This window comes from Carica papaya, chromosome 9 (genome assembly GCF_054855325.1).
Source record: "Carica papaya isolate Zhongbai chromosome 9, ASM5485532v1, whole genome shotgun sequence".
Classification (NCBI taxonomy): domain Eukaryota; kingdom Viridiplantae; phylum Streptophyta; class Magnoliopsida; order Brassicales; family Caricaceae; genus Carica; species Carica papaya.
In genome coordinates, this window is record NC_142317.1 from 8104750 (window position 1) to 8176838 (window position 72089).

A 72089-nucleotide genomic window follows, 5' to 3' on the forward strand; every position below is an offset into this window, starting at 1 on the left:
GGAAAGGGGACGAAATGTTACGATTGTGTATTAACTAGAGGGGATTAAACGAGGTCACAATCAAGAACAAGTACTCCCTCCACATAACTAATGATCTCTTTGACCAGTTGTAGGGTGCCCAGGTCTTCTCCAAAATAGATTTGCATTCGGGTTACTAATAGGTAAAGATCAGGGCAGAGGACATTCCTAAGATAGCTTTTAGAACCAGGTACAGATATTATGAGTTCCTGGTCATGCTTTTTGGACTAACCAACGCACCAACTATTTTTATGGACTTGATGAATAGGATTTTCAGACAATTCCTAGAAATTGTGTTTATAAATGATATCCTGGTCTATTCAAAGAGCAAAAAAGAACACGCTCACCACCTGACTTAGGTTTTGTAGGTTCTCAAGGAAAAGAAATTGTATGCCAAATTGAGTAAGTGTGGTTTCTACCTCGAGCAGACTACCTTTCTAGGGCACATGTATCAAGGGATAGAGTATCAGTGAATCCCAAAAAAATTGAGCCAGTGTTTGAATGAGAGAAATTGACATCGGTTAAGGAGATTCGTAGCTTTCTGGGAATAACAGGCTATTATCGCATGTTCGTATAAGGATTTTCCAGTCTAGCCATTCCATTGACCCGACTCACAAAAAAAGTTAAGTTTAAATAGAATGTAGATTGCGAAAGAAGCTTTACAGAACTCAAGAAGCGAGTGACTACTGCGCCCGTGTTGGCCTTACCGAGTGGGACAGGGGGTTATACAGTGTACAGTGATACCTCCTATCTGGGGTTAGGTTGTGTTCTAATGCAATATAGTAAGGCCATAGCCTATGGGTCTAGGTAATTGAAGAGTCATGAGAAAAATTACCCCACCCCTGACTTGAAACTTGCTGCCATTATCCATGCCTTGAAGACCTAGCGCCATTACTTGTATGGGGAGAGTTTTGAGATTTTTACTGACCATAAGAGCTTGAGCACATATTCACTCAAAAGGATCTGAACATACGTAAGAGGCGTTGGATAGAGCTCCTCAAGGATTATGATTGTTATATCTTGTGTAACCCGGGCAATGGCAATAGAGTAGTTGACGCACTAAGTAGAAAAATGCAAGTATGTTAGCTCATCTAATAGTTTCTGAATGCAGGGTAATAGGGGCTGTACAATAGATACGACTTCAGGACTTAAAGAGAGTTGCATGCTTGGTCCACCTGACTGTCCAACCCTAATTGATCTAGAGAATAAAAGAAGTACAGTTAACCGATTCCACCATAGTCACCCTCGAGAAAGATGCAGAACAGGGAGTACGTCCAGAATTTTGAGTCTCTGCCGATGGATTGCTCAAGTTTCAAGACAGGATGTGTATTTTAAATGACAATGAACTAAAAAGAGACATCATGACAGAGAGTCACAGCTCCAAGTTCGACATACATCCTATAAGTACTAAAATATAGTTTGCGATTCCAGTTTTGGTAGAGTGGGATAATAAAGGAGGTAACTAACTTTGTTACCAAGTGTCTAATATGACAACATGTTAAAGCGGAGCATCAATGCCCAGACAGGCTACTTCAGCCATTATCGATCCCAGAGTGGAAGTCAGAACATATCACAATGGATTTTGTAGCATGGTTGCCTAAAACAAACCCAAGACATGATGCCATTTGTGTAATTATCGACCGGTTTACCAAGTCTTCCCATTTCTTTGCTATTAAGATGACCGACCTTTTTGACAAGTTAGCAAAATTATATATCCAATAGATAGTCAGGTTACATGGAGTTCCAGTGTCAGTAGTATCCGACAGAGACCCTAGGTTCACTTCTCGATTTTGGTCTATTTTTTAGCCATGAGAACGAAACTATCCCTTAACACCGTATTCTACTCTCAAACCGATGGGCAATCAAAGAGAACGATTTGCACATTAGAGGATATGCTCTAAGCTTGTGTTTTAGACTTCGGGGGGCCATTGAGATGATCACCTACCTCTGATAGAGTTCGTCTACAATAACAACTATCAAGAAAGCATCAGCATGGCTCCGTACGAGGCATTGTATGGCCGACCATGCAGATTGCCGATATGTTGGGAAGAGGTGGGTAATAGAAAATTATTCAGCCTAAATCTTGTAGAGAAGACTACAACCAAGATAATTAAAATCAGGAAGAATATCTAGACAGCTTAGAGCAGACATAGAAGTTATGCAGACTCCCAGAGGAGGGATTTAGAATTTGGAAAAAGTGATCGAGTGTTTCTTAGGGTCACTCATTTATAAGGGATCAGTAGGTTTGACAAAACGAAAAAATTAAATCCCCAGTTCATTGAACCATTTAAGATCTTAGATCGGATTAGTATGATTGGCTATAGACTGACACTACCTTCAAAGCTATTAAGGGATCATAATGTATTCCACGTATCTATGTTACATAAGTACAACCTAGACCCCTCACACATCCTGTCTCACGAGCTCATTTTACTCCAGGAGGATCTATCCTATGAGGAGGTACTGGTAGGTATTGTAAACCGAAAGAGTAGAGTACTTCGCAACCAAAAAATTCCATTCATCAAGGTCCTCTGACAACCAAAGTCGACCACCGCCGCACTGAAGCCACCTCTGACGACCAAAAAAGGTAAAAATTCTCATACCCGCTCGAAATTCAATTATGAGCACCACTGTGCCTATATCGGAGTAAAAGGAACGGCGGGTGAATTGAAAACTGTAAAAAATATCCAGTGGGACTACAACGGCCCAAAACCCTCCTCCGATGAGCCCCTTCTTAGTTCTCGTTTCATATAATTTTTCCATCGTTGTGTTCACCGTTCTGTTTTCTGTAGGTTGACCGAATGAGAAATCCCAGCCACGAAGGAGAGCCGGCGGAGCCACCGCACCCGAAAACTCCACCACTGGTAGGTTTCAGTTTTCTGATTTTTTTTAGCCAACCGAGACTCTCTAACGTATTTTTTCGTAGGGGTATGTATAAAGTCAGCCAAAACTGACCTAAATCGGTCGAAAAAGGTCAAGCCGAGATAAAAACCATCGCCGCGGGCGGCGGTGCTGTCGTTGGAGCACTACCGTAAAAATCACCTTATACCGGACGGGGTATCGAGAGATGGTATTTTTGGCGCTCATACTGGACAGAATATGAGGATGACCTGGTTCACCCTCATATGGGATGTGGTATCAAGGGATGACATTTTTTGCACTCATATCGGACGGAGTATGGGGACGGCTAGATAATTGACAAATCTAGATATTAGATTCATGCATAGAGAGAGATCCTTATAGACCCCCTAGAGATACCAGTGAGTAGATAAAAATGAAAGTTATTGTTCTTACTCACTTGTGTAACAAATCATATTATTATTTGAGTTATTGTTTTTATAGGTTGATTTTGAAATTCTCATAACAGTAAGTATGCAATAAATAGTTTTCCTTATAATAAATGAACTTACTTAAATTAAGAGTTACATTAGTCATTTTATATTTTTTTTACCAACCTTTAGTTTCCGTATCAGTGAGGAGTGTGATATTATAATTAGGTTAGTGTAGCTCACCTCTATTAACCATTTCAGATCAAGAAGATCAAGATTCAGATGCTAATTAGTATGAGAGCTGTGAGTAGGTGTCATTTGGATCCTATTAAGAGTTAGTGGAGGTTAACCTCCATATAACATTTATTTCCTATTTTTATATGTTTATTTCATTTTTTTTTATGAACCGCTATGAAATGGATATTTTCGTAGTTCTATTGGACATTCAAATTTATGTGTAAGGAATGTAAACCCTAACATTATTATACGCTTCCGCATTAAATTTATAAATTTATTTTCCTTTTAGTTCCAGATTGAACATTATCAGATTGCTAATTTTTTTATCATTGTTAATTGTAGTGTGTGAAATAAGTAAATTATATTTATTCATGAAATCCAATAATAAATTGTGTCATAATAATCAAGATATTGTGAAATCATTTTATGAGTAAATCGAAGAAAATCAATATTTAAAAAAATCAATATTTTAAATTGATAATTATGTGATGTTAAACTTGAAAAATATTATATATTATATATATATATATATCAATAATAACATTAAACGCGTATGCACACATCATAATAAAAAAAAAAATTGTAATAAGCATGAAGTTTGCTACTAATAATTTTCATGAAAAAGTAGTGGGTATGAGTGTTTTAATTGTAAGTTTAATTAATGCCTTACATGCAACGTGTCTAGACACGTTAAATTTGTAATTATAAAAAATTTAAAATAAATTTTATTAAAAATATATAATTTATTATTTTATAAATATATTATAAATTAATTTATAATATTTAATTTAACGAAATTAATAATTTATGTTAGTGATGCATCATAAAACAACACAGTGATTAAATTGATTTTGTTCAAACGTGTTGATATATTTGAACAACATAACATCTTTTTAAGTTAAAATAACGACATCTTAATAGAATATTTGAATTAATTTTTTAACTATAAAAAAATAATTGTAAGTGTAATTAATGCATACATGGAAGGTGTGTAAGGAAACTTCATGTACGTATTTTAATTAATATAATTTTTTCAGCATGTAATGACTACACATATGTTATTATTTTATTTTTAGTTGTTAGATATTTATATTTAAAGAAAAATATTTTTTAAAGAATTATAATATAAAAGTTATATTACCAATTTCCAGCAGTTATAATTAATGACGGGACTATTAGGATTATTTTTAGAATAAATAATTTTTTTAATTAAATTATTTAAAATTTTATGTGAATTTTATTATATTATCATAAATTTTTATGTAAAAAAATAACATATATAAATAGATAAAATAATAAAAATTTCTTTTACTTGATTAAGTTATTAAGAAGCATATATAAAATCATAACTAAATATAACAAAAAAAAAAAAAAAATCATGTACAATAAATAATAAAAGAAAACTAAAATTTTTATCCACATTTTTTTGTTTGATTTAATTCTTACTTCAATTTTGTGTTAAAAATAATTTTTATAATTAAAAAACAAAATTATTTAAATTAATTTATTTTTGTCAATAACTACTAAAATTAATATATATCTAACAGTTTAAATTTATAATATTATTTATTTAATTAATTGTTTATATTACGTATTATCCGAAATAACATGTAACGACCAAAAATTTTAAATCATACTTAATTATTTAAAAAATTAAAAATTAAAATTATTTTCTCTTTTTTTTTTTTATCAATACAAAATTGAAACAGAGATCAGACTCAAACAAAAATTAATAGTAAAAAAAATAAAAAATATATTTAACCCTAAAAAGAATTATGGCAAGATGAGAGAAGAAGAATTTAACCAATCAAAGTGAATACGTGCTCCATTAGCTGCAACTTAACTTACAAACTTGAGAAGACTATAGCTCCTCCTCCAATAGAAGCAAATGAAGAGGTTTGTTTTGCATTCACTGCATGTCAAGTCTCAAATTACACAAACAATTCAAGTTACAACATAAAGATGACAAGAGAAATTTGAAATAAAAGCTGCATTCTGTTCTAAAAGTTCGTGAAGGCGCATGCTAGACAATTTGCTGTTGTCCCCAGCAAAGCAACATTTCCAACAGACTGAAAATCAAAATAACTAAATGCTCATGTTTTTTTTGATTCATGAAAGAAGTTTAAGGATGAACTTCATCCCATCCTCAAACTGCCATGAGATCACCATAGTTCCTCATCAGAAAAATGGATCCTGCAAATAGCCCTGCAGCACGCAGCAATTTCTGTACAAAAGAATATTTAAAAGTGAAAAATCAGGAAGTTAAAACTTTAAAAAAAAAAAAAAAACCTACAACAGATGATGGTATAGTGATCTGAAGGAAAAGAAACAACACTAACCCTAATAACAGAATGATATCAGACTGAAAAACAACTTCACTCCCATGAACCTGATCAAAATTTTTAAATGAAACCATCACAAACTTTACAATTAAATCAAATATCATCTAGTCTAAGCCTTCGGTATATCTCATAAATCACCAAAAATATTCATCTTTATGAACAAGGATTATTAAGATCATTTCCTTTTCTTTAGGGACAAGTGAAATGATTAGCCACTTCAGAAGAAGAAGCAGCTCATCACCGCAACCTTATTTCATCCAATCTCCCCTAGATTTACCACAATTTTAAATATCATAAAGGATCAACGTGAAAAATAGACACCACCATTACGGATAAGCCATATATTGCCTCTAAACAGATTTTCTTTCCTATGAAACAGAAGATCTATGTGGCTTGAGATTCCTGGTTGAAGGACTGTAGCTGCAGCTAAGCAATTATACACAAACGGCATTCACATTGACAAGATGACAGGGTATTATTCTCAGAAATCCTTCCAGGGAAAAAGAATTTTCGAAAAGCTTGAGAGAAAGTTTAACACCATGTAAAATGGCTGAGAAGACACACCCTTATACATAATCTAAATTAAATTGTGTGCCCAACGTTAAGATTTTTTCATGTTAAAAAGAACATTCAATGAATATCACTCATTTTCAGGCAAGTTTGGAGGACCAAACAAGAAATATGGGAAATACAACTCCTCCGTACTATTGAGCTCTTATTTAACCATAGCTGGTAAACGAAGACAATGAGATAGGACCAAAGCTATCATGAAGTACATGAAATTTATCTCCAAGAGATAAACTTCTTGTAGTGGAAATGAAAAGCATCATTGATCCTAGTTCGTCTGGTTCAAACTAAAATTTATGCTTCACTAGGTTTTGTTTTTGCTTTCCTCCCCAACCCACCGGAACACAAAGTTTGTTTGACCATTGGAGTAAAGCAGTGCAGGAATTATTATCGTCTTTAAAGAAAAATCCTACACCAAGAACTATACAAAGCAACATTTAAACTTTTTTCTTCACTTTTACTCTCTTCTTCTCATCCACTGAGCAACACGAACCATGGAAAAAAAATAAACCAAGAGAAAAGTTATCATCAATTTGCAATTTGTAGTCTTCCCAAATACAACCATTTGAATTGGCTCAGGAAAAAAACCCCTAAACTAGCTTCTGTAACAGATTCTGAGTCCATGGAAAAATTAAAATCTCATGAGAAAGCAGAAAGACGAAGAACAACAACTATTTACATAATTTTAAGGGAAACTGAGAGATCTATAAACAAAATAAAGAAACTAGATCGCACCATGTTGAGGGCCCACTTCTCTTCATCATGAACCTGAGAATGCCAGATGGCCTTCAGCTTCTCAAGTGAAATGACTTTGTCCGCCATTGATTCTTGCAGAAACGAGAACGAGACTTGAAGGTTGGTTTGGGGTTTTAGGGAGCTAAAGAAGAGAAGAGGGTTTTAAATTTCAATTGGGGTTAGGGTTTAAAATGTTAAATGAAATGGCAGAAATACCCTCTTGCAATTTTGAAGCTCTTTTTAAAAAAATTAATTAACACAACAATCAAAAAGTTGCTCACAGACTGAGTCTGAACTCAACCCGTCTCGAGTTGACTCATTTTAAGAATTAAGAGCATCCAATAACATAGTGACACGTGGGTTCCACAGCTAACTAAAAGCCATTCCATAATCTTCATTGCCCATCATTCATTTCAGCGGGTTGTTTGCCCCACTTTCTGTAGCAAATCTTCTTCTCCGATTCTACTAGGAAAGGAGAGTGATAATAATGGAGCCAACATCGATTTGTTGCAGCAGAGGAGTCACGTTCATTCAATCCATGGCTACTCAGAGACCTCTGCCTTCTGCTGCTAGAACTCTCTCCTCCAAGAAGGTTAGTTTTGAACTTTGATCTCTATCTCTATCTTTGTTTGTTTAATTTAATTCAGCGCACTCAAACTTTTTCTTCGCACAAATAATTGATGAGAATTATGTTCCTCAAAGAAGATGGGAATTAGATTACAGTTTTTAACTCAAAATATTTTCTTTTTCTGTCTTATTCATTAAAATGAATTTTACTTTTCATTTACTTGATAGAGAATTGAAATTTATTAGATTCACATATTAAAAAATCCGATCCAATTAAAAATGTATAGAAACTCAATTTTTTCAATAAATTAGGAGAAAGGAAATAGGTCTGGGCGAGCCATTTTGAAGTTTTCTGATAAGACTTTGATCCACCTTGACAAAAACAAAAAATGCAGAACTCAACAGTATTCCCTCTGGGTGAGCCAGGACCAAGGAGTAGTCCATTGGGAAGCGGTCCTCCAGTTAAGCTACTAACGAGAGTTGAGCAACTGAAGCTACTCACCAAAGCTGAGAAAGCAGGGCTCTTATCTGCAGCAGAGAAATTTGGTCTGTCTCTTTCAACCATAGAGAAACTTGATCTGCTTTCCAAGGCTGAACAACTTGGTGTCCTATCAGCAGCTACTGACCGTACAACTCCTGGGAAACTCTTCACCCTCAGCCTAGGCTTACTGCTTCTAGGTCCTTTTTGTGTCTATCTTCTGCCTGAGGATTACCCTTGGGAGGTCGTATTACAGCTTCTTGTGGCTCTTGCTTCTCTACTTGGTGGATCTGCAGCTTTTGCTGCAGCACAATTTGTCTCCAATTTGCAGAAATCAAATTGATTTTTTGTTATCCAAATGGATTTTCACACTTGTTTATTGCTTAATCAAGGAAGTGATTGCTCCAAAGCACATTAACCATTTAATATTTCATCTAACCGTACAGTAAACATTCGAAATGGCATACAATTTTTTCCAACCATAAAAAAGAACAGTGGCATTTACTTCTAATAAATCTAATGAAGAATAAAAGTGTTAGGGGGGTCAATTCAACAACCAAGACAAAGCATGAATGTGAACATTGGAGGAGGAAAGAGGGGCAAGAAAATGTTAAATAAATTCCCATCAAATTATATACCGAAAGAATACATAGTGGTACCAGAACAACATTCTCCATGTAATGCAAATTTTATCAGATACTCTCAGGGGGGAAAATTATCATTGATCATTTGCAATTATAAAAATCAAAACTTTAATCTAGTATCTTCATACCCCTCATCTCAACTGTGAATAAAAAGAAAAAATCCTGGTCACTCTCCTCACTAATGTTAAGGCTTCTAAGCTGAGGTACGACTTACACCACCTTGACGTCCTCCTCCCCTTCCATTTCCATTCTGATTAACCCGCTGATAACCCTCTCCTCCATTGCGTCCACTGGAACCTTTCGGTCGCCCTGAAAACTCCCCTTGGCTTCTGAATTCACCCCTGCCATATCCTCGGGAACCCCCAAAGTTCCCTCCACGGCCTTTAAAACTATCACTTCGGAAATTGCTTCTACCAGAAGAATACCTCCCTCTTCCACTGCTGCTGCTGCTGCTAACTGAGAAGCAAACCGGTCTCAGCTTCTTGTACTTAATTTGGCTTATCTAGATAAAAATAAAATGGAATCTTCAATTTACCTCGAGTATTTGTTCTTTTTTCCTCCACAGCAGCCTGACGATCCCCAATTATAATGGGTGAAGCCTGGAATTTATTAGTAAAGCCGACATTAGGGAATAAATATGCTGAGCACCAACACACAAGAATAAACAGTTTAAAAACACACAATTGCAGTTAACAATAAACCCTTCCAAGCCTATCCTACAGTCTTTCCGATCATTTCAACCAAAGACCACACCCCAATGCTCCCTTCCCCAGCAAGAAACAAATGACATGGAGTGATTTTTTTTTTATAATTTCGTTTCTTCTCTGGAAGGGAGGTTTTTTTTCTTTTGGGGAGTGGAGGGAGGAAGCAGTATATATAGACAGTTTTCTGTACCCAAATCTTTATGCCAACTATGCTCTCTGCTTGGTTGAAAGGTTAGCAGAAAAGCTATACACAGAGTAATATTATTTGATACAATAGAAAGGGGGTAGATGAATTGCAATTAGCTAAGATGTGCGATCAACAGTTTGGAAATATGCATTAGGAAATAGTCCATGTTTTGAGCAGAAGAGATTCATACAATACAATGATCTCATCCGCAAAGGCCACCACTATAAGAATGTAAATTATACTACTGTCAAGAATCAACTGAGGAGGTCTAACAGAGAGGGCGACAACCTATTCCGCCCTAGATGAGGTAAGAATAAGCTATGGGTGTCATGGTTGCTACAAGGCATAGCTTATCTTGGGGGGGGGGGAATAGCTGACTGGCTCAGACACAAGGTATCTCCAATTCACTCCATTAATCATTTCATAGTTCGATTAACTTCTAAACAAATAAGATGTTATAATATTTTGTTACATGTTTTAGAAACTTAAAAAGACACTTTGCTTTGAATATTATTTACATGATATGACCAATTTGATTCAATTCATATCATATTTCATTATTTAATTACTATGGTATGCTTGATATGTAGAATCAGTACATAATCTTAATATTTTAATCAATTTTATCCTGTAAGAAATCTATGGTAGTAACGGAATTGATTCAAACAAAAAAGTTATAATCTAATTCTAGATATTAAAGATACTCTATCAATTAAGTAAAACATAGAATACGATTTCCACAGACCTGACCCTTAAGTTTAAACGTGAGTTATAGAAATGAATTTAAGTAAATTACCCAAATGAAATATATATTCAAAAAGGATATGATAAAATATTAGCAATCACGTTGAGAAACTTAAACAAAGACAGAGAAGAAGAATAAAGTAGTACCTCAAGTGCATTTTGCATGGAGCTTAATGTCTCAAATTCAACAAAACCAAAACAAAATCCCTGCTGCAGCAGACAAAGAAACATGGCCATTAAGGAATGCAACATAAGAATTAAGCTATGGTAGAAAGAGTAAATAAGATATTGATCAAACCTTGTTGCTTCTGACTTGAATGCCATTGTGTTTTATTGCCCCAAATTTTTTGAACACCTCCTCAAGTTGAGCAGGTGTTGCATTGAAAGGCAAATTCCGAACATATATGGAGTGACCTTCGGCTGTAATGAATACAATATCAGTGAAAACTAGATTTTGAGAGTACAGGAAACACATCAAGACAGACAAAAATAGGTGCCTTCGATTATTATTATTTTTTAAAACAAAAAATATAGTATGATTCATTAATTTACAAGTACCAAGGATATGCCAACCCATGTACAAAAAAGTATTATATGTCAATCAAAATATATAAGGTCCCCAAAATCCTCAATTGTATAAAGAGGATGACTCATAAGATGCCTTCAATTATTAAATCTTGTTATAATATTGTCTCCAAGAAAAATATCAGACATGTCAGAGACAAATTAGAAAGCATGATTTGGGCATTGCAAAAGATTAAGTCGGCAATAAAGCAACTCAAAGCAAAGGCTACACTTACCTTCCTCATTAATATTGCTACTTTCTGGAGCAGCATCACTGCCGAGAGATGATGCCTCTGGAGGTAGAGCAGGTTTTGTAGAATTAACTAAGAGTGGATCAGTACTTGCAGGTGCTGTCCTGACTTTGGCTGCGGAAACTTGTACTGGATTTGGCGCTGTATTACTTTTCATTACTTTCACCTACACGAGTTCATATCACATTACTACCGAAAAGGAGAAAAAAAGAACTCACACCATGAATCGTAAAATGCTAAATCATTAGCAATAACTCACAATTGAAGCGTAAGATTTCTTTGGAGCATCCTCCTGGGCCACAGGAGCTGAATCAACACCTGCAACAATTTCTACCTCACTTGAATGGGTTGGAGGTTCAACAATTTCTTCTTCTATTACAGATCCTTCCTCTTTGTCTGAAGGATCGCATACTTCAGCACCATTAGTAAGATCTTCATCCTCAATGGAGATTGTTGACTCTATAGCATGATGTTCATGAGCCTCGGCAGGTTCTGTAAACAAGAAATCCAATTAAAATTTTCAGTCTGAAGTTCTTACAATATTGTCCATCAAGAAAAAAAAAAATCAGGCAAACCTGGTTCAGGTGTCAGTGCAGATGTTGGAGCAGTTTCCTTGGTTGCAGTGACTGGGACAGAGTTGATCAACAGTGATTCATTCTCCTCAACATATCTAAAAACATCATTTAAGACAAAGTAGCCATTGTCTTGTGGAGCTAGAAAGAATGTCTGAGTGAATTTCTTTCTCACATTATCTTTTCCAGTTAAGCACCCAGTGACTAATACAATCACCCCTTTCTCATAAGAATCCTGTGCATCAGCAGTTTTTATCTCTGCTGTATAGTCTTCGTAATTAAGGGAGAGGATCTTGTCATTGATGGCCTGTCCAAGTGCAGAAAACAAAGAAATTTCAATGCCAACATTATACCTTAAAGCCTTGATTTCAAACATTTACCAAAAAAAGAATACACTGACCAAACTTTTTCAAACAAGCACTTGGAAAAAAAAATGCATGAGCTACTAAAGATAAAACAATTAAAATTTAAGATAGAGAATAGGCCTTAGCAAAGAAAAGCTAGAGATATATAATTAGCGAGCATTTAAAAGGAAAACAATTTTAGAGCAAGCAGCACCGAGAATAAACTTTTTGCTAACACCATAGTGAAGAATGCCAAATGACAAGTGGCTGACTGGTAACTTCATTTGTAAAATCAGCAATGGCTCAGCTAAAATGCTATAGTAAATTGTCTCTAAGAAACAAAAATGAATCTTTTTTTAGTGACCATAAACTTGTAAGAGATTGCAAGGGATGCAACTTTGTCTCAGATACTTCATGGAAATATATACTGACTAAAACTTCAAAACATTTGCTCTTAAAGGGAAGGAGGTGATTTAATGTCTGGGAATGGCGAAAAAACAATATGAACAAAAAAAAAAAAAGTAAACCTTATACTGTTTTCTTATATAAGTGGACAGAAGATTTTGTAAGATTAGTTGAATATACAATTTATATATGTAAAATATGCAAACTTCTTACACCCGCTTCTCATATAAAGCTCCAAAAATGCATATCCCCATAACAATTGACTTGGCAACATAACTTCTAGGAATTGTTTTAGGACAAAAACTCAAATCAATGGAAAAAGACTTTCTTAGACTTGTGCTCATAGGTTCATTTGCGGGAGCTCACCAGCATGAAAAAAATATTTCGTATGCTGAATGGTGCAATAATCTCATAAACTAGAAGGGAATTGGTAATTTGCATGTAAATAGAAAAAGTCCCAAACAAACTTACTTGCATGGTTGAAACAGTTGTCATAACACCATTCGTATCCGGTCGACTTAATGAACTTGAATCTTGATAAAACCTATGCACCAATCCAGGAGATTGATGAAGAATATGGTAATACTGCTCCACAAAGGCATTGCCAACAACTTGAGCACTAGGAGCAGGACCAGCTTCCTGCATTGCCATCTACACTGAACATCAACATATTGGTAAATCAAATAATTGAAAAAAAACATAAAATAATCATAGGATATTTCTTAATATATGTCCAATGAGTTAGTCAAGGACTTAAAACATAAAATAACGATTATCACCATATATTCCCAGAGAAATAGCCTACACATTTGTCAAATAAGTATTAGTGAAAGACAATTGAAGTTTAAGGAGAGGCCTTACAATGGAAAAAAATATATTATGGTGACTTCGTTATCTATACGGAGATGTTAAAACATTTATATATTGACAAAAAGTAGAGAGCAAAGAAAGCACAATCCATATAAATGACCAATTGGAAATCTCCAGCAAGTGAATTGAGCTTCAGATGTTCAGACGGTATAGAAACAGAAAACTATCCAGGGAAATAAAAACAAAACCCTAGTAAATCAAATCTCAAAAAACAAAAGATTTGAGAAACAGAAACCACGAGCCAGCAAGACCAGGATCAATCTCGATTAATCAAAACAGAATTACAACAAAAGAAAAAAAGAAAAAAAACAAGCACCTACCGACACAACCGTCCAAGAAATCAAATATGTACAGCTTCAAGCAATTAAATCACGGGGATGACTTAAAAAGCAACAGATGCAGATATTGGGAAGAAAAAAAGAACATGACACGAAGACAAAGAAAATGACATTTAATCGCAACTTGGCATCTCACGTAAACCCTAAATCAAACTACCAGCGAAACACATAACACGAGTACACGAATCGTTTATAGAGTACACACTTCGCTTCAAATTGAAGGAAAAGCAAGCAACTTTTTTGTACGGCCATATAAACCCTAAATCAGAAGAAAATCAAAACACATACGCAAGTACATTCTTTTAACATAAACTACACTTCCTCGAAATTTAAAGGAGAAAAAAAAAAAAAAGAAAAAACAACCTCGTCATGGATCAATCAAATACTAAGCTATTATAATCACTCGCAGATCAATGAGAGCTGATTAAAATAAGCAGCCAGCAACGATGAAATTGAAAGATCAAAGACATAAAAGAGTTACCTGCTTAATCGGTGATTTGTGAGAGAGAGAGAAAGAGAGAGAGAGAGAGAGAGAGAGGGAGAGAGAGATCTGCGAGCTTGGAGAGCGGAGACAAGATGATTGAGACGAAGCGTGGGAATAAAGGAAATACGCAGTTGAGCAGAGGGAGAGAAAAATATACCAATTATTTGGAAATATTTTTTTTTTTATTTTTTTAATTATTATTATTATTTTTTTAAATTTTGTCTTTTTGTTCTTTATTTATTATATTTTATATTTTCATATGTCGGAAACAAAGTCTAAAAATACACCAATTATAAGATTTCTTTTATAGGAAGAAAATTGTAATGTGTGTGTATACATATATATATATATATGTATAAAAAAAAAACTTATATTTCTATTTTAATTTGATGAATTACTGAAATAAATAATTAAATAAGATGTTAGAAACAATTAAATTGACCATTTACTTTGTTTTGTTTAATTAATAATATCCTATAATGAACATGCTTTATTAATTGTTTATACATTTCTGTTTTGACTAATTTTGTTGATTATTGATTATGATTGACACTAGTGGTTAATTTTTTAATTAATAGACCAAACTTTATATTTTAAATTTGCATTAATGGTGGATTTGGCCTTAACATTAAAATTAGGCGTCCCCTTAATCATAAAATTAATAAATATTCACTTATTTGTCTTTAATGCATTCTAAATTTTTTAATATTGAAAAGATTGGAAAATTCGTCATAAAATTTTGTGAAAAACCTAAATTAATTAAATAAAAAACCTAATTGAAGTTCTAAATTATAATAAATTAAATGAGAATACTGAAATTTGCAGATTAATTTAATATAGGTAGATAAATGTATAAATTATTAAATAAAAATATACTTATAATTGATTTATGTGAATATATATTTGAAAATATTAACAAAATCGTACAAAAGAAAACAATAAATTAAAAAAATAAAATAAAATGAATACTGTCTTTTGAAACATCAACCGTCCCAAACCGGCTCATAAAACATAAACCGGACCGGCCCGGAAAACAATCAACCCGGTTTATTGTTACAATTTAGAACCAGTCGTCTCCATGATCCAGTATCTTTCATCGTTCTATCAATTGACAAACCCTTCCCTCTCGGTTCACTGTATCTGTTTCTTCTAGGTGCGTCAATGGCGAAGCCAGCGTCGACCTCTTCTCTTTTGCAAACCTTGAAGCGATACATCAAAAAGCCATGGGAGATAACTGGTCCGTGCGCCGACCCAGAATATAGGTCTGCTGTGCCAACCGCACTCGAGTACAGGGTAACGTGCCCGGCAACCCCTAAACTCCAGCCCTTCATTCCCACATCGAACCCAGAGACCGTGTACGACATCAACTATTACACTCGTGATCAGCGCCGCAACCGTCCTCCGGTTCGTCGCTCGATCCTCAAGAAGGACGACGTGCAGAAGATGATGAAGGAGAAGACTTTTAATGTAATTGATTTTCCTCCTGTTTATTTGACGGACTATATCGAAGAGGCCGACAATGCGCGAGGTGGGGGGTACCAGAAATAGGTATGCCTTTCTCAAATTTCCCTTGTTTTTGAACTGAATTGAGAACTTTTTTTTTTTAAAAAAAAAAAACTATTATTTGCGCTGATTTTTTTTATGCGAATTGATGGATGTTTTGTTTGAACAGTCATTTCTCGTTTCATCTTCCACGCTGTAGGTACATGAGTATCTTGTTTGTTACTCAATGTATTGGGTATCGGGGGTTTTGGATTGAAAGTGAAATGAGTTGGGTTGTGGGGATTTTATAATTAATTGGTTTCCAGATTTAGGTGCTTGGGCGTGTAGGATTTGAGGAGCCAAATGTGTGTTTTAGGACCACTGTATGTCTAGTTTTCAGTTTCTTGGATATGTCTGTTAAGGGCCTGTTGATCATCCTTAGTTCCGGACGAATTTTCGATAGTATCTCGTTAGTCCTAAGAAACCTCTAGAGCTTTTACCGAAGTGAGATGCAGCCAGGATAACATTGCCTCAATCGTTTCTGGATCAGTTTTCACTCCTTGCTTGGAGATAATATGTCACAAATACTTAGTATCTTCATGGAAAAATGAACATCTTGACCTTTTTGCATAGAGTTGATGCTGCCTGAGAATCGGAAATACCTTCTCCAGACTCCAGGTATTGCTTATGCTGTTCTAAGTTGGAGCTATACACCAGGATGTTGTCAAAGAATATAAGAACAAATATCCTCAACCGCTCCTCAAAGATGTGATTCATGAGGCATGAAATACAGCAGAGGCATTTGTAAACCTGAAGGGCAAAATACATGCCTGTAATGTGTTCTAAAGGCTGTTTTAAAATGTCCTCATCCTTCACCCAAATTTAGTGGTATCTGGCTCTTAAATTGACTTTTGAAAATACTGCTGCTCTATGTAACTCATCAAGCAGATCGTCAATAGTCAAAAGTGAAAATTTTATGCTTCACCATGATTCCTTAAGCTCCCTATGGCTGACGCAAAATCTCCTAGTACAATCTTTTTTCTTTACCAGCAATATCAAAGTGGCAAATTCAGATGGCTGGTCCAGATGATTGAAGGATCCAACATCTTCTGTACTTGTTCAATTTTTTGCTTTTGGAAATGAGGTAATGATAGGGTCTCAGATTGACTGGGAACCTTCCTGCCTTAAGGGATGGCATGATCCAAGGCGTTGGGTGGAGGCAGCTCAGTAGGTGCCTCAAAGACATTCTGAAAAGCCCGTAAAACTTGTTTCACTTTGCCTTCTCCCTTATTTGATCCATTATCCATTGAAAAAGTTGGGTTGTTTATCTTCCACAGACCAAAGGCAGAACACGATGCTAATGCTGTGGGTGCCTCTGTTCTTTAGCATCTTATTAACTTATTCTCTGAGTCATTTTGATTAGTTTGTCCAAGGCTTTAATTCCATGCAATGCCACCTGCTTTCCTCTATCCTGAAGCTGATTTCTGGCTCCGGAAAGTAAAAAACCATGGGGTTGTACACTCTCATCTAATTCACTCCCAAGATCATGTTGTAGTCCCCCAGTTGAATGATTCAGAAGTTATAATAAAGCACATTATTTTGTATCTTTCATTGCACTCCTCTATATTTCTCCTTACTTGTCACCTTTTGGCCATTAGCCACTACCACCGTGATTGGTTTATTCTGCACTATTATGTTATTTAGTCCCTCAGCCACAATGATGTCTATAAAGGAGTGTAAACTCCCACTATCTAGAAGAATCATGACTTCCTTCCTCTCCAGTGAACCCTTGATCCTCACTGTAACCCCCTGTAGATAGGCCGTCAATAGATTGTAAGAGGGGGTTCCCATATCCTCTGTAATCTTTTTATTCTCTTCCTCTCTCACTTCCTTCTTTTCTTCCTCCTATTCCTCCCCAATCGCCATCACTGTTTTCAGTTTAAATTGGTGGCCCAGGTGATACTTCTCATCACACCTGTAGCAGGAACTGTTGCACTTATTCTGAGTAATTATGGTTTGCAGGCTTATGAGGGTTAAGTTGGGTGTGAGGCTTTTGTGTGTTTATTTGTTTGCGGGTTTTCTCATGAGCAGAATGATGGTGATAAGGAGAGTTTCTGGGACGGATCTGATGCGGACTGGTTGGCGAGTAATGAGTTTTCGACTATAAGCAGGGGAATATGGAGGAATAATTGGTATGTGGCAGTCTTTTGCCTCAACAGATTGTTCTTGTCATAGAGCCAGCTTGAAGGGGCATGGTTAAGGGTGAGGGGTTTGTGCATCCTCAGTGTGGATCAGAACTCCTCTTTTAGCCCACTCATGATGTTGGAGACAAAAAATCCAGGATTTTCTGTGAGCATCAAGGACCTCATTTCTTCAAGTTTCTCCTGATAGGTAAGCACCAAGTCCTGCACTAATTGTTAAATTCCTTCACCACATTGATTTTGATTAATCCACTGAACCTCCTATATAACTCTTCCACAAACATATCCGTTCCATTTATCAAGTGTGACTTGCCCACCCATGGACAACATATCGAACTTCTTGGCTAAGTATAAGGCGGTCATTTCTACTCCGAGCTCTTCAATTACATCATTCACATGGAAATATCTCAGACATATCTGATCTAGTTGTGTGGGTTTAGGCCTTTGAAGATTGGAATTTCCACCTTCAGTACAGAAATCTAGATGACTATGCCTCTAGACTAGTGTACTATTACTGCGAACTTCATGTTGTTTCGGGGTGGGAAGAATACACTGCTCATGAGTTTAAAAGGGAGGAGAATGACTCGTCAGCATGGCTAATTCTCTAAATCTTAGTCCTCTCTGCAAATCTCAACCAACTGCTCGAAATGTCAGTTGATGTGTGCTTTGGTTTGGTGCTACGCTCGTACATTTATGCAATAAAATTCATAAACTTCTGCTCGAGTTCCTAACATTGTCATCCTCACTTCTCTTGCCTGTTCATTATTGCCTTACCCTTGTTTCAGGCCATTGTAACAGTATCAGCTAATGATTTGTTGGAATCAGAAGGATCTGGTAACAGATTGTTAGGAGCCTTGGACGTGTGTAGATTTAGAGATGTAGTCAAGAAACTTTCCTTGTTTATTTAAGTTTATGTGCTGCTACATTTATAAATGAAAGGTGTAATAGTCCTATCATCATATAAATACATTAAATCAGGAAATAAATACAAGATGACAGATTAGTAGGGATATTGGACTGATCTCCAAATGTCTTTTTATTCCTTAATAGCTAAGATTCCTTATTACTGCAGCAAGATCCCTGCAATCGGGGTCCAAGTAAGATCCTTGAAAAGCAGCAAGATCCTGAAAATCAAGGATAGGATATTACCAGAATATGTACTCCAACAATGAGGTGGGTTGTAAGAATTCGAAGAGTTAAAAGAAACCTAGTTAAGAAGAACAAGAGAGAAGGGAAAAGGGAAGAAAAGGAGAAGGGGATTCGACAAATTCACAAGGAATTGTTGAATAGAGAAAGATTCATTTCGATAAAATTTCATCCAACTTTAGAATCAGGTTACAATTTCCTTATATTCTGAATTCTAGAAGAAAAACCATAATGGAAATGTAACAGAAACAACTACAAAAGATAAGGGAATGTAAATAACTAAATTCTATGCTGTCAGACAATTTATTTGCTCATCCTTCAAACCCAGACCACCTGCCACATTAGATTATCCAGGCATGATGCTTTGTACACCAGCAAGGGCTTTAGTAGCCAGCTCTTGCTTTCATTCTTCCTCTCTTGGACCTGGGTTTTGACACATGGGAGACAATATGATTATTTCGATAACTCAACAATGTCTTCTTTCTAACCATCATGGTGCTTACTCTGAGTCGTGGTATGTCATGTATTTCCTATGAAGATTGCACATATTCTTGTCGATTGAACTTTTCTTTATGATCAACATATTCAGAAGTACTGGTACTTGTTGTCTTATGCATTGTATGAAGAATGTGGTTTTGAAGCCTATCTACTGTAGAAATGTGTAAATATTGATGTCCATAAGATCTAACAGTCAATGAAAATAATAATGAGATAAAAAAGAAATAGAACCACTTGTAAGTTGGAACCATCAATGTTAAATTTTTTGAGTCCACAGAATAGAGAAACAGGACCACCATATGCCCATGGAAGCAAAATTTCTCATTTTGTAGATTTCATATTAGCTAAAGAGTTTTTAATTCCTAATCAATTGTGTCTCCTTTGTTTTTGCTTGTAACAAAAATGACCAGTTAATTTTATTGAAAATTTTCAGAAGCTTTAAGATGTTTCCCCACTTTGATGCTTAAAATTTGAGGATGAGTTTTTTTAGTTGGGAGAGAATGAGGTAGAATGAATTTGTCCTAACTTTTCTATTCATTCTCCTAACTTTTCTATGTAGATAAGGAATCGTATTTCTTTGCTATCTAAAATTGTTCTACTATTTAAAAGTATTATTATTATTATAGCTTCTATTTATTAGCATTTTCCTGATACTTTCAATTCTTTTAAGTTATAAACATTATAAATATTTATGTAACCTCATTTTTTTTTTTTGTGGGTAGGGTAAATGTTCAACCACCATATATATATATAGTGTTATAGCCCTATTAAAGGTGAATAAGCACTACTTACCTAGCTGGTGCTCTGAAAAGACAAAAATGATATTTTGTAATTTTTCTTTCACATTCCTTGATATGAGCGGCACCTTCACTGCTAACCCCCTACTGCTGCCACCATCACCCCCTGTGCTGCTGCCACTGCAATTCCTTCAGCTGCTATCGCTGCCACAGCTACCTTTGCTGCTGTTACCACTACTACTGTCATTACCGATCCCGTTATTGTTGTCTTTGCCCACTACACCATCACTTCCACATTGCCATCACTGTCACAACCATTCTCACCACTATTTCTGCTACCTAGCCATCTTTGTTATCACTATTGCTATTATTGTTGTCTTTACCACTGCTATGATCATCCCACCGCCACTACTCCTATCGCCACACCTGTCAACATGACATTATAGCTGTTGCTACTGTCGGTCATTGCCATCCCCAACGTTATTGCCGCCCTTCTTGTTGCACATGCCGCTACCATCATTGCTACCTCCTTTGCTGCTATAGTGCTGACCACCACTTTTCACCAATTTCATTACCATAATCACCACTACCACCCTCTTAGCCAACTCAACACCCTCAATGTCGCCTTTGCCACTTCTTCCAATGCCTCTATTGCTGCCATTAGCACCTCACCTCGTTACCAATGACATACCATAACCTACTATTGCCACTACCTTAATCGTTGTTACTACTTACTGTAACGTCCCCGGAAAATATAAAAAAGAAATGAGTATTTAAATATATCGAATGCGGAAGCGAGATCAAAATTTCAGTTAACATCCCTTACACGAAAAACAAAAAAAAAACGTACTTAAAATATAAAAGGTTAAACTAACTAAGAAAGAAAATTCGAAAATAAACTATGCGTATGACTACAGAGTCTCTAGGCATCCCCTTCGTCGTCCTCCTGCGGAACGGGCTCGGGAACCATGTCTTCCTGATCTGAAATGGTTAATTAAGGAGTGAGCTACACTAGCCCAGTAAGAACATCACGATATCTCACCGTCACGGAGATAAAGGTGGGTAGAAAAACACAAAAAAGACCAATGGAGCATAATTTACAACAAACTCGTTTATTAACATGAAAACCTTTACCATCCACTTACCTTGGTGGAATTTATGAAAACAATATGAGAAAAACAATAACATTATCATAATCATTGAATAATCTAAGCTGTAAAACATAACACTTATCACGCCTCTTGTAATTCAATCATTGTACAACATATCTTTTTCTCATTTACCAGCCTACTAGTATCCGTGGGGGTCCATAGGGGTTCCGCTACCCGTTAACCTTTAACATTCATAATCAGTTTCCAGGGCTGTCCCCATACCCCGTCCGGTATGGGCGCCAAAACCATGAACCTCAATACCCCGTCCGGTATGAGGGTGAAACGGGCCGTCCCCATACCCCGTCCGGTATGGGCGCCAAAACCATAAACCTCAATACCCCGTCCGGTATGAGGGTGAAACGGGCCGTCCCCATACCCCGTCCGGTATGGGCGCCAAAACCATAAGATCTCCATACCCCGTCCGGCATGTGAGACCACAATCCCGGTAGGGTTCCCTACGGACCCGGTCCGTCCACCATCTCCCAGGATATCTAGTCAGGCTGACCCCCATAATACAATTATCAGTCTACACAATCTTTCATTTTTCCTTTTCCTCAATCAGCATCATCAATTCACATTTAAACAAGCAAATCGTAATTCATACCAGACAGACAACATACAGTATCAGTTTCTCAGTCATTCAACCCATAATTAATAAAAACGTAGTACATGCACACAAATCTGTAAAATGAACACATCAAACCTCATTTTGCATTTAAAGCTGTAAACAGGCCAAATAACAGTAAATCATCAATCACACTAGACTCGGGCTCCATTAGCAACCTTAAGCAATTTCACACATGCGTTAATTCAAGAAATACTGTTTTATCATTTTGAACTTTAATACCGTGATAGGAAATAGGGTGAGGGGTCCTTACTTGTTTTCGGGATCCGAATACGATTCACAGTGCGCCTGCAGGCTGTCCCTAATTTTCCCTGAATTTTTCCCGGGGAACTGAAACACGCTAACAGTACCTGCACGGGTTCCAAAAAAAATCCAAATTAGGCCCAGGGCCTCTTTCGGCCCAAATCGCAACTCCGGCACGGCGGCTCCGCCGTGCTCCGGCGACGGCGCCGCCGCTGGCGGCGGCGAGTCGCCTCGGGTTGACTGTTTTCGGTCGTTTTTGGCCGAATTCGGCCACACTCGCATTGGTCCTTGTCAGAAAACAACCCTAGGGCCCTCGGGGGGCCAAAAAATCACGGAAAAGCGGAGCTTACCGGCGGCGGCGCTCTCGGGTACGGCGACTCTCCGGCGAAGTTCGTGTTTTGGTGATTTGGCTTCGGTCAACCTGTAGAGAAAAGAATGGTGATCACGGTGATATAAAAATTGCATCGAACGGAGGCCGGGAAGGGCCTCGTCGGAGGCAAAAACCGAGAGGGGGCGCGGCGGCGCCGCTGGGCTTCGGCCGCGTATTCCGGCCGTTTGGCCGGGATTTCGGCTTCGATTTGGCCATAGGAGGAATCAGTGGGGAAAAACGAGTCGGGGGTATGAAATTTACCTCGATCGGCGGTCGGAAATTTCCCCGGTGCGGCGGCGAGTGGCGGCGGGTGGCGGCGGTCGGCCTCTGGTTCGTCTTCTCCGGCGAGCGGCTGGCGGCTAGGGTTTTTGGTCTGGTGTGGGGGTTCTATTTATAACCCCTTGCCTTTTGATCACAGCCGTTCGTTTCGTTTTAATCTGGGCCGTTCGTTTTTGATTGAATCTGGGCCGTCCGTGCGTTTGAATCTGGGCCGTCCGATCGCGTGATTGATCTGGGCCGTCGGATCGCACCCACGCGGATCGCCAACGTGGCTCCTTTCGGAGTGACGCGATCTTGCCACGTGGCAGGCCCCGGTTGGCCGGGACTGCTGACCGGGCCTGCTGACGTGGCCCCCCCTTTTTTTTTTTTTTTTTTTTTTTTTTTTTTCCTCCTCCTTTCCGGGCGCTACAACTCATTACCATAATCACCACTTTTCACCACTTTTCACCAATTTCATTACCATAATCACCACTTTTCACCACTTTTCACCAATTTCATTACCATAATCACCACTACCACCCTCTTAGCCAACTCAACACCCTCAATGTCGCCTTTGCCACTTCTTCCAATGCCTCTATTGCTGCCATTAGCACCTCACCTCGTTACCAATGACATACCATAACCTACTATTGCCACTACCTTAATCGTTGTTACTACTTACAATTGTTGTATCCTCATTACTTTTGCCGCTGTTGCTTTTTTGTGTTTTAAGACTATTGCATTACTGTCACCATCATTATTGTCGCTTTTATTGCGACCATTGCTGCCACCATGGTTAGTAATTATTAATATAAATTAAAAAATGGGTAATATAGTATCTATTCTATATTGCGTATTTCCTTACCCAATTATTCCAAATATGTGGGTTTACCCATTGGTGGTTACCCAACTACCTTACTGTACCAAATGCGCTATCCTATTTAGGGACCAAGAAGTGCAGGCATGATGTCTAAGAAACCGTCACCTTAGGCTAGGGACTTCTAGGTGTGAGTCTTAGTTATTTTTCTGTTTTCTATCTTAATTTTCAGGCATAACGATATGAATTCCTTTATTTATCTTAAATGGCCAAGTAGATAAATTAATTTGTAACTCATCATACATGAATATCTGATCATTAAACTCTAGGATTTGTTTTGATTAGCGATGTGTTGCATTTCTTTGTGATTGGTCTTCTTTTTTCTTTTCTAGCAAGAATGTCATCTTGTGTGTGTATTTGTGTATGGGACTTGGTGTATCCAACTTGAATAACTTTTGAAACCTTTTAACATGTCAGCAGGCTTCTAGTGGGATCCAGGTTTACTTTCCTTCTGTTGGTCTAAAGTTTGCTGTTCCTGGAGGAGTGCAGATTGCCTTGGCATCTTAATTTGAAAAGACTGTATTGCAGGTAAAGGCAATCTGGTATTTGCATCAATAAAGGCTGCTACCTGGACTGGCGAATTATATGTTTTTGGTATATTCATGTATGGGTTTTATAAAATCCAATGGAAACTGAAATTGGGAAATGATACACTATACTTATCTATTAAGAATCATAGCCATTTCTTCCTGTGATTGTTGAGAAACTTGTCGGTTATTCTGATTTTTTATAGTACAATTGTTGTGGAGTGATTTACCAGTTTTCGTCCAATCTTGAAAGCAGCACCAGGTAAACAGGCAAAAGATTGAATTAGTGGTAGCTGTTTCTCATGGAGGAGCTCCTGTTGATTCAGAGTTAGACCACGTTGAATCAGTGTCCTAATAAGTTGTCTGTAAGGTTGGTCCCAGTGCCTCTTTGGAAGATTCTGAGTTGCTTGTAAGGCTCGGTAGGCCAAATCTGATGGATCGAATAAATAAAAGTGGTATTTGAATTAAATGAAGGGTAAGTTCATGGTACTCGTCTCTGTTTAGAGCCATCGGTACGTAGGAGATTTATATTATATTTTGCTATAATTAGATTATATATACGTGTCTTTGTTTTTGTCTTCCATGCCCCATTACCAGAGATGGGTCCTGCAATATCATCCACTCAAACAAGTAGAAACAGCAAATCAGTTGACCATGTCGACCCATTCGTCTCCTTTTTCTTTATTTTCTTATTCTCCATGGTTTTTAGTTTCTGGGTGTTGTTGTAAGAAAGGGAGGAAAATGAGAGAGAAAGAATGGTGAGAGGAGGAAGAAGATGGAGCTGCAAGAGAGAGAGACTTCAAAGCAAGGTCATGGCGATAAACAGGAGATACTTATTGATAAACCCGGAAGAAAAAGCTGGGCGAGCTGCGAGATGGGGGGGGGGGGGGGGGGGGGGAGTTTTATTTTCTAATAATTCTAATTTTCTCAATTTTATTCATGTAATAATTTTATAATCTTAAGCGATTATTATTAAAATTATTAATAAATATTACAAAATTACTGGAAGACAATAATTCCTTAAACATAGGAGTTTTATTATAAATGCAAAATTTATCAATTAGAAGGAGTCTCATTTTAATTAAAGAGTTAATTATTATATTATACTGTACTAAAAAATTACAAATCTCATCGGGGGAATAAAATTCAATCCGACCCTTTAATTTAGAAAACAAAATCTCTCAACCAAATATTTCTGATAAATACTCAATAAGATAAATTGAAAAAATAATAATTTAGTTAACATTATTGAAACTGCATTCTATTTGGAATGTGTAATTTTATTATTTATATTAAATCTTTTAGCATTGCTCCAAATTAGGAAAAATAAATTATTAAATAATTCATATATACATTTAAATTTTTTTAAAAAATATTACACTTAATAAAATGATAAAAATTGCTTAATGTTCTAAGAATATAATAGTTGCTGCAGTTCTCGCTCTTTTGTTATTGAGTTCCAAAGCCAAATACCTCTACCATTTAAATTAACACTCTCAAAATTTATTTGAAACATGAAAACAGAATTTTGGCAATATCCATAATTCTTTAGTTTCATGACATTTGAATAACCAGTTTTGAAATTGTAAACCGCAAATGTAACATCTAAAAATTTTTCTTTTATTATTTTATTTATTATTTTAATTTAATTTAGAATTTTGTTTATTTTATTTTATTTTAATAATTATTTTATAAGGTTTTAATTTAATTTAATAGAAATAAAAAAAATAATAAAATAAGGTAAAATTATTTTTGGAATTTAATTGAAATTGATTTTGAAAAAAAGGAGTGAAAATTTAGATTTTGGGGGTGTTTTTTAAAAGAAAATCGAAAACCGAGGGTCAAAACGTAATTTAGAAAAATAACGCCATGTCAGCAGTCTCGGCCAACCAGGACACGCCGCGTGGTAGGGACGCTGATGCGGGAAGCCACGCGGGACAGAGACGTGGGCGATCCGCGTGCGTGCGATCGGACGGTCCAGATCTATTTTCGCGCGCACGGACGGTCCAGATTTGATCACGCACAGACGGCCCAGATCGCATCGCGATGGACAGCCCAGATTTATTTTCAATTTAATCGCGATCGGACGGTCCATATTAAATCATGATGGATGGCTCAGATTAAAAGGTGAAGGTTATAAATAATCGCATCCACACCCAACCCCAAACCCTAGCCGCCAGAACCCTCGCTGGAGAAGACGACCCAGCCACCGGAGGAACTCGCCGCCGCCACCCGCCGCCGCACCAGAGGATTTTTCGGCCGCCAAACGAAGTAAAATTTCTCCCCTTAGCTTGTTTTTCGATGCTGAACCTCCATGTGGCCAAATCGGAGCCAAACCACCAGCCAATTGCCGGAAAACACCGCCGAAGTCCAGCAGCGCCGCCGCGGGTTTCCTCAGTTTTTGCCTCCGATGAGGCCCTTTCCGGTTCCCGTTCGATGTAATTTTTATACCATTGTGACCACCGTCTTTTTCTCTACAAGTTGACCGGAGCAAAACACCAAATCGCAACTCATGTCGGAGGAATCGCCATACCCGAGAGCTTCGCCGCTGGTAAGTCTCGATTTTCTGGAATTTTTTGGCCCATCGAGGGCCCTATGGGTGTTTTATCATAGGAAATAATGCAAGTTTGGCTGAATTTGGCTGAAAACGGCCCAAAACGGCCAACCTGAGGTGGATCACCCCCGTCTATCAGCAAGTGCCACCACAGGGCCCCCCAGTCTATCCTCAGCCCAGCCCAGTCCCTCTTCCACGGGACCCAGCTCCTTCCCTGATTGACCCGGGCTACGTAGAGAGGTACAGGAGACTAAACCCTTCCACTTTTGCAGGGGAGTCCTCTTTCGAAGATGCCCAGTACTGGTTAGCGGAGACAGAGAAGGCTTTCAAGACCTTAGGAGTGATTCTTGAGCAGAGGGCTACTCTTGCTTCCTACATGCTGGTGGGGGAAGCAGATCGTTGGTGGGAGCTCAAACAGACCACCCTGCCTACGCCTGTCACTTGGGAGCAGTTCCTAGTAGCCTTTCATGCTGAGTACCTCTCCGAGCACATCCGACATTTAAAGGAGACAGAGTTTGTTCAGCTGGTCCAGGGAAACATGACAGTGTCAAAGTATGTTCGTAAGTTCCTAGAGCTGGACCGATACTCCCTTGAGACATTGATGGATGAGGGCAGAAAGGCCAGGAGGTTCCACTGGGGCCTCCGCCTAGAGATCAAGCGGCTTTTGTTGGTACTAGAGCTCAAGACATATTCAACTGTTCTGGCAAAGGCGCAGATCGTGGAGAGGAGTTTCAACACCCTTTCCCAGTCATCAGGGAGTCACAGACCCTCAGCTCCACCTCGAAGACCAGCACCTACTGCGCCTGTCCAACAAAATAAGAGGCCCAGACCGGCGATCCAGGCTCCCCCTCAGGATCCAAGGGCAGAACGTGGCAAGATCTGTCAGCACTGCGGTAGGGATCACGGGGACCGACCATGCTATCGCCTCAACAACACCTGTCACATATGTGGTAGTGCCCAGCACTATGTGAGAAAGTTCCCGAGGAACCAGAACCAAGGAAGACCTCTTTTTCAAGGCAGGGTTTACAACCTCACACAGCAGGATGCCGATGCCGACCTGGACGTGGTACAGGATATGTACACTATTTGTGACCATATTGCTCATGTTTTATTTGACACTAGTGCATTGCATTCATTTGTTTCACATGTTTTTGCATCCAAACTTAATGTATCACCTGATAAATTTGATTCAATATTGTTTGTGTCTACTACTGGTGGTGAAACACTATTAGGGGAAGTTGTTTACAGGGCTTGTGCCGTGGAGATAACAAATAAAGAACTGAGTGTAGACCTAATAGGGTTAGACACAGGGGATTTTTATGTAATTTTAGGGATGGATTGGCTAGCGGCGTATCACGTCACCATAGATTACTTTAACAAGAATGTTGTATTTCATCCTCCTAATGAGTAGCTATTTACAAATTAATAAAATTATTTGATACTTATTCCTTGATGGCAAGTTTTCTTAATTTTCAAGTACTTTAACCTTACTATTTTCTCTAACTAGGCAAACCCAAGAAGGAAATTTGTATCTAAGAGATTCTGGTAGTCCGAGATTTTTCAGATGTGTTTTCGGACGAACTGCCAGTGGACAGGGAAGTTGAGTTCACTATAGACCTACAACCAGGTACCCAGCCCATTTCAGTTGCTCCTTACCACATGAGCCGAGTTGAGATGGAAGAGCTGAGGAAACAGATCACTGAATTGCAAGACAGTTATTTTATTAGGTACAATGTGTCTCCTTGGGGTGCTGGAGTCACGTTTGCTAGAAAGGGAGATAGAACGATGAGACTGTGTATTGATTACAGAGGATTGAACAAGGTCACAATCAAGAACAAATATCCCCTTCTCAGAATTGATGACATCTTCGATCAGTTGCAGGGTGCGCAGGTCTTCTCCAAAATAGACCTGCGATTAGGTTATCATAAGGTGAAAATAAGAACATAAGACATCCCCAAAACGGCCTTTCGAACCAGGTACGGACACTATGAGTTCCTGGTCATGCCATTTGGGCTAACTAACGCCTCGACCATCTTTTTGGATCTGATGAACAGGATCTCCAGAGAATTCTTGGATCAATTTATTATTTTATTCATCGATGACATCTTGGTATACTCAAAAAGCAGAGAAGAGCATGCTCACCATCTAGCCCAAGTTTTGCAGGTCCTTAAAAAGAAGAAGCAATATGCAAAGTTGAGTAAGTATGGATTCTGCCTTGAGCAGACCGCCTTCCTAAGATACATCATATTGAAGGAAGGAGTATTAGTGAATTCTGAAAAGGTTGAAGCGTTACTTGGCTGGGAAAAGTTGACATCAGTTAAGGAGATCCGTAGCTTCCTGAAAATGGCAGGTTATTACCGCAGGTTCGTCGAAGGATTCTCTAGTCTAGTGGCTCCCCTAACCCGGCTCACAAAGAAGAATACCAAGTTTGAGTGGAATGAGCACTGTGAGAGAAGTTTTTTAGAATTAAAGGAGCAACTGACCACTGCACCCATACTGGCTTTACCGAGTGGATCAGGGGGATATACAGTTTATAGTGATGCATCTTATCTAGGCCTAGGTTGTGTCCTGATGCAGTATGGGAAGGTCATAGCCTATGGGTCCAAACAGTTAAAGAATCATGAAAAGAATTACCCCACCCATGACTTGGAACCTGCCGCAATCATACACGTCTTAAAAACCTTGCACCATTATTTGTATGGAGAGACCTTCTAGATTTATACCGATCATAAGAGTCTGAAGCACATATTCACTCAAAAAGATCTCAACATGTGTCAGAGAAGGTGGATGGAACTCCTTAAAAACTATGATTGTGATATCTTGTATCATCCGGGTAAGGGCAACGTGGTGGCAGATGCCCTCAACAGGAAAAGTGCAGGTATCTTAACCCATTTAATGGTTTCAAAACGCAAGCAAATTGGGGCCACACAACAGGTTCGGCTTCAGGACTTGAAGAGAGTCGCATGTTTGGGCCGTCTGACTGTCCAGCCCGAGTTAATACAGAGAATAAGGGAAGCCCAGTCAGTCGACCCCGCCCCAGTAGCCCGCAAAAATGATGCAGAACAGAGAGCGAGCTCAGAATTTCGAGTCTTTGCCGATGGGTTACTCCAGTTTCAGGACAAGGTGTGTGTCCCAGACGACAGTGAGTTAAAGAGAGACATCATGACAGAGTCCCATAGCTCCAAGTTTTCCATGCATCCCGGAAGCACCAAAATATACCAAAGCATGCAACTCCGGTTTTGGTGGAATGGGATGAAGAGCGACATAGCTAACTTTGTATCTAAATGCTTGGTATGTCAACAGATTAAGACAGAGCATCAATGCCCAGGCGGGTTACTTCAACCCTTACCGATCCCGGAGTGAAAGTGGAAACATATCGCCATGGACTTCGTAACGGGATTACCTAAGACACGTTCAGGACATGACGCCATCTGGGTAATTATTGACTGGCTTACCAAGTCTTCTCACTTCCTAGCCATCAGGATGACCGATCCCTTGGACAAGTTGGTAAAGATGTATATCCGGAAAAAAGTCAGATTACATGGAGTTCCAGTGGCGGTGGTATCCGACAAGGACTCTAGGTTCACCTCTCGGTTTTGGAGTAGCTTTCAGTAGGCCATGGGAACAAAGCTGTCTCTCAGTACTACCTTCCATTCTCAGACTGATGGACAATCAGAAAGGACAATCCGTACACTTGAGGATATGCTCCGAGCTTGTGTTCTTGACTCTGGGGGCCATTGGGACGACCATCTACCCCTGATAGAATTTGCCTACAACAACAGCTACCAAGCAAGCATTGGCATGGCTCCGTATGAGGTGTTATATGGGTGCCCATACAGATTACCGATTTGTTGGGAAGAAGTGAGCGACATAAAATTATTCGGCCCAGAGTTGGTGGAGGAGACCACGTCTAAAATAGTTAAAATCAGAAAGAACATTCAGACGGCTCAGAGCAGGCAAAAGAGTTATGCGGACACCCGGAGAAGAGATTTAGCGTTTGAACAAGGCGACCGAGTGTTCCTTAAGATCACTCATTTTAAAGGAATTAGTAGGTTCGGCAGGAGGGAAAAACTGAACTCTCGATTTATTGGACCATATGAAGTCTTAGATAGGATTGGTACTACCGCCTACAGACTAGCACTGCCTCCAGAGCTCTCCAAGGTCCACAATGTGTTCCATGTATCCATGCTACGTAAGTACAACCCGGACCCCTTTCAAGTCTTGGCTCATGAACCGCTTCCACTCCAAGAGGACTTATCTTATGAGGAAGTACCAGTCGGTATCACGGACCGAGAGAGCAGGATACTCTGCAACTGGAAAATATCATTTGTAAAGGTAGTGTGGCAGAACCACTCGCCAAGGGAGGCTACCTGGGAGCTAGAATAAGACTTTAGAGTCTAGTATCCCCATTTGTTCGACCCAGAGTAAAAAAAAAATTTGGGGGACCAAATTTCTTTAAGAGAGGGAGAGTTGTAACACCCAAAAATTTTTCTTTTATTATTTTATTTTAATTTAATTTAGAATTTTATTTATTTTATTTTATTTTAATAATTAATTTATAATATTTTAATTTAATTTAATAGAAATAAAAATAATAATAATAATAAAATAGGGTAAAATTATTTTTGGAATTTAATTGAAATTGATTTTGGAAAAAATGCTAAAAATTTAGATTATAGGGGTATTTTTGAAAAGAAAATCAAAAACTGGGGGTCAAAACGCAATTTAAAAAAATAGCACCACGTCAGCAGCCGCGTCAGTAGCCCGGTCAGCAGTCCTGGCCAACCAGGACACGCCGCGTGGCAGGGACGCTGACGCGGGAAGCCACGCGGGACGGAGACACGTGGGCGATCCGCGTGCGTGCGATCGGACGACCCAGATCCGTTCCCGCGTGCACGGACGACCCAGATCAAAAGTGCGCATGGACGACCTAGATCTCACGCGTGCGGACGGTCCAGATTTGATCACGCACAGATGGTCCAGATCGCATCGTGATGGACGGTCCAGATTTATTTCCAATTTAATCGCGACCGGACGACCCAGATTAAATCATGATGGACAGCTCAGATTAAAAGGGGAAGGTTATAAATAATCGCATCCACACCCAACCCCAAACCCTAGCTGTAACACCCAAATAATTTCAGCATTTTTGTTATTATTTTTATTAATTTTATTTATTTAGTTTAATTTATAATTTAAAAAAAAAGCGCCACGTCAGCAGCCACGTCAACATCCCTGGCCAACCATGACCTGCCGCGTGGCAAGACCACGTCGACCAGGGAACGAGCCACGTGGGTGACCCGCGTGCGCGCGATCGGACGGCCCAGATGCGTCCCCGCGCGCACGGACGGTCCAGATCAAGCGTGCGCACCGACGGCCCAGATGCAATCGCACAGACGGCCCAGATGCACGCGCACAGACGGCCCAGATTCAATCAAAAACGGACGGCCCAGATTTAATCAAAATGGACGGCTGTGATCAAAAGGCAAAAAGGTATAAATAGAACCCCCACACCTGACCTCAAAAACCCTAGTAGCCTGCCCTCGCCGGAGAAGACGAACCAGACGCCGGAGGAGCCGGCCGCCGCCACCCGCCGTAGCACCGGGGAGTTTTCCGACCGCCAATCGAGGTAAATTTCATACCTCCGACTCGTTTTTCCACGCTGAGTTCCCCTGTGGCCAAATCGGAGCCAAAATCCCGGCCAAACGGCTGAAACACAGCGACGCTGCCGCATCCCTCCTCGATTTTTGCCTCCGATGAGGCCTTTTCCGGCCTCCGTTTGATGCAATTTTTATATCACCGTGATCACCATTCTTTTCTCTACAGGTTGATCAGAGCCGAATCACCAAAACACGAACCTCGCTGGAGAGCCGCCGTACCCGAGAGCACCGCCGCCGGTAAGCTTTGGTTTTTTCGTAATTTTTTGGCCCTCCGAGGGCCCTAGGGTTGTTTCATCACAGGGACCGATGCAAGTGTAGCCAAATTTGGCCGAAAACGGCCAACCCAAGGCAAATCGCCGCCGCAAGGGGCGACGCCGTCGCCGGAGCACGACGGAGCCACCATGCCAGAATTGTGATATTGGCCGAAAGGGGCCCTGGGTCTAATTTGGGATTTTTTTGGAACACGTGCAGGTACCAGTAGTGCGTTTCAGTTCCCCGAGAAAAATTCAGGGAAATTAGGGACAGCCTGTAGGCGCACTGTGGAGCCGTGTTCGGACCCCGAAACGAGTAAGGACCCCTCACCCTATTTCCTATCACGGTATTAAAGTTCAATGAATGATAAAACGGTATTTCATGAATCAATAGATGTGTGAAATTGTTTAAGGTCGCTAATGGAGCCCGAGTCTGGTGTATTTGTCGGTCAATTGTTGTTTGTTCTATTTTACAGTTTTAAATGCAGTATGGTGTCTGATGTTTTCATTTCATAGTTTCGTGTGCATATATCACTATTTTATTGATTATGGGTTGAATGACTGAGAACCCGATGTTGTATGTTGTCTTATTTGGCATAAATTACTGGTTTACTTGTTTGTGTGTGAATTGATGATGCTGACTGAGGAAAAAGGGGAATGAAAGGTTATGTAAATTAATAATTGTATAATGTGATCAGCTTGACTAGATATCCTAGGAGATGGTGGACGGACCGGGTCCGTAGGGAACCCTACCGGGATTGTGGTCTCTCATACCGGACGGGGTATGGAGACCTTATGTGTTTTGGCGCCCATACCGGACGGGGTATGGGGACGACCCGTTTCACCCTCATACCGGACGGGGTATTGAGGTTTATAGTTTTGGCGCCCATACCGGACGGGGTATGGGGACGGCCCTGAAATCTGATTACAAGTGTTAAGGGTTCACGGGTAGCGGGACCCCTATGGATCTCCATGGATACTAGTAGGCTGGTAAAAGAGGAAAAATAGGTTGTGTAATGATTGAATTACAAAAGGTGTGATAAGTATTATGTTATACAGTTTATATGATTTCATGATGATGATAATGTTATTGGTTTCGTATATTGTTTTATGAATTTCACCGAGGTAAGTGGATGGTAAAGAATTTTATTATTGATAAAAGGATTTGTTGTAAATTATGCTCCATTGGTCTTTTTTGTGTTTTCTACCCACCTTTACCTCCGTGACGGTGAGATATTGTGATGTTTTTACTGGGCTGGTGTAGCTCATTCCTTATTTAATCATTTCATATCAGGAAGACATTGTTCCCGAGCCCGTTCCGCAGGAAGACGACGAAGGGGACGCCTAAAGACTCCATAGTCATATTCATAGCTTTTACTTTCGAGTTTCTCTTTTAGTTAGTTTGATCTTTTATATTTTGAGCACGTTTTTGGTTTTAGTGTAATGGATGTTGATCGAAATTCTGACTTCGCTTCCGCATTTGACATTTTTAATACACATATTTCATTTTAAATTTTCGGAGCCGTTACACTAGCCGCCAGAACCCTCGCCGGAGAAGACGATCCAGCCACCGGAGGAGCCGGTCGCCGCCACCCACTGCCGCACTAGAGGATTTTTCGGCTGCCAAACGAGGTAAAATTTCTCCCCTTGGCTCGTTTTTCGATGCTGAACCTCCTTGTGGCCAAATCAGAGCCAAATCACCAGCAGATTGGCCGAAAAACACTGCCGAAGTCTAGCGGCGCTGTCGTGGGTTTCCTCAATTTTTGCCTCCGATGAGGCCCTTCCCGAATCCCATTTGATGTAATTTTTATACCACTGTGACCACCGTCTTTTTTTCTACAGGTTGACTAGAGCAAAACACCAAATCACAACTCGTGCCGGAGGAGCCGCCGTACCCGAGAGCTTCGCCGCCGGTAAGTCTCAATTTTCTGAAATTTTTTGGACCACCGAGGGCCCTAGGGGTGTTTTATCACAGGAAACAATGCAAGTTTGGCCGAATTCAGCTGAAAACGGTCGGAAACGGCCAACCCGAGGTGGATCGCCGCCAGAGCACGGCGGCTCCGCCGTGCCAGAATTCTGAAATTGGCCGAAAGGGCCCTGGGTCTGATTTGAAATTTTTTGGGGACATGTGCAGGTACCGGAAGTGTGTTTTAGTTTTCAAAAAAATTTCAGAGAATCTAGGGATTGCCTATAGGCGCAGTGAGAACTCGATTTGAGACTCCGAAACAAGTAAAGATCCTTCACCCTATTTCCTATCACGGTATTAAAGCTTAATAAATGATAAAACAGTATTTTATGTATTAATAGATATGTATAATTAATTAAGACTTCTAATAGAGCCTGAATATGATATATTTTTCGGTCAGGTGTTGTTTGATTTATTTTACAGTTTTGAATGCAATATGGTGCCTGATGTATTTATTCTATGGTTTCGTATGCATGAATCACGGTTTCATTTATTATGGTTTGAACTATTATGAACCCGATGTTGTGTTATCTTATTTGATGTCAATTACTAGTTTACGTGTTTATGTTTGATTGAATAATTGAGATTAAGAAAAATAGAAAAAGGTATGTGAATTGATAAATGGATAATGTCGATAGCCTAACTAGATATCCTGAGAGATGGTGGACAAATCGGGTCCATAGGGAACCCTACGAGGAACGTGGTCTCTCATATTGGACGGGGTATGGAGACTTTATGTGTTTTGGTGCCCATATCGGACGAGGTATGGGGACGGCCCGTTTCACCCTCATACCAGACGGGGTATTGAGGTTTATGGTTTTGGCGCCCATACCAGACAGGGTATGGGGATGGCTCTGAAATTAAGTTATTAATGTGAATGGTTCACGTGTAGCGGGGACCTCCTATGGATCCCCATGGATACTAGTAGACTGATAAAAGAGGAAATTTGTTGTCTGATGATTGAAATACAAAAGTATGACATGTACTATGATACAGATTATGTATGAATTCATGATATTTATGATGTTATTGTTTCCATAGGTCATTTTCATGAATCTCACTGAGGTAAGTGGACAGTAAAAATTTTTATTATTGATAAATGAGTTTGTTATAAATTATGCTCTATTGGTTCTTTTTGTTTTCTACCAACCTTTACTTCTGTGACAGTAAGATAGTGTGATGTCTTTACTGAGCTAGTGTAGTTCATTCCTTACTTAACCATTTCAGATCAGGAGGACTTGGTTCCCGAGCCTGTTCTGCAGGAAAACGGCGAGTAGAAGCCAAATAATTTATTAGTTTTCCTTATAGCATTCATTCATAGTATTTCCTTTAAGTTAGTTTATTCTTTCATACGTTTAATTCGTTTTGGTTATTGTGTAAAGGATGTTAATCATAATCTATATTATTTCGTTTCCGCACTTAGAATAAATATATACATTTCTTTTTAATTTTCGGGGCCGTTTCAGCAAAAGGATATAAGGGTATGGAGAATCCACATCGATTTTTCTATTATTTTTTTACCTTCTAAATTATTTATAACTCTCTTGTTCTATATTTTTTTTATTATAATCTTGAATCATCCAAAATTCAATATACTCTCCCATGTTATAAATACTTACTAAATCATGTTTTCCTTCATAGTTCACGAGCTTGATCCACTCAGTTGCTGCCTCCTCCGGTAGTAAAATCTTATCCCAAGTCTCTTTGTCTTGATGAAATGCAAGTATGCAATTACGTGACGTTCGCCAATGACACGCACCGCAAGCAAACACAATAGGTGCATCTTGTGTAATGATGAACTCATCTCTACAAAGTTTAACATCTTGCAATCTCTTCCATGCCCAAATCTCTGAATCAAAAATCTCACAGTAGTAAACATGAATCTCTCTGTATGATAATAGTTTCGATAATCTGAGAATTTTATAATGTAAAGGATTTGATCGCACTACCATTATCGTAATTATACTTGTATAGTAGCAAGTTTTAAGATTTGGTGATATCCGCCATTTTTTAATACCAGGCTTACAAATATAATATGTGGGAACTCGAATTCTAAATGGGTTCTTGCCTATACAAAGAAAGAGACCTTGTGTAGACTCACATGCTTCAACCTTCAATGAATGAGCAGGTAAAAAGTAGAAGTCTAGATCAAAATCAAAATCGGGTTTAAAAAATGAAACAAACTCTGTATAGTAACCAAGATTTACCTATGCTTTCGATGCAACAACCAGTCAAAATCTTGGCTCTTTTGACATGAACACGTAGAAAAGTTGATTCATATGTAAGATTGTTGCATTTTTTATCAAGTAGTCTGCATCTTGTTATTGTTTCTATATATGATCTAGACAGTATCTCAAAAAAAATATCAGAAGAGAATTTCCTCAACTTTATATAATTTTTTTTTCAATTTTTTATTTTTATTTTTTTGAATGCTTGTATGAGAATGTAAATAAACAAATAAGATTATAATATGTGTTTATATAGAGTGGAGGTTCTTGAAGTACAAGTAACAACCTTATTAAATTACTAATCAAATTTACAAAACAAATAATCTTATTTAATTAGTAATTAAATTTAGGTAGGACTGTATAAAAAATAGATATTTTTTAAAAAATAAAATAAATTGCAAGATTTTCCATCTCAAAACAAAAGCAAGATCATAAAACTATATATATATATATATATATATATATTTCAAATAAAATAGTGCGGAAATCTTGTAAGATCTCCAAAATCAAAAGAAACAGCATAATTCAATCAGATGTAGAGTTCTTTTTTACATTGATTATTTCTTTTTAAAGAAAAGGGTATTACATTTAATATTTTCAAATATTAATTTATAACTTACTAAAATTATAAATTAATAAAATAAATGATGTGGGGCCCATCTCTACGGGGTTTCCAGTTTTCGCATAATTGCGAGCATGGAAGCCAAGGCTTCTTCCATCCAGGCAAAGCTCCCCGTTTTACGCGCTACTCTCTCTCTCTCTATATATATATATATAGTAAAAATGAATTTGAATAATTAAATTTATAAATTCAATAATAATTTTTGTGCTTTTCAAATAAATTTAATAGGAGGTTAATAAGTGTAACGCTCGGGAATTGAAAAAAAAAGAAAAAAAAAAAAAAGGGGGGGGGGGGGCACGTCAGCAGTCCCGGCCAACCAAGACCTGCCACGTGGCAAAACCACGTCGACCAGGAACGGACCACGTTGGCGATCCGTGTACGCGCGATCGGACGGCCCAGATCAAGCGTACGTACGGACGACCCAGATTAAAATCGCACGGACGGCCCAGATTTAATCAAAAAACGGACGGCCCAGATTAAAACAAAATGGACGGCTGGGATCAAAAGTCAAAAGGGTATAAATAGAACCCCCACACCAGACCACAAAAACCCTAGCTGCTTGCCCTCGCCGGAGAAGACGAACCAGACGCCGGAGACGCCGGCTGCCGCCACCCACCGCAGCACTGGGGAGATTTCTGACCGCCGATCGAGGTAAATTTCATACCCCCGACTCGTTTTTCCACGCTGATTTCTCTTGTGGCCAAATCGGAGCCAAAATCCCGGCCAAACGGCCAGAAAACACGGCCGAAACCCAGCGGCGCCGCTGCGCCCCTTCTCGGTTTTTGCCTCCGATGAGGCCCTTCCCGACCTCCGTTTGATGCAATTTTTATATCACCGTGATCATCATTCTTTTCTCTACAGGCTGATCGGAGCCGAATCACCAAAACACGAACTTCACCGGAGAGCCGCCGCACCCGGGAGCACCGCCGCCAGTAAGCTTCGGTTTTTCGTAATTTTTTGGCTCCCCGAGGGCCCTAAGGTTGTTTTATCGCAAGGATCGATGCAAGTGTGGCCGAATTCGGCTGGAAACGGCCGAAAACGGCCAAACCGAGGCGAATCGCCGCTGCAAGCGGCGGCGCCGTCGCCGGAGCACGGCGGAGCCGCCGTGTCGGAATTGCGATATTGGCCAAAAAGGGGCCCTGGGCCTAATTTGGGATTTTTTGGAACACGTGCAGGTACCAGTAGTGCGTTTCAGTTCCCCAGGAAAATTTCAGGAAAAATTAGGGACAGCCTGTTGGGGCACTGTGAAGCCGTGTTCGGACTCCGAAACGAGTAAGGACCCCTCACCCTATTTCCTATCACGGTATTAAAGTTCAATAAATGATAAAACGGTATTTCATGAATCAATAGATGTATAAAATTGTTTAAGGTCGCTAATGGAGCTCGAGTTTAGTGTGTTTTTCGGTTAACTGTTATTTGGCCTATTTTACAGTTTTAAATGCAGTATGAGATTTGATGTTTTCATTTTATAGTTTCGTGTGCATATTTTACTGTTTTATTGATTATGGATTGAATGACTGGGATATTGATGCTGTATGTTGTTTGTTTGGCATAAATTACTGTTTTGCTTGTTTGTATGTGGATTAATGATGCTGACTGAGGAAAAAGAGAATGAAAGATTATGTAAATGGGTAATTGTATAATGTGGTCAGCCTGACTAGATATCCTAGGAGATGGTGGACGGACCGGGTCCGTAGGGAACCCTACCGGGATTGTGGTCTCCCATACCAGACGGGGTATGGAGATCTTATGTGTTTTGGCGCCCATACCGGACGGGGTATGGGGACGGCCCGTTTCACCCTCATACCGGACGGGGTAATGAGGTTTATAGGTTTGGCGCCCATACCGGACGGGGTATGAGGACGGCCCTGGAATCTGTTTTTCAAGTGTTAAGCGTTAACGGGTAGCGGGACCCCTATGGATCCCCATGGATACTAGTGGGCTGGTAAATGAGGAAAATATGTTGTGTAATGATTGAATTACAAAAGGCGTGATAAGTATTATGTTATACAGTTTATAATGATTTCATGATGATGATAATGTTATTGCTTTCGTATACTGTTTTATAAATTTCACCGAGGTAAGTGGATGGCGAATGATTTATTATTGATAAAAGAATTTCTTGTAAATTATGCTCCATTGGTCTTTTTGTGTTTTCTACCCACCTTTACCTCCGTGACGGTGAGATATCGTGATGTCCTTACTGGGCTAGTGAAGCTCATTCCTTATTTAATCATTTCAGATCAGGAAGACATTGTTCCCGAGCCTGTTCCGCAGGAGGACGACGAAGGGGACGCCTAAAGACTCCATAGTCATATTCGTAGCTTTTACTTTCAAGTTTCTCCTTTAGGTAGTTTGATCTTTTATATTTTATGTAAGGGATGTTAATCGAATTTTTGACTTCGCTTCCACATTTGATATTTTTAATACACATTTCATTTTAAATTTCCGGGGCCGTTACAATAAGTAATAAATTTCATCATTTATACAAATTTTTTCTCATCATCTAAAGAACAATTTGACATTGATTTGAATTCGGTATCAATATTTAATTTTCTCTTATTTCCTTTGAATTTATTTTATTTTTATTCCCAATATTTTTATATGGTTATATAAAACATAATATGTTATATATACAGTTTAATTTTTGAAAAATTTCATTTTTCACAATTGTATAAATAAATCATTAAGTGAAGTAAATTACAAAATTTTAGACAAGAAAATAAATTCATTTATCTGATGCATTAAGATTAAATGTATCTTTGACTTGCTGCTAAAACATGTAATTCATATCAACATATACTCAATTTTGTTAAATTTTAGATTATGTAATTCTTCAGCTGTGGTGATCATTATCTCTTTTCCACCTTAATCTTGGATTAATGTCCACCGAGATTCACCATCAAAATCTTGGATGTTTCACCACACAATTAGATACAAACCAACAACTATAGCCACTACTCCTCTAACCTTGTAAAGGAGAGTATTCCATTTATATATATATAGATATTTTTTTTCAAATCTTTCATGTACAAAAACACTATCATTCACTTTCAAATGCAATGTAAGCTTTCTCTTGTCAAATACCCACTAAATTTCTTTATAAATGTCCGATATCTTAAAAGAAATGAATTTATAATTTAAATGCGAAAATAAATAATAACGTTAGGGTTTACATTCCTTACACAATAAATTGAATTGCCCAATAGGGATACAGAATATCCATTCTACGTGGTTTGTAAAAAACAAACAGTAATTAAAGAAAAACGAATAAATAAGTATCTTAGAACAACCTTTACTAGTACTTGAAGGAGTCCGGGAGGTGAATTACTTACAACTCTCTTACTGATTGAGATCTGGATCTTAGTTGTCTTGATCTGAAATAGTTAATGAAATGGTGAGTTACACTATCATAGTAAGAATATCACATTAATCACTGTTACAGAAAATCGAAGATTGGTAAAAATAAGAAAACAACTAATAGAACCCTTACTTTAAATAAATATATTTAACTTTAAAAATTTTTATTTGATACTTATTATTTCGGTTTTTTCTAAAATCAATATATGAAGACAATTAACCAAATAACATTTCAATTTCATGTATAGGATCAATAATCCTTCATTTTTAATCTACTTACTAGTACCTATAGGGGTCCACAGGGATATCCCTCAACTCGTGGACCCAATATCAAGATTGACAATTAACATGACCGTTTCCATACCCTGTCCGGTAATAGACATCAAAAACACCATTGCCTCAATACCTCGTTCGGTATAAGGGTGAATTGTATCTCCTAAAACTCTTTCGGTATGAGACTTCTTAGCCCTGTTCGACTGAGATAATCTTTACAATAGGGTTCCCTATATACCAGATCCGTTCACCATTTCCCAGAATACCCAGTAAGCTTTCATTTATTTATACTTTTATCATCCAATTAACCACTAAAGAATATCAACATCTCATTTCATATTCACATATTAATCCAAATAACACTTTAACAAACAATATAGTTTAGTATAACCAAATAATCAATAACCAGAATACCATATAAACAATGCAGAAAGAACCAAATAACCAAATAATCGAGAAGACCATAAAACCCATCAATTCAATTATGCACAGAAAATCATAAAAAATCAAACTTACCGGTAGGGGGGTCTCTAGGTGCGGTGGATCTGTTAATTCTCCTCTGCGGCTGGGGTTTCTTCTTCAGTTAATCTGCACAGGAAAGGATGGTGAACGCAATGGTCAGAAAATTTTATGAAACGAGAAGTGAGAAGGGGCTCATCAAAAGGGTTTTAGAGTTTCAGTCACGGCGGCTCTGCTAGGCTTTGCCCGCAGTTTTCTGCTCACTTGCCATCTCTTTTGCTTCGATATGGCTACGAAGAGATTTGAAATCGAATTTCGAGGGGGTAGGAGAGAATTTTACATTTTTTTAGCGGTCGACAGTGACTTTGGTGCCGCAGCGGCTGGGGGTTGGTCTCCTTATCCGGCAGTTGGTCTTTCTTCTCCGGTGAGGGCAGGGTGGCTAGGGTTAGGATTCCCTTTCAATGTGATGTTTATATATTCATCTTGCATCAATCTGGGTCGTCCATTCGCATCGACGTGGAGCAAGAAGAGTTGTCCAATTATTGCCTGTTTAGGTTAATTGCATGCAAATCTGGACCATTCATCGCGATTGATCTCCTCCGTCCGATTGCGCATAAGAAACGAATACATCTGAGCCGTTCATGTGGGCGGGATCGAATATGGACTGTCAGATCGTTGGGCACGTGGCCTACCTGCGTGGCACTGATATCAGCGTATTTTGCCACACGGCGTACTCTGATTCACCGGAGCTGCTGATTGGGCCATTCCACGTGGTCAAATTTTTTCTTTTTGCATTTTGACCACTTATTTCTAATTTTTCTTTCAAAAACACCTCCGAACTCAAATTTTCATCCATTTTCCCTAAAATTGCTTTTAATTACATGCATAACCTATTTTTCTCAAATAATTTAATAAAATTAAATTAAATTAATGTTTTTAATTATTTTTATAACACAAAAATTAATCTCGAGCTAAATTTCGGACCCAAGTATTACAACTCTCCTTCTTTTAAGAAAAAATTTGGTCCCTAAAATTTGTCACCCTCTTACTTAGTTAAACAGTTTGGGATAATGGGTTTTGAAGTCCGATTCTAGCTCCTATGTGACATCTTTCTGTGTGTGATTCTGCCATATGATCTTGACAAAGAGAATTTTTTTATTGCAAAGTACTCTATTTTTTTGGTCTACAATGTCCACTAGTACCTCCTCATAGGATAGATCATCCTGAAGTGAAAGGGACTCGTGGGACAAGATGTGTGAGGAGTTTGGGTTGTACTTACATAACATGAATACATGAAACATATAATGAACCCTGTATAGCTCTGGAGGTAGTACTAGCATCTAGGTGGTCGTACAAATTCTTTTTAAGATTTCAAACGGTAAAATAAACTGGGGATTTAATTCTGCCTCTTGCCAAAACTACTGATTTTTTTGAAATGGGTGACCTTGAGAAACACTCAATCACCTTTCTCAAATTCAAAATCTCTCATACGGGTGTCTGCATAACTCTTCTGCCTGCTCTAAGCTGCCTAGATCTTATTTTTTATTTTAACTCTCTTGGCTATAGTCTCATCTACAAGATCTGGGTTGAATAATTTTCTATTACCCACTTTTTCTCAACAGATCGATGATCTATAGTGGTTATATAATGCATCGTAGGGGCCCATGCTGATACTTGTTTGGTAGTAGTTATTGTAGGTGAATTCTATTAAATGTAAGTGATCATCCCAATGGCCCTCGAAGTTTAGAACACAAGCTCGGAGCATAACCTTCAGTGTGCGAATCATCCTATCTAATTGTCCATCAGTTTGAGAGTGGAATGTGGTGCTAATGGACAATTTCATCCCCATACCTCACTGAAAACTAGACCAAAACCAAGAAGTTAACCTGAGGTCTCTATCGGATACCACTGTCACTAAAACTCCATGTAACCTGACTATCTCCCGGATATATATTCTCGCTAACTTATCCAAGAGGTCGGTCATCTTGATAGCTAAGAAGTGAGAAAACTTGATGAGTCGGTCGATAATACCAGATAACATCATGTCCTGACCGTGCCTTAAACAACCCTGTCACTCAGGGATATGTTCCTACTTCCACTTCGGGATCAGTAATGGCTGAAGTAGTCCGCATGAACGTTAATGTTTTACCTTAACCTGTTGACATACCAGACATTTGGAGATAAAGTCAGCTATCTTTATTTTCATCCCACTCCACCAAAACTAGGGTCGCATACTTTGTTACATTTTAGTACTTTCGGGATGTATGACGAATTTTGAGCTGTGAGCCTCTATCATGATGTCCATTTTTAATTCATTGTTATCGTTTAACACATACCCTATCCTGAAACCTGAGCAATCCATCGGCAGAGACTCGAAATTCTTGATTTACTCATTGTTCTACATCCTTTTTGAGAGCTGTTATGGTGGAATCAATCAATTAGACTTCATTTATTCTCTAGATCAATTCGAGTTAGACTGTCAGGTGGGCTAAACATGAAACTCTCTTCAAGTCCTAAAATTATATCTGTTGTGATGCCCCTATTACTCTGCATTTAGAAACCATTAGGTGAGCTAACATACTTGTACTTTTTCTACTGAGTGCGTCGGCTACTACATTGCCCTTACCGGAGTGATATAAAATATTACAATTGTAGTCCTTGAAGAGTTCTATCTAACACCTCTGATGCATGTTGAGATCATTTTGAGTGAATATGTGCTTCAAACTCTTATGGTTAGTATAAATCTCAATAGTCTCCTCATACAAGTAGTGGTGTCAGGTTTTTAAGGTGTGGATAATGGCGACAAGTTCTAAGTCGTGGGTGGGGTAATTTTTCTCATGACTCTTCAACTGTCTGGACCTATAGGCTATGACTTTTCCTTATTATATTAGAATACAATCCAACCCCAGATAGGAGGCATTACTATATACTATATATCTACATGTCCCACTTGGTAAAGCTAACACGGGTGCAGTAGTCAACCACTTCTTTAGTTCTATAAAACTCCTTTCATAATCATCGTTCCATTCAAACTTAACATTTTTCTTTGTGAGCTAGGTCAAAGAAGCGGTTAGGTTAGAAAATTCTTTCACAATCCTGCGGTAATAGCCTACTATTCCCAAAAAGCTACGAATCTCCTTAACCGATGTTAATTTCTCCCAACCAAGTACTATCTCAACTTTTTTGGAGTTCACTGACACTCTATCCGTTGATATGATGTACCTCAAGAAGGTAGTTTAATCAAGTCAGAAACCATACTTGCTCAATTTTATATATAATTTCTTCTTTTTAAGAACCTACAAGACCTGAGTTAAGTGGTTAGCATGTTCCTATTTGCTATTTGAATAAATCAAGATATCATCGATGAACATAATGACGAACTGATCTAGAAATTGTCTGAAAACTCTGTTTATAAAGTCCATAAAAATGGTCGATGTGTTGGTTAGTCCAAATGGCATGATTAGAAATTGATGGTGCCCATACCTAGTTCTGAAGGCTGTCTTGAAAATGTCTTCTATCTTAATCTTTACTTGATGATAACCCGAACACATATATATTTTAGAGAAGATCTAGACACCCTACAACTAGTCAAACAAGTCATCAATCTTGGGGAAGGGGTACTTGTTCTTGATCGTGACTTTGTTCAATATCTTATAGTCAATACATAATCTTAACGTCCTATCTCCTTTCATTGCAAATGTGACTCCAGCACCCCAAGTAGACACACTATGTTGGGTGAACCCATTGTCCTATAATTTATTAATCTGTTTTCTCAAATCTTCAATCTCAACATGACTCATGCGGTAAGGGGCAACCGAAATAGGGTGGGTGCCAGACTGAAGATATATAGTAAACTCAACTTCTTTGTCCATTAGAAGCCCGGGTAGTTCATCAAAAAACACACCTGAAGAGTGTCAGAGTATCGGGATCTCTTGAATGCAAATTTCTTTTTTAGGTTTGCCTAATGTAGAAAAGACAATTGAATTAAAACAATATGTAATAAAGAAATTGCCATAAGGGAATAAAATTCAAATTTGTTTATTAACTTGTAAATGACTCTTTGTTATGAGGATTGAATACAAATTTCTTGTGGAAACAATTTATGGTGGTGTGATACACCTCTAACCAGTTCATTCTCAAAATTACATCAAAGTCTTCGTGTCAATCTCTATCAGGTCCACACTCAATTTTCTATCTGATATATTTATGATACAAGCCTTGTATATAACATCTCCTAGTAGTGTCCTACTTCCAACAGTAGACACAAACAACACAAAATCAAGTCTTTCATGTAATACATTCAAGTTTGGTTTAAAAACATATGAGACAAACGAATGTGAAGTATCAGTATCAATCAAAATATGTGAAAAGTGATTACAGATAGTATACATACATTGTATCACGTTTGGGTTGGCTTTAACATCTTACTGAGTGAGGTTATAAACTCTGCCCTAGATAGGAGGTCTAGTCTGATTCTGATTTTGTGGGCACTCTCTCGTAAAGTGTTGGACACACTCATATATACGATAGATATTGTTGAGACGATAACATGGTCGGTTATCATGATCCTTACCACAGTGTTGACAAGTCTTACCGTATCCTGTTATTAGACCCTAAGGAGGAGCCTGAGTCACTGGTCTAGTCCTCTTGTTCTGCAGAACAGGTGCAGTGGGTGTTTGCGATGTGAAACTGGGGGTATGAGATTCTTCACTGTTAGAGAAAAGTTGTGAAGGTTTCTCTCCACTAGCTGTGCCTTGGCCAGAACGACTGAGTAGGTGCTGAGCTCAAATACGTATAACTGCTGTCTAATCTCGGGATGGAGTCCCCACTCAAACTTCCTTGCATTTCTGCCGTCATCCATCATACTCTCAGGGAATATCAGCCCAACTCTATGAACATTCGGACATACTCCGACACAGTCATATCACCCTGAATTAAGTGTGCAAACTCTATTTTATTCAAATACCGAAGGTGCTCTAGGAGGTACTCCGTATTAAAGGTCATCAGGAACTGTTCCCAAGTGACTGGAATAGGTAGGGTGGCCTGCTTGAGTTGCTACCAGCGATCTATCTCTCCCACGAGCATGTAGGTGGTGAGTACAACTTTCTGTTCAAGAATCACCTAAAGAGTTACGAAGACCTTCTCTGTCTCAACTAACCAATACTCGGTCTCTTCGAAAGAGGATGTCTTTGCAAAGATAGATGAGATTAGTCTTTTATACCTTTTAATGTAGCATGGGTCTATCATAGGTGGAACTTGGTCTCGTGGAAGAGAGATTGTATTATGCTAGGGAGGGACCAAGTGGCCCTGGGGTGGGCTGGATGATACAGTAGAGCACTGAATTGTACTGTTGCAATGCCGGATGATGCGATAAAGGCACCAGATTGTACTGTGGCGGTGCTGAATGGTGCGGTGAAGACACCAGATTGTATTGTGGCGGTGTCGGATGATATGGTAGAGGAGTAAAGTTGTACCAGAGTGGCTCCGGATATTTTTGCTGCAAGGGTGGCTCAAATTATGGCAATGGGAGAGGGTCAGATAACTCCCTCATTTCCTCATGGGCTTGCTGAGCAGAGATGAGTCTCTCCAGCATCTCAAAAAGTCGATCAACATCTTCTCGAAGCAAACCATCCTGGGATGTTCGGTTTAGTGGGGGCCATCCTCTCCTCATATCTTTGTACCTGTATTTCATAAAGAAGGGTTGAACAATAATTTGTATTTGGTGTTTGTAAGTCTCTGTGTAAGAAATAATTCCGAAGAACGTAGCTCTGATACCAACAGTAAAGGTCCGGAACCTTAAAGAAAATGAATTTATAATTTAAATGCGGAAACAAATAATAACATTAGAGTTTACATTCCTTACACGATAAATTGAATTGCCTAATAGGGCTAGGAAAATGTCCCTTATACGTGGTTCATAAAAGACAAAGGTAGTTAAAGAAAAACAAATAAATAATTATTATATGACAACCTTCACTAGCACTTAAAGGGAGTCCGGGAGGTGGACTACTCACAACTCTCTTACTGATTGAGATCTAGATCTTGGTATTCTTGATCTAAAATAGTTAATAAAAAGGTGAGTTACACTAATATAGTAAGAATATCACACTAATAAGTGATACAAAAAATCATAGATTAGTAAAAATTAGAAAACAACTAATAGAGCCATTGCTTTAAATAAATACATTTAACTTTAAAACTTTTTATTTGATACTTACTGTTACGGTTTTTCTCAAAATCAATATATGAAGACACTTAACCAAATGAAAGTTTAATTTTATGCATAGGATCATCAATCCTTCCTTTTTAACTTAGTTACTGGGACCCCTAGGGGTCTATAGGGATACTCATCTACTCGTGAACCCAGTATCAAGATTGATAATTAACCTAGCCATCCCCATACCCTGTCCGGTAATGGGCGTTAAAAACACCATCGCCTCGATACCCCATCCGGTATAAGGGTGAACCGTATCTCCTCAAAGCCTTCTGATATGAGACTTCTCAGCCCCGTCTGACTGAGGTAATGTCCACAATAAGATTCTCTATATACCGGGTCCGTCCATCATTTCCCAGGATGCCAAGTAAGCTTTCATTTATTTACACTCTTGTCATCCAAGCAACCACTAAAGTATATCAATATCTCATTTCATATTCACAGATTAATCCAAATGACACTTTAGCAAATGATATAGTTTAGTATAGCTAAATAATCAATAACCAGAATACAAGATAAATAACATAGAAAGAACCAAATAACCAAATAACCGAGAATACCATAAAAACCATCAATTCAATTACGCAAAGTATAATAGTAAACAAATATAAGCAATATAGAAAAATAAACAGGGAATCAGGACAAATGTAAACTAATCGGTTCCAACTTCACTAGTGACCTGTAATATTTTTAAGGTTTTTCTAATTTTTTTAAAAATTCACAATTATTGATTATTAATCTTCAATTTACCGTAACCAAGAATAGGGTGAGAGATCCTTACCCGAATTGATATTTTAAGATGCCGCACTATTTTCTAATAGGTTTCGGATTTTCTGAATTTTCCTGCGGGAATCCAAAATACTCGTCATACAACTAAAAATACCCTAAAACCCCAAATCAGTGTCGAAAATCCTTCCTGGCCAATTTTAAGGTTCCGGATGGCAGTGCTGCTGTGCTTTGACGTCGACTCTCTAGCCCGCGATGGCGCCGCCATGCTTCAGCACTGGCTCCATCACTCGTGGTGTTGGTTCATCTATGCTTGGCCGATTTTGGCCAGTTTTATACGCGTTGCTACGGAAAAATACGTTAGGGGTTCTCAGTTGGTCAGAAAATTACAAAAAATCGAACCTACTGGTAGGGGGGTCTCTAGGTGCGGCAGCTCTGCCGGTTCTTCTTCACAGCTGGGGTTTCTTCTTCTGTTAACTTGCGCAGAAAAAGACAGTGAACACAACGGTTAGAAAATTTTGTGAAACGAGAAATGGGAAGGGACTCATTGAAGGGGTTTTAGGGTTTCGGTCACGACGGCTGTACCGGGCTTTACCCACAGTTTTCGGCTCACCTGTCATCCTTTTTGCTTTGATATGGCCACAAGGAGACTCAGAATCAAATTTCAAGCGGGTATGAGAGAATTTTACCTTTTTTGATGGTTGGTGGTGGCTCTGGTGCGGCGGCGGCCAGGGGTCGGTCTCTTTTTCTAGTGGCTGGTCCTTTTTCTCTTGTGAGGGCATGGTAGCTAGGGTTAGAGTTCCCTTACGACGCGATGTTTATATACTCATTCCGCGTCAATTTGGGCCATCCATTCGCGTCGACATGGAGCAAGAGGAGTCGTTCGGTCGTTGCCTATTAGGCCGATTGCGTGGGTGAATTTAGAACGTTCATTGCGATTGATCTTGTCTATCCAATCACGCTTAAAGAGAGAATGCATATGAGCCGTTCATGCACTTATGATCAAATCTGGGCCGTTGGATCACTGGACACCGGATCGCCTGTGTGACCTCCCACATGGCATCGACATCAGAGTGTTTTGCCACGCGACGTGCTCTTGTTCGTTGGAACTGTTGACTGGGCCGTCATACGTAGTTGAATTTTTTGTTTTTGTATTTTGACCCATTGTTTCTAATTTTTTTTTCAAAAACACCAGCCAAACTCAAATTTTCACTCATTTTCTTTAAATTTGCTTTCAGTTACGTCCTTAAACTATTTTTCTTAAATAATTTAATAAAATTAAATTAAAATAATATTTTTAATTATTTTTATAACATGAAAATTAATTCCGGGCCAATTTTTGGGTCCGAGTATTACATTCTTCATCCTCAAGAATGCATCTGCATTCCCTATCTATCACTCACTTTTAAATAATTTGAATTATGGTAATTGTACTTGTATAATATTGAGTTTTATGATTGAGTAATAACCACCACTGTTTAGTAGCAAACTTATAAACATAATATATATGAACTCCAATCCTTAATGGGTTCTTATTTACTTAAAGAAAGAGACTTTCCTTAAAATCGCATGTTTCAACCTTTACTGAATAAGCATATAAAAAATGGAAGTTCATATCGAAATCAAAATTGGATTTAAACAATGAAACAAACTATGTATAGAGACCACAACAATAACCACAGTTACCTATGCTTTAGATGCAACAACCTATTAAAATCTTGGCTCTTTAGATATGGGTACATAGAAAAGTGAATTCATGTGTGAGATTGTTGTATTCCTTATCACATAGCTACATCTTACCATACTTTTTATTGATGATATAAACAATACCTTAAAGAGAATATCATAAAAGAACTTACTTGACTATGTGTGATTTTTCGTAGTTCCTTTTTTTGTGAATACTTGTACGAGAATATAAATAAAAAAAATATATTATGATATGAGAATATTTACCTAGAATATGAAAATGCAACTAAAGTAGAGATGCATATTACCTCCATGAGCCTTAGACCACTTTCATTTCCACTCTAAAAAAGTTGAGGTGAAGATAAACCATAATAAGATACAACTTCCAGTGACCAAAAAATAAAGTCCAATATGCTACTCCCACGGAGTTTCTCCACCAATATGGCATAAAATACAGGTGACCCGAACTGTCAGGTTCGTAACACTACATAGTGTAAAAAGTGTCAATTACAATAAATGTTAACTTTACAAGGGGAATGTCTTATAGAACACCAAAATGCAATAACTGAAGAGCTAGTGAATTAGTTACAATCTTTCTTACAAAAAGGAAACCATTGTCACTCAGAAAAAAGTTATAAGCCAGAATGGGAGATTTGCATTGCTTACCAGTATGTGACACATGTTCAGAAAAGAGCAAGGAATAACTGACCTACATCTTTTGTATTTTTTGGTTTAATACTTCAATGTAAGTTAATTATATCTTAGATTGATTTTTATCTTATTTATGTAATAAGTATTTTCACTTGCAATTAGAATAGGTATCAGATAACTTCATTAACTGATAGAGAAAGTCACTTATGTAGGGGGGCGTAAAGAGGAATGTTAGTCCTAGTATAAGGAATAGAATATGAATCTAAATAAGAATTATTCATAAACTCAACAAAAACATTATTAAGATTACTTAAAACAAAATATAACATTATAACTATCAATTTTGACACTAATATGTGTTTTCTAATAAAAATTTGGTAATGCCATTATATCTTATCTAATATGTACTTATTCTACCATGTAATATATATATATATATTTTTAATTATGTATAGAATTATTTTTTTTTATTTTTAAAATTTTAAATTTGATATATAGTTTATTAATAATTACAAAAAATTATAAACTGTCATGTACTAATGAAATTACATTTGAGAATCAATAATTTTTTCTTTTTCATTATACGTAAATATTAACTTACATAAAGTCCACTTGAGAGTATTAATATATAAGAAATCATAATAATACATAAACCCATTTCAATCCTTGACCTTGAACAAGTCTAAACCTCAGATCTTGAATTATAATTTTTATTAATGTAATTCAAGAAATAATGGGTAAACAACATTTTAATAAAAATATATTTTCCGTAAAATATAATAATTAAATATTAATATAAAATAAATCGTTGGTTACAAAATTGTTGTTCTACACTAATTTATCTTAAAACTGCAGCGGTAGAAGAAGAATATGAAGGGTGTACGAGGAGAGTAGAGTAAATATGAGAGGGAGAGTAGTTTGACTTGGGAAACTATTTTCCACTATTTGTATACACAGAATTAAATGAGTTTAATTAACAACATTTGCTAACTACAATTAACTTTAATAAATGAAAACATTAGTAATAAAATTAAAATAATAAGTAAATTCATCACCACTCATTCCTATTAAATATAAAATTTAAAACCAAGTTGTGCATCTGTACACCACAAACACAAAAATGTGCAACAACGAGGACCTGTAATATTGTTGGTATCAAAAATCTGGTATTCTTATTTATTATTTTCTACCTTGTTTTCTGCACTTGCATGTGAAGTTTACAGGGGCTGATAGTGCATCTGTCACTGAGGAGAGCTTTGAGTATCTTGATGAACCGGTTTGGAGGGTTACTGCATGGCAAATATTGATCGGAATGGTATCTGTTTTCACTGAACCTCTGATCCTTAAAATGATGCCGTTTTACCTGAAGCCTCCCTCCTCCATTTCAATTTCAGGCGGAATCTCGCGCGTTAAGGGAGGAAGTCTTCGGGATCCCCTTCGCACGACGGAAACCACCCACCTCCATTCTAAGTCCACGAAAATTGTTGCGCGTGAAGCTTCGGCAGCGCCCTTGCAAAACAAAAATGTCGAGGAGAGAGAAGGCCGTTTTGGACGACTTAAAATCTCGGAAACGAACAACGGAATTGAAGCAAATGATTGTAAGATTACTAAACCAAAAATAGTTCTATAAAAGGGAGAGGCCGAACAAGCAGAAGAGAAAAATCACCAGTGAGCATTCGACCAACGAGTGAGACTCAGCAGAAAATTCCAGTAAAAATACTTGTAGGAGAAAAAGAAAGTGAAGAGTCTTCTGTTTTCACCAAGCCACCAGCATAGGTATTATCTACTACATAGATACTTCAGTTCTATAACGATTGTGAATTTACTCTGTTCATAGTAGAATCAGGATAGTGGATGTATTCCTGTATCATTTTCACATTTTTTCTAACATTTCAATGAATGCGGAATGTTATGGATGGAAAAAAAAATTCAGCAGCGAGCATTTGAATCAAGTGTTTCTAGTGATTGTGAATCAAGAGTCTTCTGTTTTCACCAAGCCACCAACGTAGGTATTATCTACTTAATAGATACTTTAGTTCTATAACGATTGTGAATTTACTCTCTTCGTAGTAGAATCAGGATAGTGGATGTATTCCTGTATCATTTTCACATTTTTTCTAACATTTCAATGAATCCCGAATATGATGGACGGAAAAAAAAAATCAGCAGCAAGCATTTGAATAAAGTGTTTCTAGTGATTGTGAATCAAGAATCTTCTGTTTTCACCAAGCCACCGACATAGGTATTATCTACTTCATAGATACTTTAGTTCTACAACGATTGTGAATTTACTCTCTTTGTAGTAGAATCAGGATAGTGGATGTATTCCTGTATCATTTTCACATTTTTTCTAACATTTCAATGAATGCCGAATATGATGGACGGAAAAAAAAAATCAGCAGCAAGCATTTGAATCAAGTGTTTCTAGTGATTGTGAATCAAGAGTCTTCTGTTTTCACCAAGCCACCAACATAGGTATTAACTACTTCATAGATACTTTAGTTCTACAACGATTGTGAATTTACTCTCTTCGTAGTAGAATCAGGATAGTGGATGTATTCCTGTATCATTTTCACATTTTTTCTAACATTTCAATGAATGCCGAATATGATGGACGGAAAAAAAAAATCAGCAGCAAGCATTTGAATCAAGTGTTTCTAGTGATTGTGAATCAAGAGTCTTCTGTTTTCACCAAGCCACCAACATAGGTATTAACTACTTCATAGATACTTTAGTTCTACAACGATTGTGAATTTACTCTCTTCGTAGTAGAATCAGGATAGTGGATGTATTCCTGTATCATTTTCACATTTTTTCTAACATTTCAATGAATGCCGAATATGATGGACGGAAAAAAAAAATCAGCAGCAAGCATTTGAATCAAGTGTTTCTAGTGATTGTGAATCAAGAGTCTTCTGTTTTCACCAAGCCACCAACATAGGTATTAACTACTTCATAGATACTTTAGTTCTACAACGATTGTGAATTTACTCTCTTCGTAGTAGAATCAGGATAGTGGATGTATTTCTGCTTGCAGATGACCTATATTTTCATCATGTTTCAATGTCAAGTTGGTGGAATTGTGGACTGATGATTCACTATGTTAGTATTTGGTCACGTGAATAAACTTGAAGTTGTAGTTAGGCAGGAAAGAAAAACCAGATCTGCAAAATTAGTAAGGGGTTGTTAAAACAGTTTGGTTTAATCTCTTTCTCTCTTGAAGGATTCTTGGTTGTATCATCTACTTGCCTGATTGATTACCTTAGTTCCTATCCTGTAATCTTTTGTTGCTGCACCTCATTTTTAATAATTAATGGTTTGAAATTCTAGTGACATGCACGGCCGATTGCATAAAGATGCATCCTAACTTTGTTAGTTGCAGTGGACTTTATTGATTTTTTGTAATCATGTAAATATCTTTATACAGGGAATGCAACACCTTTGTGCTTTTTCTTTTTTCTATATATCATCATTTTTCTTCAGAAATTTTTTTTGTTAACTACATGTCAGTTTGATCCACAGAAAGGATACAAACACGCCGTGACGGATTTTATCAGCGCCTTACCAGAGAGTCTCCAGGTACGAATCCTCTCGTTCTTGTCCACAAAAGATGCTATCAGAACCAGTGTGTTATCTAAAACATGGAAGCCCCTTTGGACCCACCTCCCATGCATCAAAATCCACCATTCCGATTTCGATTTTTATGTGTGTAGCGAAGCACGATATGAATCAATGTACAAAACTTTACTGTTATACAGGGAACCCAAGCTCCATAAACTCTCTCTTCATCTTCCAGAATTTTCTTCTGATTCCTTTTATCACTTTATCAAATTGCTGTAATTTGTCACCGAATATCATGTGGAAGAGCTGTCTCTAGCTTTGCATGACTTTAAGCTGCCTGAAGACTTCTACACAAATTCAGTTCTCTCAAAACTGAGTTTGTCTCATGGCATTCACTTATCTAGTACTTTGTCTTGGACAGCACTGAAGATTCTGGAAATTCAATTTATTAGTGTACGCAGCAGTTTTTTGACAATGCTTTTACTTGGCTGTCCTGTTCTTGAGATTTTAAAGCTGTTTAGGTTCTTTGCTATCGACAGTGAGTTAGATATTACTTCTGGTTTGTTGAAGAGGTTGGTGTTACAGTCTCCTCTTGGTTACATGGGGGAAATTAAGATTTGTGCCCCAAATCTTTTGGAGTTGATCCTGAATGGGAATTGCTATTGGAGATTTAGATTGATGGATGTCTCGTCCTTGGTAGATGCTGATCTCTCCCTTTGCGGAGAAGAAGTACCAGATGGATACTTGGAAAAAGTACCGGATGGATACTTGGAAAACCTTGAAGGCATGGCAGTGGACTATCTTGAAAAGCTACGTCATGTTCAGAAGCTTTCTTTGTCCTGTTGTTACCTTCGTGTAAGTTTATCTATGGACTTGAATCTATTATAGCACTGTAAATCATTTTATTCCTCAAGGCTCTAGTTAGGCGGTTTTTTTCTCTCTTGATGAATTAGAAGTAGTACATGCATATTTTATTAAGCGATTTGTAGAACAAATGCATAATTTACCTAGAATGCATTTGCAAATCCAGACTTATTCTTCTGAGGAGAAATATAAATTATAAAGTGATGATAAGATTTAAATTCATAAGATATTGTACATGAAATTCTTAGGAGCCCAAAAATGTTTAGTTTAAATTTTTATCATTATCTTGTAGTTAAAATTAGTTCTTATTTGTAAATGAATTCAACACAAATACAAGTTTGATCTAAACATTGCCTAAATAGATGCATCTCTATGTTTCAGAATGTGTTGCCTAATTTGTTGTCTTCTTTTGCCTCCTTCAACTGCTCTCGGTGTCAGAGATGGAGAGTTATACTCTGCTGTTGGAGTGCAAAAGTATGACTCTTAATACTTCATTCACAACGTCCATGTTTGCTGGTCTTGAAAAGCTGCTAAGAAGTTCACTTTACCTGGAGACATTAACAATCAACTACCATTTTCTTGAATGTTACTAGGTTTGTTTTAGTGCAATACTTTATCTTCCTCACAACACGCCTCTGTTCTGAAATGTATAGACATGCATATATTGTTTATTTGGCTGCTGAGTTTTATATATTCTCCTATTTGTCATTTGATTTTTCTCAAGCATCTTTATCATCTGTACATTTACAAGATTGTAGTAGGAAAAAGAATTCCACTGATAGTATTAGTAACAAGAATTCCTCAGCGGACACAATGCAAAATATTGAATAATATTCATAACAATCATTGATTCTCTCTCATAAACTTATATTATTTAGCTCAAGGAATCGCTCAAGCTTTATATGGCTGATGGTTTCACAGGAGAGGGATACTGGAAAGAAAATAGACTGAAGATGCAAAATTTAAGAAGAGTTAAAATGAGAGAGTTTGATGCAACTTTCAAATTGGTGTGTGAATTGATTGAATTTTTGCTTATAAATGCCCCGATGCTTGAGGAGATGGTAGTGGGGAGTCCTGGTGGGACAGTTCTTGAAGTAACTAAACTCTGACTATCCTTGTCTTCCCATCTCCAAGATGTTATAGGATTTTATATGTTTTACTCTTTGTGATGCACTTTACTGGATTCCTTTGTAAGGATAAAATTACGAACATCACCAAAACATCTTATGTGCAAAAATACTTTTCTTCTGCATAAATTGAATTTTGTTGGCCATAGTTTTGCTTTATTGTTTGAATTTTTGTCCCATATTTGTTTATTTTGTCTTTAAAACGTAAATATAAATGCTACCCGCAGAATTTTAATAACTTGAGTTTCTAATTTCCGACGGCACTTTTTGGTATATAATTTGAACTTCATTTTAACCAGAAAAAAAAAAGTTGAGCGTAATACTTATAGTTCAACCTGATTAGATTGAGTTTTAATTTGTTCTTTTTTGCCTGATATATATTGGTTTTCTGCAGATTTTTGGATTTGTCTCTCTTGTTGGTTTGTAATTTTTCATTTTGAGTGGTTCTTTTTTTCAAAATTTTTAAACAGAGGTTTTTGCTGTGAATGTTCAGATTAATGCATACGATAATTCAATCCATGTCATGTATATATGTAATTTATGTTTTCTGACTTCTTTATAAGATATCGGTCAATTAGCAAATGAAATAAAAGGTCACAAATGAAAATTAATGATTTTTTTTTATAATTTGTATATTGTTTTTAGATTTTAAGACAAAGTTGTAAGTTAATATGGTTGGACTCTGTTGAAAAACAAAAACAACCTTGCATGGGGGGGGGGGGGGCGGGGGGGGGGATAATAGACTTTTTGTCATTATTTTTTTATAAACAGAAAAGTTAGATTTGCATTTAAATAGATAGATTAAACGGATTTTTTTAATAAAATATTTTATTCTTTTTAGTCTAAAATGATAAGTATTACAAGATTGTTTCAATCATATATATACTTACTACAATCCAAAAGTAAGGTAAGAGATATCCACTATATAAACTCCTCCACACTACATTCACATTATTTAATCAAGTATATTTCATATTATATCAAAAATAAAAAATTAACTACTCCCGATATCATGTCATTTATGTATCAAGATGTACAAATAACATGGATGAAATTGTCTGTTGAATTTTGGGGGTCCACTTGCATGCTATTATTTTATGTTATAGACACTTATAATGTTTTAATTTTATTAATATTTATTAAAACATTCATATGACATAAATGTATAGTATTACAAAAAATAATTCTTTTCGATTATATTATGTATAAATAAATTTTTTAATTTTATATTGTTAAAATAATTAACTATGCCAACATTTGTGTGCATGTCACCTAATCGATTATCAACTTCATTAAGATATTCAAAGATAATCAACTTCATTTGTATGCTTGTGAAGATCAACTTCATTTGTATGCTTATAAAGACCCGAAAATTAAATGAAGTGAATTTATATTTTAAATACGGAAACAAATAATAGACTTAGGATTTACATTCATTACACAATAAATTAGAATACCTTAATAGGGTTATGAGAATGTCCCTTCTACAACGGCTCGTGAAAAAAAGTAAATAAATAATTGAAAAGAAATAAATAAATGTCTTAGGAGGTTAACCTCTACAAACACTTGGAGGGACTCCGGGAGGTAAACTACTCACAACCCTCTTACTGATCAGGATTTAGATCTTGGTCTTCTTGATTTGAAATGATTAATAGAAATGTGAACAACACTAACCCAATAATAATATCACACTAATCACTGATACGGAAAACGAAATTTGGTAAAAATTATAAAACGACTAATGAAACCCTTAATTTAAGTAAATTTATTTAATATAAAAACCGTATTTCTATACTTATTATTACAAGTTTTCAAAACCAACTTATAAGACAAATACTTATATAAAATTATAATTTTATGTACAAGTGAGCAAAGTCAGCAATTCTCTTTTTTACCTGCTTACTGGAACCTCTGGGGGTCTATAGGGATATTCACTTACTCGTGGATCCGATGTCTAGATTTGTCAATTAACCTGACCGTCTCCATATTTCGTCCAGTAATTGGCGCCAAATACACTATCGCCTCGATACCCCGTTCGGTATGAGGTGAACCATATCTCCCAAATCCTTCCGGTATAAGACTTTTCAGTCTCGTCCCACTAAGGTAATGTCCACAGTATGGTTTTCTCTATGTACCGGGTCCGTCCACTATTTCTTAGGGTGCCTAGTAAGCATTTTATATATAGATCCTCATCAATAAAACAATCACCAATCGCATACTAACATCTCCCGTTCGGTATGAGGTGAACCATATCTCCCAAATCCTTCCGGTATAAGACTTTTCAGTCTCGTCCGACTAAGGTAATGTCCACAGTATGGTTTTCTCTATGTACTGGGTCCGTCCACTATTTCTTAGGGTGCCTAGTAAGCATTTTATATATAGATCCTCGTCAATAAAACAATCACCAATCGCATACTAACATCTCATTTCATGTTCTCATATCAATTAAATGACATTTAAGCAAACAATACAATTTCATATCTTAACAATTGAGAAATGTAATTGGGCCTTTTATTTCAAATCAGTCAATTAGAAAAAATAACGATAGGCAATCAATAAAATGAGAAGATAATTAAAAGTAAAAACTTAAAGCACACGACGGAACAATAAGCAATTTAGGTAGTATAGAAAAAATAAATAGGCAATACAGACAAAGTAGGACAATCGTACACTGACCAATTCTGGCTCCACTAGTAACATGTAATTATTGTTAGAATTTTTTTTTAATTTTCACAAAACATAAGATTATCGATTATTAAGCTTTAATTTACCATGGATAATGTGAGGGGTTCTTACCCATGTAACACCCAAGTATTTTAATTTTATTCTTCTTATTATTTTTTTTATTTCCTTTTTTTGTATTTGAATTTTTTAGATTTTTAATTAATTTAATTTGATTTAATTTAATGAAAATAATAATAATAATAATGATAAAATTGGGTAAAAATATTATTTGGATTTAATTGAAATTGATTTTGGAAAAAAGGGGTGAAAATTTGGATTATGGGGGTATTTTTAAAAAGAAAATCGGAAACCGAGGGTCAAAACGCAATTTAAAAAAGTTGTGCCACGTCAGCACCCATGTCAGCAGCCATGTCAGCGGCCCCGGCCAACCAGGACACGCCGCGTGGCAAGAAAACACTGACCAGGGGACGGACCACGTGGGCGATCCGCGTGCGCGCGATCGGACGGCCCAGATCCGTTCTCGCGCGCACGGATGGCTCAGATCAAATGTGCATACAGACGGTCCAGATTCACGCGTACGGACGACCCAGATTCAATCAGGCACGAATGACCCAGATTGCATCGCGATGGACGGTCCAGATTTAATCCCAATTAAATCGCGATGGGATGGTCCAGATTTAATCTTGATGGACGGTTGAGATTAAAAGGCAAAGGGTATAAATAACCCCACCCACACCTGACCACAAAACCCTAGCCGCCAGTGCCTCGCCGGAGAAGAAGAACCAGACGCTGGAGGAGCCGACCGCCGCCACCCGCCGCAGCACCGGGGAAGTTTCCGATCGCCGATAGAGATAAATTTTCTACCCCTGGCTCCTTTTTCGATGCTGAATCTGCCTATGGCCAAACCGGAGCCAAACCACCAGCCAAACGGCCGGAAAACCCAGCCGAAGTCCAGCGGCGCCGCCGTGACCCCCTTTGTTTTTGCCTCTGATGAGGCCCTTCCCGGCCTCCGTTCGATGCAAATTTTATACCACTGTGATCATCGTTCTTTTCTTTACAGGTTGATCAGAGCCAAACATCAAAACGCGACTCACGTCAGAGGAGCTGCCGCACCCGAAAGCACCGCCACCGGTAAGTCTCGGTCTTTCGTGATTTTTTGGCCCATCGAGGGCCCTACGGTTGTTTTATCGCAGGGACCGATGCAAGTGTGGCCGAATTCGGCCGAAAACGGCCGAAAATGGCCAACTCGAGGTGGATCGCCGCTGCAAGCGGCGACACCGTCGCCGGAGCATGGCAGAGCCGCCATGCTGGAATTTTGATATTGGCCGAAAGGGGTCCTAGGTCTGATTTGATATTTTTGGGACACGTGCAGGTACTGGTAGTGCGTTTAAGTTTTTTCAGAAAAAATTCAGGAAAATTAGGGACAGCTTGTAGGCGCACTGTAGAGTCGAATTCAGACCCTGAAACAGGTAAGGATCTCTCACCCTATTTTCTATCACGGTATTAAAGCTTAATAAATAATTAAACGGTATTTTGAGACTTTATAGATGTATAATTGATTGAGGTTACCAATGGAGCCTGAGTTTGATACAGTGTTTTCATATGTTGTTTTCATGAATCTCACCGAGGTAAGTGGACAGTAAAGGTTTTTATGTTAATAAACGAGTTCGTTATAAATTATGCTCTATTGGTCATTTTTGTTTTCTACCCACCTTTACTTCCGTGGCGGTGAGATAGTGTGATGTCTTTACTGGGCTAGTGTAGCTCATCCCTTATTTAACCATTTCAGATCAGGAAGACGTTGTTCCCGAGCCCGTTCCGCAGGAAGAAGGCGAAGGGGACGCCTAAAGACTTTATAGTTATATTTATAGTTTTTATTTTGAGTATCTCTTTTAGTTAGTTTGTTCCTTCATGCTTGAGTACGTTTTGGTGATTGTGTAAGGGATGTTAATCAAAATTTTTATTACGCTTCCGCATTTGAGATTTTTAAAACATATATTTCATTTAAATTTCCAGGGCTGTTACAACCCAGATCGGTGTTCGAAACACCGCGCTACCTACTGTGCCTCCTGACGATCTCTGAATTTTTTGAATTTTTTCTGTGAAAATTAAAATACCTGTTACATACTCAAAAATACCATAAAAGTCTAAAATTGGTGTTGAAAAATCTTGACAAATTTTAGGGTTCTGGCACCGCAGTGTTGTTGTGCTCCGGTGACGGCTCTCCTGCCTACGGCGGCGGTTTATCTTGACCTGGCCGATTTCAGCCATTTTAGGTCAATTTTGGTTGGTTTTACACGTATCTCTGTGAAAAAATATGTTAGGAAGCATCAGTTGCCTAGAAAAGTCAAAAAATCAAAACTTACTATGGGGGTCTCCGGGTGCGACAACTTCATCGGTCTTCCTTCGTGGCTAGGGTTCCTCTTCGGCTAACCTGCACCAGAAAAAGATGGTGAACACGGCGGTCAAAGAATTGCATGAAGTGAGAAACGAAAAATGGGTCATTGGAGAGGGTTTTGAGTTTTGGCCATCGCGGCTCGGCCGAGCTTTGCGCACAATTTTTACCTCACTCGTTGATCCTTTGGCTCCGATATGGCCACAAGGAGGCTCGAAATTAAATTTCGAGCGAAAAAGGAGGAAAAAGTACCTGCTTTAGCGTCGGTGGTGGCTTCGGTGCAGTGGTGATGGCGGTCGATTTCTTTTCAGGTCGCTATTCTTCTTCTTCTCTGGCGAGGGCTGGTGTGGTTAGGGTTAGGGTTCCCTAGAAAGCGTGCTTAAATACCCTTTATGTGTCGATTTGGGCTGTCCGTGCGGGGACACGTGACCCTCTTCCGTCTGTTGGATCTCTCTTATTCGAAGAATAAATTTGGACGACATGATCAGATTGAATCTGATTGTTCGATCGCACCTAAAGGAGAAACGTATTTGAGCCGTCCATGCGTGCAGGATGTGATCGGGACCGTCGGATCACCTGGTACGCTGATCGCCCTCATGGCCTCCCATGTGACGCCGATATCAGCATGTTTTGCCACGTGACGTACTTTGATTTACTGTGGCTGCTGACTGAAAATAAGTCGGGGGCAAAGATGCTCTCATTTCGTACATTATGTAAAGAGCACTTGCTTTGTATCATGAGCTTAACCTTTTCCATCTCACATGACCAAATTTCTCTTTTTTTATAATTTTACCCCATGTTTTTAAGTTTGTTTTCAAAAATACTCTCTTTATTCGAAATTTCACCTTTTTAAAAAAAAAATTATTTTTAATTTTGTCCCTATTTTATTTTTTCTCAATAATTTAAATAAAATTAAATTAAAATAAAATTTTTAATTATTTATATATATTTTATAAATAAAAACTTGGACTAAATTTTTAGGTCTAGATGTTACAACTCTCCTCTCCTTAAAAAGAAATTTAGTCCCTTAAATTTGTTACCCTTTTGCTAGTCAAATAGTTGGGGGTACTAGACTCTGAAATCCGATTCTAGCTCCTAAGTGACCTCTTCAATCATGTGATTTTGCCATAAGACATTGACGAAGAGAATTTCTCTATTGTGAAGTACTCTACTCTTCTGGTCTGCAATGTCTATCGGTACCTCCTCATAAGATAGATCATTCTGGAGTAAAATTGGTTCATGAGATAGGACATGCTAGGGGTCCAAGTTATGCTTATGTAGCATAGACACATGAAATATGTTACGGATTCTAGATAGCTCTGGAGGTAGTGCTAGCCTGTGGGCAGACGTACCAATCTTGTATAATATTTCAAACAGTCTAATAAACTGGGGATTTAATTTTTTCTTCTTACAAAACTTGATGATTCCCTTAAAATGTATGACCTTAAGAAACACTCGATCGCCTTTATCAAATTTTAAATCTCTCATCTGGGTATTCGCATAACTCTTATGCCTACTCTGAGCTATCTGGATGTTCTTCCTGATTTTAACTATCTTAACTGTAGTCTCCTCTATGAGATACATGATAAATAATTTTCTATCACCCACCTCTTTCTAATAGATCAGTGACCTATAAGGTCGGCCATACAATGTCTTATACGGGGTCATGCCGATACTTACTTGGTAGCTATTATTATAGGAGAACTCTATCAAGGATAGATGATTATTCCAATAACCCCGAAGTCTAAAACACAAGTTGGGAGTATATCCTCTAGTATGCAAATTGTCTATCGGTTTGAGAGTGGAATGTGGTGTTGATGGACAGTTTCGTCCCTATTGCTTGCTGAAAACTAGAGCAAAACCGAAAGGTGAACCTCGGATCTTTATCGGATACAACTGTCACTAGAATTCCATGTAGCCTAACTATATTTCAAATATAAATTCTTGCTAGCTTGTCCAAGGGGTCAGTCATCTTGATAGCCAAGAAGTGAAAGGACTTAGTGAGTCAGTTAATAATTACCTAGATAGTATCATGTCCCGAGCCTGCCTTTGGCAGCCCTATCACAAAAGTCATATTTGATATATTCCCATTTCCACTTCATGATTGGCAATGACTAAAGTAGTCCGTCTGAGTGTTGATGCTCTACCTTAACCTGTTGACATACAAGGTATTTGGAGACGAAATTAGCTATCTTTATTTTTATCCCGCTCCACCAAAAATGAGGCCGCACACTTTGATACATCTTAGTACTTTTGGTATGCATGGTAAACTTTAAGATATGGACCTCTGTCATGGTATCCCTTTTCAGATTACTATCATCTAGAACACACATCCTGTCTTGAAACCTGAGTAATCCATCAGCAGAGACCCAAAATTCTAAATTTACTCCCTATTCTGCATCATTCTTGAGAGCTACTAAGGTGGAATCGGTCAATTGCTTCTTTTACTCTCTAAATCAGTTTGGGTTAGACAATTAGATGGGCCAAACATTCAACCCTCTTTAAGTCTTGAAGTCGTATATGTTATGCAGCTCCTATTACCCTACATTCCAAGACCATTAAGTGAGATAATATACTTGTACTTTTTTTACTGAACGCGTCGACTATCATATTGCCCTTGCCCGAGTGATATAAAATCTTGCCATCATAGTAATTGAGGAGCTCTATCCAAAACCTCTGAAGCATATTAAGATCATTCTGAGTGAATATATGTTTCAAGATTTTAGGGTCTATATAAATCTCAAAAATCTTCCCATACAAATATTGGCGTCATGTCTTCAGGACATAGATAATAGTGGCAAGTTCCAAGTCATGGGTGGAGTAATTCTTCTTATAATTCTTCAACTACTTGAATCCATAGGTTATAATCTTTCCATGTTCTATCAGAAAATAACACAACCCCAAGTAAGAGGCATCATTATATATTGTATATCCACCCGTCCTACTCGGTAAAGCCAACACTGGTGCAGTAGTCAATCGCTTCTTGAGTTCTGTAAAGCTCCTTTCGCAATTCTCATTCCACTCAAACTTGACATTCTTTTTTGTAAGTCAGGTCAATAGAGAAGATAGGCTAGAAAACCCTTCCATAAACCTGCGATAATATCCTGTCATTTTCAGAAAGTTACGAATTGCCTTAACCGAAGTCTATTTTTTCCAATCGAATGTTGCCTCAACTTTCTCAGGATTTACTGACACCTCATCCTTTAATATTATATGCCCTAGAAAGGTAGTCTGCTCAAGACAAAGTCCACACTCAATTTTATATATAACTTTTTTTTCCTGAGAAATTGTAAAATCTGAGTAAGGTGATGAGTGTGTTCCCCTCTACTTTTTGAATAGACTAGGATATCATCAATGAATACGATGATGAACTAATTCAGGAATTGCCTAAAACCATGTTCATCATGTCCATAAAAATGGCTGGCATATTAGTTAGTGCAAATGACATGAGCAAGAACTCATAGTGTCCGTACCTGGTCATGAAGGCTGTCTTGAGAATGTCCTCTACCATGGTCTTTACCTGACGGTAACTCGAATGTAAGTCTATCTTTGAAAAAGCTTGAGCTCCCTGCAACTAATCGAAAAGATCATCAATTCAAGGGATGGGATACTTGTTCTTGATTGTGACTTTGTTTAATCCTCTGTAGTCAATACACAACCTCAGGGACCCATTCTCCTTTATTGCAAACGTGACTTTAGTACCTTAGGGAGATATACTGTGTCGGATGAACTTACTATCCTGTAATTTTCTAATTTATTTTCTCAACTTTTTCATCTCTACCCGACTCTTGCAGTAATGAACAACTGAGATGGGCTGGGTGCCAGGTTGAAGATCTATGGTAAATTCGACTTCTCTGTCTACTGGTAGTTCGGGTAGTTTATCAGAAAATACATATAAAAATTTTTGAACTACAAAGATCTCTTGGATGCAGATTTTTTTCTTAGCCTTGCCTAGTGTAGAAAAGACAACCGAGTTAAAGCGTTATATAACAATGCAATTGTCATGAGGGAAAAAAATATCTAACACTTTTATTAATTAATGAGTGACTCTTCATTATGAAGTTTGAATATAAACTTCTAATGGAAGCAGTTTATGGTGGCGTAATATGCAACTCACCAGTTTATCCCTAAAATTACATCAAAATCCCCTGTGTCTATTCCTATCAAGTTTACGCTCAATTCCCTATGGATTATCCCTACGATACAAGCTTTGTATATAACCTCTCCTAATAGCGTTCTATGCCTAGGAGTAGACACAACATAGAATTAAGATTTTCAGGTAGCACATTCAAATTTTTTGCAAAAGAATGTGAGACAAAAGAATATGAAGCACCAATATCAATCAAAACATGTGCAAGGTTGTTACAGATAGTGTACGTACCTTGTATCACGTTCGAGTTGGTTTCAGCATTCTGCAAGGTGAGGGTGTAAGCTCTACATTGGATGAGAGGTTTGACCTGATTCTGATTTCGCAGGCATTCTTTTGTGTAGTGTTGGACACTTCCACATATGCGGCAGGTATTGTTGATGCGATAACATGGTCTGTCTCCATGATCCTTGCCACAGTGCTGACAAGTCCTGCTGCATCCTGCTGTTAGGGCTTGAGAATGGGCTTAAATCATAGGTCTAGGTCTCTTATTCTGCTGAACCGATACAGTAGGTGCTAGTCTGCAGTGTGAAACCGGGGGTCTAAAATTGCCTACTATTGGAGAAAAGATACGAAGGTTGCTCTTTACTAGCTGTGCCTTTACCACAACTGCTGAGTAGGTACTGAGTTCGAGCACATACAGTTGTTGCCTGATATCAAGATAGAGACCCCACTCAAACTTTCTTGTCTTTTTTCCTTTATCCATCATACTCTTAGAGGAATACCGACCCAATTCTAAAAATCTTCAGACATACTTTAACACTGTCATATCGACTTGGACCAAGTGTGCAAACTTCATTTCCTTCAAATGCAGAAGATGCTCTGGGAGGTACTCTGCATTAAAGGCTACCAGAAGCTGTTCCTAAGTGACTGGAATGGGCATGGTGACCTGTTTCAGCTGCCACCAGTGACACGCCTCCCCCACAAGCATGTAGGTGGTAAGTACAACCTTTTATTTGGGAACCACCCCAAGAGTTGCAAAGACCTTCTCTGTCTCTACTAACCAATACTCGACCTTTTAGAAGGAGGATACCCTTGCAAAGGTAGATGAATTTAATCTCATGTACCTTTCGATGTAGTTGGGGTCCATCATGAGTAGAACTAGGTCCCATAGAAGAGAGACTGGATTATACTGAGGAGGGTCGGGTGACCTTATAGCGGCATCTAGTTGTATGGTGGGGGCACTGGATTGTACTATGGTAGTGCCGAATGATATGGTGGATGAGCAGGGTTATATCGTGGTGGCACTAGATCTTCTTATTATAGCTGTGACAGTTGTGGAGGGTCAGACAGCTCCCTCCTTTCTTCACGGGCCTGCTGGGCGGAGATAAGTATCTCCATGATCTCAAAAAGTCGATTGACATTCTCTCGAAGCGACCCATCCCAGACTTCTCGGTTTAATAGGGGTCTTTCTCTCCTCATATCCTGGTACCTGCATTTCATAAGAGAGGGTTGAGTGTCGGGTTGTATTTTAGTATTTTTAAATCTCTATGTAAGGAATGATTCCGAGGAACGCGACTCTGATACCAACTATAAATACTCAGAACTTAAAAAAAGTGAATTTATATTTTAAATGTAGAAGCAAATAATAAAGTTAGGGTTTACATTCATTACACAGTAAATTAGAATGCCCAATAGGGACACGAGAATGTCCATTTTACAACAGCTCGTGAAAAGAAGTAAATAAATGATTGAAAACAAATAAATAAATGTTCTAGGGGGTTAACCTCTACTAGCACTTAGAGAGGGTTCAGGAGGTAAATTACTCACAACTCTCTTATTGATTGAGATCTAGATCTTGGTCTTCTCGATCTAAAATAGTTAATAGAAGAGTGAGCTACACTAATCTAACAAGAATATCACACTAATAACTGATACAGAAAATAAAGGTTGGTAAAAATTATAAAACGATTAATGGAGCCCTTAATTTAAGTAAATTCATTTAACATAAAAACCGTTATTTTCATACTTATCCTTATGAGTTTCCAAAACAAACCTATATGACAAATACTTATATAACATTATAATTTTATGTACAAGTGAGTAAAATCGACAATTCTCTTTTTTATTTGTTTACTGGAACCTCTAGGGGTCCATAAGGATATTCCCCTACTCATGGACCCAATGTTTAGATTTGTTAATTAATCCGGCTGTCCCCATACCACGTCAGGTAATGAGCGCCAAACACACCATCATCTCAATATCCCGTTTAGTATGAGGGTGAACCATATCTCCCAAACTTTTCTGATATAGGACTTCTCAGCCCCGTTCGATTGAGGTAATGTCCACGATAGGGTTTTTTCTATGTACCAGGTCCGTCCACCATTTTCCAAGGTACCCAATAAGCCTTTTATATATAGATCTCCATTAACAAAACAACCACCAATCGGATATCAACATCTCATTTCATGTTCACAGATCAATTAAACGATATTTAAGCAAACAATATAATTTCATATCTTAACAATTGAGAAATGTAATTAGAGCCTTTATTTCAAATCAGTCAATCAAAAAAATAATGATTAGACAATCTATAAAACAAGAAAACAATTAAAAGTAATAACTTAAGGCACATGGCAGAACAATAAACAATTTACACGGTATAGAAAAAATAAACAGGCAATACAGACAAGATAGGACAATCATACACTGATAAGTTCTGGCTCCACTAATAACCTGTAATTAGTGTTAAGATTTTTTTAATTATCACAAAATATAAGATTATCGATTATTAAGTCTCAATTTATTATAACAGGGGATAGAGTGAGGAGTTCTTACCCGAATCGGTGTTCGAAATGTTGTCCTAGCTGCTATGCCTCCTGAAGATCCCCATATTTCTTGAATTTTTTCTGCAGAAATTAAAATACCTGTCATGTATAAAAAAAATACCCCAAAAGGCCAAAATCGGTGTTAAAAAACTTTTCTGGCAAATTTTAGGGTTCCGGCACGGCACTACCGTCGTGCTCCAGTACTGGTTCTATCGCCCAGGTCACACGTATCCCTATAAAAAAATACGTTAGGGAACTTCAATTGGCCGAAAAAGTCAAAAAACTTAAACTTACTGGTAGAGGGATGGGGGAGTCTCCCGGTGTGGCGGCTCCGTTGGTCCTCCTTTGCGGTTGGGGTTCCTCTTCGACTAACATGTACAAGAAAAAATGGTGAACACGATGGTCAAATAATTGCGTGAAACGAGAAATGGGAAGGGGGTCATCAGAGAGGATTTTGAGTTTTAGCCGTGGCGGCTCGGTCGAATTTTATCCGTAGTTTTCGGCTCACTTGTCGATTCTTTGGCTCCGATATGGACACAGGGAGGCTCGGAATTAAATTCCGAGAGGAAAGGGGGAAAAAAGTACCTGCTTTAACATCAACGGTGGCTCCGTTGCGACAATGACAATGGTCGGTTTCTTTTCCTACTGCCATTCTTCTTCTTCTTTGGCGATGACTGGTGCAGCTAGGGTTATGGTTCTCTAGAACCCGATGCTTAAATACTCTCTCCGTGTCGATCTGGGCCGTCCGTGCAGGGAAATATGACCCTCTCTCTTCCGTTGGATCTCTCTTATTCGGGGAATGAATTTGGGCTCCACAACCGGATTGAATCTGACTGTTTGATCATGCTTGAAGAAAAAATATATCTGAGTCATCCATGCACGCGAGACGTGACTGGAACTGTTGGATCACCAAGTACGCGAATCACCCGCGTGGCACCGATGTCGGCATATTTTGCCACGCAGTGTGCTCTGGTTTGCCGTGCATGCTAACTGAGCCGTCCCATGTGACCGATTTTTTTTGTTGTGATTTTACCCACTGTTTTTAAGTTTTTTTTTCAAAAACATTCTCTTTATTCAAAATTTCATCTATTTTTTTAAAAATTATTTTTAATTTCATTCTTGTTTCATTTTTCTCAATAATTTAAATAAAATAAAATTAAAATAAAAATTTTAATTATTTATATATATTTTATAAATAAAAAAACATCCCGTGTCAAATTTTCGGACTCGGGTGTTACAACTTGTATAATATTATTTTATGTTATAAACACTTATAATGTTTTAATTTTATTAATATTTATTAAAACATTCATATAGCATTTATAGTATTGCAGAAAATAAATTTTTTTGATGTATAGATAAATTTTTTAATTTTATATTGTTAAAATAATTAACTATGCCAACATTTGTATGTTTGTCACCTAATCGTTTATCAACTTCATTAAGATACTCAAAGATAATCAGATTATACAAAAGAGAATATATGAAACAAAACAGAAAAAATATTAACACATACTTATATATATATATATATTTGTGTAACTAAAATAAACCTCAAAACATTCAGGTAAAATGGTAGTTGATTGTTTAACTTCTCCAACTTTTCTAAAGCAGCATGCACCTTGTATTGAGAGTTAGAGTTTTGCACTCTGTGGATGGAGCTTTCAGAAATCGATTGTTTTTAGGTGTATTTATAATTTAATTTCATGAAAAATATGTAATTTGTAATTTATTTAGAAAGTATATTATTATTATTATTATTACTACTAAATCTTTGTTCTCAAGTGTTAATTATATGAAAGACAATTATAATATTACTATTTAATTTCGTTTAAGGCCTCTCATATTGAAGTATTTTATTCAACTTATCATGCCGAAAAATTTTAAAAGAATGTAAAAATTAATTGAATTTATTAAATTAGAATATATTTCTTGATTAGTAATTCTTAAATATTGTATTTTTTTAAAAAAAAAATTTACTACAGATTAAAGATGATAAAATTAACAAATAATTAATTTATATTTATAATTAAGTCATACTAATTTAAGCGCATAGTCATATATTTTTTCAAAAAAAAAATTCATATTTGGTAGTGTGTTTAGTTATTTGATTCTAAATAAAGTATATTATGTCTCCCATAAATTGTTAATGGAATTAACTCATTATTTTTAGAAGCAAATCAAACCTTCAAATAGAGACACTTCAAACATATCTCTAAGGGAGGGTAAAAGGGTTCTGAAACTAACATTTATGCATAGCTGCAGATATGAATACTTTATCCAGAAGTATCTTTCTAGGGATAAAATACTTTTTGCTTTTCCACTACATATACGAATTTTCCTCATTGAATTACAAGAGCCATTATATGATGAACTGGAAAATTACTTCATTCTAAATTTTTGTTAAATAATTTTTGTGAGAAATTTTATGGTTGATTTTGATGGAATTGAATATATATATATATATATATATACACACACACACACACACACAATTTTCTACTCTTCTTCTTTCAAGACAAAATTATGATTGTAGTAATAACTTCAAGACAACTGTCTTTCCAAAAAGGAAATTATTATATGTATGCTCTTCGAAAAAATTAGTTAAATTGTGTGTGTGTGTATATATATATGATAGGAAGACATATATATATCTGAAAAATAATCGATATAATGGTAGATAATAGATTTATTTGTATAAAGATACATCAAAGTATCCTAAATAAGGGTATTTAAATCAGCAAGCAGGGGCCTATATATAAGCCCTGACATCATATACATATATATATCGATGAATATATGTGTGTATATATATATATATATGCACCATTCTCGTTTATATGTATTCCTGTTTTGCCAGAGTCCTTTTTCTTTATATAATTTATACTGTCTGATCAGCAACTTTCACATGGGCAATAATAATTAAGATTTACCGAGTACAAAAAATTAACTTCAAGATAAATGGCAATCAAGATTCGAAATTTCAACCGGCTCTAATATTCCAATTACAATTAATCCTATGCTGCTTTTACAGATTTAGGCATAATAATCTTATAGACAAAAGAAATATGTGTGTGTGTGATATGCTGCTATTACAGATTTTAGCAGCAGCAACAGATAGAAAGAAAGAAAAGGGCATTGTCATGGATTGTCCAAAACATCTCCAGACTTTTCTTCCTTGTTTCACTTTCCTTTTTCCTCTTTTTTTAAATATGAATTTCCTTTCTCATTTCTGCTATATATGCATGACGATATATATTAAATGGCGAACAGACATTATTTTCCAACAGATCATATTACAAAGCCCTCCCGAAAGATTGTACCAGATGATTATATAGACGTACAGTTTTCCATTTCTTTTGGAGAAATAGATATAATATATCCTAATATTTAACTAGATGATATACATATATACAATAAGAGTATTTATGATTACCCTGAAGCAAAAACAGTCTTG

General features: G+C 37.5%; 5 protein-coding genes across 8 annotated transcripts; 3 read left to right on the top strand and 2 right to left on the bottom strand.

The window, feature by feature from the left end:
- Positions 1 to 5322: 5322 nt before the first annotated feature.
- On the bottom strand, positions 5323 to 7346 carry TOM5 (mitochondrial import receptor subunit TOM5-like protein). The gene is made up of 2 exons (XM_022045960.2): positions 7169 to 7346; positions 5323 to 5748 (listed from the first exon to the last, which is right to left on the bottom strand). The coding sequence occupies exons 1-2, from the start codon at positions 7253 to 7255 to the stop codon at positions 5671 to 5673; spliced, it is 165 nt and encodes a 54-aa protein (XP_021901652.1). The 5' UTR covers positions 7256 to 7346; the 3' UTR covers positions 5323 to 5670.
- A 217-nt stretch (positions 7347 to 7563) lies between these two features.
- Positions 7564 to 8566, top strand: LOC110817449 (wiskott-aldrich syndrome family protein, putative (DUF1118)). Its single transcript, XM_022045998.2, has 2 exons — positions 7564 to 7760; positions 8131 to 8566. Exons 1-2 carry the CDS (start codon positions 7656 to 7658, stop codon positions 8554 to 8556), a joined length of 531 nt encoding a protein of 176 aa, XP_021901690.2. The 5' UTR covers positions 7564 to 7655; the 3' UTR covers positions 8557 to 8566.
- Positions 8567 to 8821: 255 nt separating this feature from the next.
- On the bottom strand, positions 8822 to 14480 carry LOC110817435 (Nuclear transport factor 2 (NTF2) family protein with RNA binding (RRM-RBD-RNP motifs) domain-containing protein). Of its 3 annotated transcripts, none has more exons than XM_022045987.2 (9): positions 14318 to 14480; positions 13100 to 13284; positions 11883 to 12186; positions 11567 to 11799; positions 11293 to 11473; positions 10791 to 10912; positions 10640 to 10699; positions 9393 to 9456; positions 8822 to 9313 (listed from the first exon to the last, which is right to left on the bottom strand). In XM_022045987.2, exons 2-9 carry the CDS (start codon positions 13277 to 13279, stop codon positions 9051 to 9053), a joined length of 1407 nt encoding a protein of 468 aa, XP_021901679.2. In that variant the 5' UTR covers positions 13280 to 13284; positions 14318 to 14480; the 3' UTR covers positions 8822 to 9050. The 3 variants fall into 3 exon arrangements, with proteins under 3 accessions (XP_021901679.2, XP_021901662.2, XP_021901670.2); XM_022045970.2 differs by having other exon boundaries at positions 10640 to 10702; XM_022045978.2 differs by having other exon boundaries at positions 10640 to 10702; positions 13100 to 13279; positions 14318 to 14477.
- A 917-nt stretch (positions 14481 to 15397) lies between these two features.
- On the top strand, positions 15398 to 24603 carry LOC110817460 (furry). Its single transcript, XM_022046007.2, has 2 exons — positions 15398 to 15868; positions 24329 to 24603. The coding sequence occupies exon 1, from the start codon at positions 15482 to 15484 to the stop codon at positions 15866 to 15868; it is 387 nt and encodes a 128-aa protein (XP_021901699.1). The 5' UTR covers positions 15398 to 15481; the 3' UTR covers positions 24329 to 24603.
- Positions 24604 to 54921: 30318 nt separating this feature from the next.
- LOC148239780 (uncharacterized) lies at positions 54922 to 56218 on the top strand. Of its 2 annotated transcripts, none has more exons than XM_088211222.1 (2): positions 54922 to 55501; positions 55892 to 56218. In XM_088211222.1, exons 1-2 carry the CDS (start codon positions 55121 to 55123, stop codon positions 55988 to 55990), a joined length of 480 nt encoding a protein of 159 aa, XP_088067348.1. In that variant the 5' UTR covers positions 54922 to 55120; the 3' UTR covers positions 55991 to 56218. The 2 variants fall into 2 exon arrangements, with proteins under 2 accessions (XP_088067348.1, XP_088067349.1); XM_088211223.1 differs by having other exon boundaries at positions 55949 to 56218.
- The last annotated feature ends 15871 nt before the right edge of the window (positions 56219 to 72089 follow it).

Excerpts from the sequence above, each read along its gene's own strand:
- TOM5 (XM_022045960.2), bottom strand. The coding sequence starts at position 7,255 with ATGGCGGACAAAGTCATTTCACTTGAGAAGCTGAAGGCCATCTGGCAT. Across the intron at positions 5,749-7,168 it reads AGAAGTGGGCCCTCAACATG|AAATTGCTGCGTGCTGCAGG; the intron begins GTGCGATCTAGT and ends TCTTTTGTACAG.
- LOC110817449 (XM_022045998.2), top strand. The coding sequence starts at position 7,656 with ATGGAGCCAACATCGATTTGTTGCAGCAGAGGAGTCACGTTCATTCAA. Across the intron at positions 7,761-8,130 it reads GAACTCTCTCCTCCAAGAAG|AACTCAACAGTATTCCCTCT; the intron begins GTTAGTTTTGAA and ends CAAAAAATGCAG.
- LOC110817435 (XM_022045970.2), bottom strand. The coding sequence starts at position 13,279 with ATGGCAATGCAGGAAGCTGGTCCTGCTCCTAGTGCTCAAGTTGTTGGC. Across the intron at positions 12,187-13,099 it reads CAACTGTTTCAACCATGCAA|GCCATCAATGACAAGATCCT; the intron begins GTAAGTTTGTTT and ends GCACTTGGACAG. Across the intron at positions 9,314-9,392 it reads AAAAAGAACAAATACTCGAG|TTAGCAGCAGCAGCAGCAGT; the intron begins GTAAATTGAAGA and ends TTTGCTTCTCAG.
- LOC110817460 (XM_022046007.2), top strand. The coding sequence starts at position 15,482 with ATGGCGAAGCCAGCGTCGACCTCTTCTCTTTTGCAAACCTTGAAGCGA.
- LOC148239780 (XM_088211222.1), top strand. The coding sequence starts at position 55,121 with ATGCTTTTACTTGGCTGTCCTGTTCTTGAGATTTTAAAGCTGTTTAGG. Across the intron at positions 55,502-55,891 it reads TGTCCTGTTGTTACCTTCGT|AATGTGTTGCCTAATTTGTT; the intron begins GTAAGTTTATCT and ends TCTATGTTTCAG.